The following is a 72,089-nucleotide window of genomic DNA, read 5'->3' on the forward strand; positions in this document are numbered from 1 at the left end:
GTGGGTTTTTGTCTATGTGTAGTTTACGCATGGGAATTTATCCCACAATTTTCTTAAGACTTCTATGAGTTTTCATAGAAGGGCATGCATTTGCGTTGCAGCATGCAAACAGAAGATTAAGAATCTCCTGAAGACTTTTATAAGTACTCATGATTTATCTGGAGACAATTTTTCTGACAATTTTCTGGCATTTCTTTTGATTTGGGGAAAATAGAGTTCAACAACAGTTGAGAAGGCATTATTTGATAGAATGCCTCCTTTCAGTCCGACGTTTTGTGACTGTGAATTATTGTTTATACATACAATATATATATATAAGTTCACTGAAGACTACTGTTTGCGTTGCAGGAGAGTTGCTGCACTGACAGTTTTTGTGTAGTGTTACTTTAATAAGACCATAACCCACTTGGGTTGAAATAAGAACATTTTGAAATAAGGAAATTCTGTAGTCTAATCTACGGTGGGAGACAGAATTTAACAGGGTTTTTGCCCCATCTAATCTGGTGATGGGAGGGGGGATCTCTGAGGGACATAGATATCCAACCCTAGAGAATCATTAAGTCAGACCTGCCGACCTGCCAGGATGCAGAGGTCAAGAAGTGGGAGGGCCACTTATCTGGGGAGGAGTCAGGACTCAGGCAGTCCTGACCCCCTCTACCCCTGTTGACATTAGAAACGATGCTCTTACAAAGAGAGTAAAGCATTTGGCTAAATGAAGGTGCTACTGCAACTAGCTACTGTAACTTCAGAAGGCCTTTGTCTGGAGCGAAGCAAACTGGTGCTTCCAAGGAAGTTGTTCCCCCTGGTGGCTAAGTTGAGCCATAGGGAGTTTCTATGGCTCAACAGGAGGGAGTAGGGGTACATATGATACATCATGAGGATTAAATACTAAATACCCTTTAAAAAAATTTTTTAGTAGGAGTTTTCCGACATGTTGCAGATACAACATGAAAGGACCTATCCATTTGATGTTGCCCATATGGATTTCATTCTTGGAGTGAACTAATGGCATGTTAAGTTAAGGCTCAAGAAAACCATGGCCTGAATGACGGCCATTAGTCGAACTGTAGATGAGAATCGTCTTCTTGTACGCTGCTGTTTTTTCTTCCTCTCCCTCTCCTAAAGCAGGAACTGCTGAAACTGGGTAACCAGATCCTGAGTCGAGTGGTGAAACGTCATCACTCCATCAGGACGGGCCCTTTTTGCTGTCCAGATCAGGACACCGGCAGCAGTAAAGGCTGCTGACCAATCTACTGCGTTCACCAGTTGCAGTGAAAGCTAGCAGAGAAATTCCAGGCTTGAGTAGGCGGGAAGTCGGGCGGTACTCAAACCTTTGCCCGCTGAAGAAATCATCTAATGCCTACTCACCTGCCACGGCCTGAAGATGACTAGCCAAACTGACTTGCGACAACAAACTAGGAGAGGAGTCCGAGGAATGGAAGAGACTTTTTCACTACTGAGTCATGCTGACATAATGACTGAGATTACGATTCCGATTCCGACTATTACTGTCTTTGTACTGTTCTGTGTTTTCATTACCTGTATGTTTACGATGACACTGGAGTGTTTTATTTTGTTTACTGTGAAGTTTCATAAGAACAAACAGGAGGGAAATGTCAGATTAATCAAAGTTTGAATTAAGTTTTGTTCTTATGAGTATCAGAATCAAGTCAAGTCAGAGAGCTGACTGTGTTTATCGTGACATTCTTCACGCAGGAGGTTAAAACTGCTGACTTCCTGGTTGGTCAACTGAACCATTGTCAGATGGACACATCTGTCCGAGATTTACTTTAAGCTGACTGTTGGTTATCACATGTTAACAGATGACAGCGAAGCCCTTCCTGAGTTTGAGATGTCCAACAAATACCCCATTGTCTTTAGAACCATCTGTTCAAACCTCTAAAAGAGGTCCTGTTTTAGTTCCGGGAGGCATTTGACCCTTTTGACCTTTTGTGTTTCTTTAAAGCTTAAGTTTCACATGTGTGACTTTTCAACCATCATCTGATCTATTTGACCATCTGTTTCTGTCTATTGTCCATTCAACTATTTACTTTTGTGTGTCTTTTACCCCCAACGTCTGTTATCTACCAAATATGGTTTTTCCTGTCCTCCGTGCTGAATAAAAGCGCCAGCTCTGCAGACAGCCAGTTGGGAGAAGGCCTGACGAGTTCGAAGAGAGGGCCGTGTTGCCCTACAGCTCCTCAGACTTCTGTCCAACCTTCTGCAGAAGGCATTGAAAATCATTTCTGATAGTCTCTGGTGTCTTTTTCTAAGTTAATTAATGTATGTTGATGATTTAGAAACCTAACAGGCGGTGCCTGAGGCGGCGCTTCATCGAGATCTGATCTGTGATTTTACAGTGGACTGCCTGCGGGCGCTGATGACGTCATCCCCGGTGGATAAAAGCGGTGGAACCCAGAACCTCTGTCTCTCTCTACCTCCCAGCGCGTTTTAGATCCACGTTGTGGCAGGGTGGAGGAGCAGCCACTCAGGAGATTGGGTACAGGTGTGTCCAATCAACCTCTCCACTCTGCCTGCCTTGATAAGGAGCAGCTGCACTCCAGAGAGAGGCTGCTGCTGGAGGAAGCGGCTGAGGGAGACTGCACGTGTGTTGGGTGAAATAAAACAATTCCTCCTTGAAACCCTGTGTCCTCTGTCCTGTCGGTCGTCCCCAGTGGCAACGAGGTTGCTACACACGTCTTTCCATTTTCTTCAGAGCTGGGGAGGAGAGAGCCGCTCTGGATCAGGTTTACCTGCGGAGCATAAGTTCACCTGTTGCCACGGAGCGCTGCGCGTTCCCGATTCTCAGCCTCTCTAACTCCTTCTTCCGCTTCCAGCTTTCGCTTTGCACAAGGAACCGTGGCGTCTCGAGGAGGACCGATCAGCGTGTCCAGCATCAGCCGCAGAGCTTCCAGCTCAGAGTCCGTGACGCCCACGCGCCCACCATAAGACGAGAGCCCGCACGTTCTGACGAAGTGAACCGGCCCTGCGCGCACCGAGGCGGCGTGATCGGCTCTGTTGACCAGGGGCGGTTGCCCTGCTGCTGCACGCTGCACCACTGTCCTTTTCGTTTCAGAGTTAGAAGGAGAGGAGGAACCGGGAGGCCGCTCAGACTGAACCACCGGCAGAAGCGTAATCAGCATCCGGCAGTGGTGTAAAGTAACGAAGTACAAGTACTTCGTTATTGTACTTAAGTAAGAAAAAATTTGTACTTTTATTGATACTTTAATTTTTCTGTACTTTTACTTTTACTTCGTTACATTTTCAAGGAAAAAATCTTACTTTTAATCCGCTATATTTAAAATTGGACACGTCGTTACTCGCTATAAATTAAAGTCTTACATTAAATGAAAATACAGCGGGGGCTGATTTATGGTTCCACGTTACACCGGCGCAGAGCTATGGCGTAGGGTACGCGGCGACGCACACCCTTCGCCGTAGCCTACGGCGTAAGGTGTGCGTCGATTTAACGCGGAACCATAAGGCGGACGGGAAGGAAGGGGGGCGCGTGAATTGCCCGTGATTGCCCGGCGGCGGCTCCGTGAAGAGACACCTGGGGTGAGACTCGGCCTCCCCGAGAAGGAGACGCATCTCCCGGGGGAGTTGCGCTGCAGAGGCAGGCCGGAAAGGCCGGAGGAACCGCCGTCGCGTCGAGGACCGATGAAGACTGAAGCCTGAATTATCGGTCCGCGTTAAATCGACGCAGAGCCTACGCCGTAAGGTACGGCGTAGGGTACGCGGCGAAGCGCACCGTACGGTGCGTGTCGCCGCGTACCCTACGCCATAGGCTCTGCGTTGGTGTAACGCGGAACCATAAATCAGCCTTGAGCGGCAGCCGACGCTCAAGCCGACGAAATTAAAATGGGGTAATGGAAACAAACGCCAAAGGGGTCAGAATAATATCACCATTATTTAGAGTTGTAAGCAATTTCTTGGATTCTTCATTTCTTTGCAATCCTTTTGAAAATAATTTTGTACTTTGAATTTTGTACTTTGTACTTTGTACTTTTTACTTTTTACTTTTTACTTTTGTACTTAAGTACATTTTACACCATGTACTTTTGGTACTTTATTATATTTAATTTGAGGTACTTTTATACTTTTACTTAAGAAATTTTCTTAATGGGTACTTTTTACTTTTACTTAAGTAATTTTCAAGCAGAAAATTTGTACTTTTACTTAAGTACAATATTTTTGTACTTTTTCCACCTCTGGCATCCGGTGGACCCGAGCTGAACCGAGAAGCTCCCCAAAACCCTCAGGACGCCGTCGACACCTCCAGAACCAGGGAGACGTGAGGCTTGTGTCTGGGCAGTTAATTAGTTTAAAGCGGTTAACGTTGATTTGTGTTTACTGTTATTTTGTTTGTATATTACTGTGGTGCGCCGACAACCTCACCGTTACGTGTGTATCTTAAGGTGACCGTCCTTTCTTTTTCCTTCTTACTAATTCACCGGACACGTTAGTAATTAGACCACGAGACCTCCCCGCTCTCCGTAACCTGAAAGGGGGGGAAACCTTCACCGTAGTTAAATGGGACTTATGAAAAAAACAAATTTTTTCTTGTTTTAACATATATAAAGTGGTCTCTCAGCCTGCCAACTCAGAGAAGGAGGAAAGCAACCAAATTCTGCATTGTCTGTACAGCCGCCCGGATGATCCATCCAGTGTGATGTGGCTTCTACGAGCCGTTCAGATTCTGCTCCCATAGTTAAGTAACGACGGGAGCGATGCGTGAAACCACGCCCACAATTAACTCCGCCGGCCATTTTGCAACTAATTATGTCGACTTCAACAGTTCAGTGACATACAGTAAGTGGGTATAAAAAAAGGATCTTAAAGATGAGCAGAGGGCCACCAAACTGCAAAAAACTGGCTACAAGTTGTGAAACAGTCTCATATTAATGTTCCTAAAGATAGTGAAGCCTTTGAATATCTCATCATCTATAATACATAATTTTATTAAAAGACTGCCGAATGCTGCAGAAGTCTGTTTGCAAAAAGGAGAAGGCAGAGGCTCATGATCTTTGGGCTCTCAGGCAGCATCGCATCATCGCACGATTATGTATTTGAGCTCAGAAACACCTGTGAGCACCAGCAGAATCGCTATCCCTGTCCAATAACACAAATTTTGATAAAATATATATCATGGACGGACATTTTTCAGTACCAAAGCAAATTTAAATTGCACTGAAGCAAAGAGGAAAATATTGCTGTGGTCAAACAAAATTTAATTCTGAAATTCTCTTTGCCGATCATGAATGCAGCATCTTATTGTGTAGGACAGCTTACACAAGGGACAAATATACGCAGACTTTAGAGCAACATAAATGATGTGACCTGTGACCATGCTCGCCAAGAAATCTTCTCACAGATACAAAGCGGAAAACTGTGTGAAATTCATCACTTGATGTTCCCATATTGTGTGACTCTGACCTCACCAGTGATGATGGCAGTGAAACCATCAGCCCTCTGACCGGACAGCCATCACCTTACTCACTCTAAGGTATGAAAACCAAACCAGTCAATGAATTATTATGTATAAATAACACTATTTGAACTTTGACTTTTACAGTTTTTTCCTTTGAGTTTAATCAGATTTTTATTTACAAAATACTGCCCTTTTTTGGGTAATATCACTTGTTTTTAAACCTGAAATTCTTTTCTTCTCTTACACTTATCTGAAGATTTCTGGAAGATTTAATTCACAGGCTAACAACGTTTGAACTGGAATTATTACTATTATGTACTATTTTATAATCTTGGTCTTATTGACCTTTGGCCTGAGTTTATAAATTAGTGACTTAACAGGCTCAGAGCTACTAGTCTGGCAGGTTATGCACAGTCCTCGAAAAAATCAGGGGGGATGGTGGATTTTATCATATGGGGACAGATAATTTATGCTGATTACAAATAATATAATATATTACAAATAATAGCAGTGACCAAAACACCTGCAGAAATACTGCAGGAATGACATAGCAGGAGTTAAATGCAGCCTTCTGTAAGCTTTAAATATCCACTGGGCTTACATCAAATACATCAAAACACAATAATAAAAAACAGTTTTCTGAACTTATCAGTATGCCTCTGTCCTTCACAGGATAAGTAAAATGGATCACTGCAAAAACTCAAAATCTTAACAAGAATATTTGTCTTATTTCTAAAGAAAATCTCATTACACTTAAAACAAGAGTCATCACTCTAAAAAACAACAATTTTCACCTGTTTCAAGTAGATTTTCACTTGAAATAAGTAGAAAAATCTGCCAGTGGAACAAGATTTTTTTGCTTGTAATAAGAAGATAAATCTTGTCCCACTGGCAGATTTTTCTACTTATTTCAAGTGAAAATTTACTTGAAACAGGTGAAAATTGTCAAATAATTATTATTTTTATGGTGTTATTATTCTGGTGATGACTCTAAATGTTGAAATAGCAGTAAAACCACATTCATTGATGAAATGACATAAGGGATGGAAAGGGGAGATGGCAGTTTTAAAGGGGGGATGATTTGGACCGTTTCAGGGGGGATGCCATGCCCCCTCATATCCCCTCAACTCCAGTACTGGTTACGCATGTGTGAGCAACAGACCAAGCTGTCGTCCTTGTACCTTAGTGTGCTTTGATACAAGGTTCCACTTATTTCTGACATGAATTTACCTTCCACACACACTACTGAGATATTTCCTAGCTTGCTGTTCATGTTTAGGTCTATCGCCTCCTGGTGGCCCATTTTGGTACTGGGCTTCAGCTGTGCTGTCAGAGTTAGAGGAATTGCAGTCAAAACTCAGACTCCACCTGATCCAACCAGGTGCTGCAGCACCTCATTAAGACAAAGTATTGTTCATATATTTGGTGCTCAATGGTCTCACACATAATTGGATTTAACTTCCTGTATTTTACACAGAGGTAGGCAGAGTAGCCAAAAATTGTACTCAAGTAAAAGTACTGTTACTTCAGAATAATATGACTCAAGTAGGAGTACAAACTAGTCATCCAAATAATTACTTGAGTAAAAGTAAAAAAGTACTTGGTGAAAAAACTACTCAAGTACTGAGTAACTGTTGAGTAATGTCTGATTTATTTTTTTAACACAACCATTCAAACAGACAAAAGTACAAAATAATCATCTTCAGGCAAATTAAATCAATAAAATAAATTTAAATTAATAAAAAATAAAAAATAGCTTAAGTTAAAATAATCTTAAAGTAAATTCAAGTACTTTAATAAATAATAAAATAGATAAAATAATAAAAGGATAAAAAAATAAATTAAGCACAAGTAGCACAAAATTTCAAGCATTTGTACTTTTCTTTTTTAACCAGGCTCCGCAGACAGAATTAGAACAAGCCCATGAACTCATATAAACTGTGTTTGAGTCTGTGTTTGTGTGACAAAACATGCAAAAACAAACATTTTCCCCAAAGAACCACCCAGTGATGTCATGAGATTGACGCGTACGCGGATAAAAGGGATAAAAGAAAAGTAACAGCTCAACGTAGCCTAATGTAGCGGAGTAAGAGTAACAGTTTCTTCTTCACAAATCTACTCAAGTAAAAGTAAAAAGTATAGTGATTCAAAACTACTCCTAAAAGTACAACATTTCCCCAAACTTACTCAAGTAAATGTAATGGAATAAATGTAACTCATTACTACCCACCTCTGATTTTACACCTATGCAACAGGGGATAGACTAGTTTCCCTGACTGGTTACCCCTCCCACAGTAATAATTACAATAACAATACTAATACATTTTATTTGTGGGTGCCTTTCAACAGCGTAAAACAGTTAAAAAAAAATAAAACAAAGACAATAAACTACAAAGAATAATCAATTTCAAAAAGATGCAACTTCAGTCGGGATCTGTAAGTGTGGAAAGAGTCAGTATTGCGTATGTGATGTGGGAGAAAATTCCAGGGAAGAGTGGCAGGGCGGCTAAAGAATCTGGAGCCCATGGTGACCAAATATAGATCTGTGAGCTGTATCGATGATGATGATGACCTGAGGCTCCAAGATGGTGGGTGCAGGTGCATGGCTTATAGCTTAAGAAAACTCAAATATCCTATCTCAAAAAATGACAATATTCTGGGAATCTTAATCTTAAACTGTAAACCATAATCAGCAATATTAAAATAATAAAAGGCTTGCAAAATTTAGTTGATTTGTAATGAATCCAGAATGTATGACATTTTTGTTTTTTTAATTGCATTACAGAAAATAAAGAACTTTATCACAATATTCTAATTTTCTGAGAAAGTCCTGTATATACAACATCAAGATATTTTAAAATCAAGACAAGAACAGAAACCAAGTCAACTATATCATCCCCACATATACCTAATATATACATATATATATATATATATATATATATAACCCCAACTGGCACTGTCTCTGGAAGGCCAGCGACAGTCACCCCCCCAATCACCTCTTCATTTTGTTGCCATCTGGGAGGCGCTACAATATCATATACTGGATTTAATTTAGTTTTGTAGTCCTGTGTCATATAGCCCTACAATGGACTGGTAACCTGTACAGGGTGCACCCCTGCCTTCCTGGGCCTGGGATAGACTCCTGCAGGGCCCGTCACCCTGTAGAGAATTAAACTGGTATAGAAAATAGAAGTAAGTCCTCTTAGAGGGTTTGAATGCCATCATTAACAAGTCTAACCACTTCAGTCAACAAGGGCTTCAGGTCACATAACTTAAAAAATAAAATACATTTGCAGTTAACAGACTCACAGAATACTTCTTCATAAACTCCACTAGAGAAAAGTTGAGGATTGGTTGTCATAAAAACCATTCTGAAAGAAAACTGCTTGTGCGTGTTTGCAAAGCACCTTCAGTGGCCAGATTATCCTCCGTGGGCACAGATTCAATAACTAAAGCTGTCTCATCTGAACATTTACACATGAAACTGTCCCCTTCATCATCAATACTTTACAGCTGTATGTGATTCTCAAATTGAATACCTTAGTTCCAGAGTAACTGTTCTCCCTGCTGAATCCAGGTCCCTTCAGCAGCAGGTGACTTATCACTGAGAGGTCCAGGTAGATGTCGTATTAAGTGCAGTCTCTCCAGTTTTTGCTGCTGCATTGTTTCCCCTTAAGTCTCTCCCATGTTCAAAAGACAACTGTGGTCCTTAGTCCTCTCAGCCATGTGGGTCTGACTGGCTGCTGATCTTGTCATTTATGTAATTTCATATAAAAAAAACGTTGGGGTCAGTTAATCAAGTAACTTGTACAACTGCAAGACGAGGAATGGCAATCAAATGTTCAAGGAATAAACCTACATAGGACAGTCAATAAAATACTTAAACCCTTGCTGTTTTCGGGTCAAGGAAGGAGGAAGGGAAGAAGGGAGGAAAGAAGGAAGGAAGAATGAAAAGAAGGAAAGAAAGAAGGAAGGAAGGGAGAAAAGAAAGATGGAAGGGAGAAAAGAAGGAAGGGAGGAAAGAAGGAAGGAAGGAAGGAAGGAAGGAAGGAAGGAAGGAAGGAAGGAAGGAAGGAAGGAAGGAAGGAAGGAAGGAAGGAAGGAAGGAAGGAAGGAAGGAAGGAAGGAAGGAAGGAAGGAAGGAAGGAAGGGAGAAATGAGGAAAGAAGGATAGGAGAATTAGGTCATTTTGACCCAAAGACAGTACAAGGGTTAAACCCCTTTCTTTACCTACAGAAACACATGTTAATAATCATATTTGCCCATCCTCAAGCCCCAATAAAAAACACAGGGGCTAAATTAAAGAACTTCAGTATACCATTTGCACTGGTGTGAAACGTCAAGCATCAAGGCCTGCAAGGTAAAAAACTTTACACTATATTAATTTTTTGCGCGATTCTCTGCAGTGCCAATATTTTAACAGTAATATAATCATCCAAACATGCCCAGACTGTCAGCCAGAGGTTGAAAGTGCTAAAAGCTGGTAATAAATTATTCCCCTAGGAAAGACTCATGACTACACAAAAAAAAATTGCCCCATCCCACCCAACACCATCACCAACCAAAAACAAAAATAAAATTGAAGCTGCAAGCAGCGATGAACGGGCCCTCACACCCTTGTGCACGTTCAGGCTGCAGTGGAAGCGCTTGTATGACTTGATGTAGATTCTTCAGGCCTGGACATTTAGCGGATGACACCACCCACGACTCTATATCAAACCATTCAAAAATTTTCATTCAAAAATCTCAGGTGATGATGGCAAAGAGCCAGAACTTTCTAGTTGGGAGGAAACACCAGTCTGTCAGAAGGTTGGGGGATAAGAAACACAATAAAGTTTACACCACAAAAGAATAAAACTCACCATTTTATTATGATAATGTTATTTGATATGTCAAATTACAAGTGTATGATGTAACATAAAAACAGTTACAAACATATGTATGCTTATTTACATTATATATTTATGAAAAGTAACAAGCTACATCTGTATAAAGAAAATACAACTATGACATGAGTTATTGGTACTATAAATTTTACATCAGATACTTGGTATTCTCGAACCATAAGAAATACCTAGACGTGTAGAAACCAGTAAAACCAGAACAAGAGATGTTAAGATGGAAACTAGGATGGACGTGAGGCACTTTTTTTCTTTCTTTTTTTTTTGAGGTTGTCAGGATGTGAAAGCCAATGGCACTAAGAAACTTCAAGGAAAAACAAAAAAAAAGATGCACAGGAAAGGAAATATGCACAAAGAGTGAAAGAAAGAAAACAGGCAGTGTTTACAGAATAGTTAAGAGTAGTACCATTTATACTGCGAGTTTCAAAACACAAATGTCTTCCACTATTTAGAACTAATCACATAAATGTTACATCAAGCGCTGTAAGATGAGGGAGAAAAGATTTTAAAAAAAAAAGCTTACACATCATCAGTGCACCAAAGCATCGGAGAACTGAAACATAACCACTCAACTGCTGTGAAAAGTAACTTTTTTTTAAAAATACACCGAGGAGAGACTGGTTTATATAGCTTCTTTCTTTCTTTTTCTTTTTAAATCTACACAATTTCAAGAATTTACACTTGTATGCATTCTCAAAGATATGCACAATTTCCAAGATTGAAAAGAGGATAAAAGACTAGCAGCAAAGTGGTTAAAACTGAAGTCTTATATAATGCGGGTCAAAAAATATATATATATATATATATATATAGATATTTATATATATATCAAAGCGGACAGACACACGTTGCATATATAATACAGTACATGACAGGAAGTTGCACTGCAGCTGGTTAATGCAGAATGAGAAGGGTTATTTCAGCATTCTCTACACTTTGAATAAATGCACATCCTTTATTTCTTTCTTTCTATTTTTTTTTTCAATTATTGTTTTTGCTTCTCAGCCAGCAAGTTTTAATCAGGTTCATCAAACCTTGGTTCAGCTTGCAATGATGCAGGGCAAAATCCGATTCCGGTGGGAGAATATGGCAAGCAACCGAACGCGCACGCAACCAGCAACCTGAGCACGCGTCACACGCACGCATCACACACACACACACGTACGTACGTACGCACAAACACACACACACATACACACACGTGTCATCACACAGAACTATCAAACATTTAAAAAATGACTGTTGTTGTATGCTGTTGGAGAATTAGGTTTAACAGTCATCCATAGCTGATTTTCTGTGTTAACACAATAAAATTAGTGATTGTATCTAGCAGCTTTATACAGTATGTATGTGTGTGTGTGTGTGTGTGTATATATATATATGTGTGTATATATATATATATATATATATATATATATATATATATATATATATACACGTGTGTATGTATATATCAAATGTTAGAAACAAGTGGACTGCCACTGCTGTACCGTGTTAGCACTATCCTTCCAACTTTCGTACAAAACTAGAGAAACTCATATTAGAAGCTCCGTAGTTGGATCCATCACAAAGCCCTCTACTTTTCAATGTGAAATAATACTAAAAGGTGATCTATGTACAAACTGCTGTCATTAGAAGCTACAGTATATGCTGACAGCAACGATAAATACAACTCTATCTTCAAAGTTTCAAAGACCAGAGGAAAAAAAAAAAAATGCAGGGATTATTATCAGTATTTAAATATAGTGCCTATTTACAAGTGTTTAGTTTGGTACCAGGGGTTGGTCGACTACCTATTTAGCATTAAAGTGTCCTGTACCGTCGCTGACAGAGAGGTTGGTGCATTTCCCACGCTGCAGAGTTTGCATAGAAAGTAAAAAGGAGCATTGGCTGGCGTGGAATTGATCGTGACCGTGATCCTTTCCCCGTCCCACACCGTTTTAAACAAGGAGTGTCAAAGAGGTGAGAAAAGATGCATATCTGTAACTGTAACCTGTTTGTAACTGTGTTGGGAGTTAAGTAATGAGTTAAGGAGCAAATTGGTTATTTCATTAATCAAAACTCTAATGTTGCTAATCTGTGTGGAGAGAAAAATAATCATGAACACAGTTGGACTGTTTTCTAGACCCCGTTTGTTGCGAGCACTTCAGTATTTGGGGGGAAAATACTCTTATTTTTATTTGCAGACTGACAAAACTAGTGCAGTGAGCAGCTGGGCGGCTTTATTTAGCACAAAGACTGGAGGCAGAAAGCCCGGGTCTGTCCAAAGGTAACAAAATCCACCTCATGACACGTCTTCAGCTTGCTGATTAACACGTTCCTTCCTGCATGCTTAATCACATGTAAAAAAAATAATAATAAAATTGACAAGATGTGGTTTTACAGGACATGACGTGAAGGTTAGGGCTATTTTTAGGAGCCTGGCGTCTCCCGATTGTCCAAGAATTTGTCATGAAAGCAGGACTTCACAGGAAACTCAAGGAACCCGGCGGGCGTGCCCTTGGACTATAAAAGACCTCTGTTCTTCTAATTTTTTTTACTTTAATAGATTTTAAAAGTAGATGAGATTAAATGTGGCAATTAATGATTCTGTGAGAAGAATTGTGTAACATTTGGACAGAACGAAGGAAGCTGCTGCCGCCTGGTTTCAGTCGTGAGCGTCACCACCAAAGAGGAATCCCTTCTGAATCTGATATCAAAAATAAAAAAATGCTTTTCAGTTAAGACTCAAAGCCTCGATCACGGGTCAGTAGTGACGCTACAACTTGAAACTAATAGTGTAGGTGAAGACATGCTTTTGCGCGCAGGCGCACACACACACATTTAACAGTTAAGACACTAGTCAGCGTTTTTCTAAAAACAACACGCTCATTCACCGAAGGCCTGTTACATGAAAACACACACAAAAAGGAGTGGACACAGTTTTGAGGAATAATGTAAATCTACTTTTACACACACACAAAAAAAGGGGGAATGGGTTCAAAAGGACAAAGGTGGAAATTTAGAGCGGGTGCTGCAACCGAGGCTGGGAGGGCAGTGCTTTCAGGGGGGGCTTCCCCCGTTCCCAATTGGGTGTCAAGTTATCTGAATTTATCTATAAATTAAATCCAAAATATGAAGGCTTCTTAATAATAATAATTAAAAATAAAAAACTAATTTAAGTGCTTCACCGTTTAACCAAGGAACTTTGTAATCCCTGGCTTCACCGAAACAAAACTTGCTGGTTGAGCAACATTTCAACCTTTGATTCAAAACTAATTACAAAAATGAGCAGGAAAAAAAAAGGAAACAAAAACACCAATGTGACTACAGTAAGAAATCGGAGGGCACAAATATCTTGTTGGACTGAATTAAATCATAAAGGGTTGGCCTCTATTTTAATGCAACTTTCCTGAGATGGAAACCAGAAAAAGAAGAGAAATATTTCAGGGAACTCATGGTCATTTCACAATTTTTTTCCCTTCTAATCAATGAATCGATCCCTTTACTTTGGAATGCAATCAAAATGTTTAAATGATCCCAGGAAAGTTTTTTTTCTTTCTTTTTCCAAACTGTACCTTTCTGTTTTAATAATGAAGGTATGTTTTTGGCCTTACATCCACCACAGAAACATCTCTCGGATGTTAAAGTTGCATTAAACATGGCGGATAAAATACCAAAAACAATTTGAGAAGGTTGACTTCACTTAGAGGGGATACTGTACCATTTAGTGCACTTTCCTGTGTCTAGTGATTACATTGTCAGCAAATGCTTATGGCATGAAGGCAAGGCCACCGTTACCCAACTGCAAATTCACAAAAACAAAAACAAAAAAACAAGAGCATATCCCTTTTAGCAAGTACTTTTTCTTCAACACAGTTTTGTTTTTGTTTTCTTCTTTGTCATTTAACTGTTGTTGTCTGTACAAAAAGAAAAAAAAATCCTTCATAAAGTTACAGATTTCTTGAAGTAGAGTTCTGAAATTTGTGGCTTGGCTTTGTTGATGTATTGTAGTGAATGTGAGAAGTGTGTGTGTGTGTGAGTGTGTGCGTGTGTGTGTGTGTACAAGGTGTGTGTAGTAGCATCTCCAAGTCTGTTAATCATATCTTCCTCTTTTCTCCTCAGATTAAGCTCCTGCACTCAGCTCGGTGCTCGGAGCCCCCACAAAGCACATGGTTTGTCCTCCACTGCTGCTTGTCGGCGACGAACACAAACTGAAATCTCCGAAAGCCCCTCAGAGCTGGGGATCAACAACATTATCGCCCCGTCTGAGAGGGGAATGAAAAAAAGGATGCCGGCTATTCATTTTCCGCTTTTATTCACCGCCTTTGTTAGCTAGCTTTCGAGGGGAGTCCCGTGGTCCGGTGCGGGGTCACCCCGCCGCCTTGTGCTTGCCCCCGCAGCAGTGGCAGGCCTCGCCGCAGTGGTGGCAGGCCCGCAGGGGCAGGTAGCAGCACATGCAGGGCGCGATGAAGGACAGCGCCACCAGAGCCAGCCAGCGCAGACAGAACTGCTCGTCGGTCGTGTCACACGAGCAGGGGTCTGAAAAGTCCCCCTCCGAGTCAGACATACAGTGATAGAGCATGCTCTCAGCGCAGAGCATGCAGCTGACTTTGTAGATGCACTGCTTGATGGGGTCCGGGGCGTCCTGGCACTGCCCCCGCCAGTTGTCTTCGTGGTTGAACATCTCTCTACAGTAAATACAGCGCGAACGCTCGCCGTCCTCTCTCCGCCGGCGACCCTTTTTCGACTTGAGCATGGACGACGGCTGAGTCTTAATGGCCGGGTCCTTGCCCAGACCCAAACCCAGCCCCGTCCCGATGCCCAGACCGGGGCCGGAGTGGGAGTCTCCACCGGGGCCGTCGTGGAAAAAGTACTCGCACTTCTTACTGTCCAGTTTATGAAAGGGGGTGGAGAAGTCCAGGTCCTCGGGGTCCACGTCGCGTCTGCTCATGATGGGGTTGCGGTAGTCCTCGTAGCCCTGCATGAGCACGTCTTTGCGTGGGTTGATGCGTACAATCTCGTCTGGATCACGGAGAAACGTGACACGCCGAGTCGACTTGATGGGAACAAGCAGAAGAGGAGAAATGAGGATTAGTGAGCGCCACAAATCATTTGTTTTATTTAGGATTCCCATTAGCATTAGCCACAGCATTAGCTATTCTTCCTGGGGTCCGATATACACACGACACACAAATTAAACTTGATACATAACAGACATATATTATACATGACAAAACAAAACAATAATACACACAACTCCCTTAATCACAATCAATACAGAGGAGAACTAAATCACCATCATTCTCAGACATACATCAGAGGTGTCAAAAGTATTCACATTCATTACTCAGGTACAAGTATAGATACTAGAGTTTAAAAATACTCCTGTAGAAGTTGAAGTATCAACTCAAGTTTTTTACTCCAATAACAGTATAAAAGTACTGGTTTCAAAATTACTTAAAGTATAAAAGTAAAAGTAATGTAAGGGCGAAAAAAGCCCGTAAGGACAAAAGCCATTGAAAATGAATGCATCTTAGTATAATGCAAATATATTAAAGAAGCATATATGTGTGCTATTGAGCATTAACATGTGTTTCAGAGAGCAGGAGATGTGATGACTAGTTGCCTATAAGTATTGTAATGGTGCAAAAAGTCAAACTTCAGAGGCATGTTATCATTTATCCTAACCTTTATTGGAATGTACATCCAAGTTTAGTTGCAGGAATCTGAGGGAACGGAAGTAAGAACAAAACTGGACAAGAACATCTGAAACAACCACAACCAAATTCACTCTATCCGGATGGAGCAATTTAACTGGATAGTTTTTTTTAAAGGCCCAAATGAAATAGAGTAACAAAGCTGTTTTTAAAATGTAAGGAGTAAAAAGTACAGATAATTGCGTGAAAATGTAAGGAGTAAAAGTAAAAAGTCGTCTGAAAAATAATTACTCCAGTGAAGTATAGATAACCAAAATTTCTACTTAAGTAAGGTAACGAAGTATTTGTACTTTGTTACTTGACACCTCTGACATACATACATAGAAATTAAATCAAATAAAACACCTTTATAACCAATACTTGCCTGAAATGACCTTATCTAGAATTATTTGACCACTTTTTACCTTTATTATGATAGGGTTTACACTACCTATAATTCTATTCAACCTTCATTTTGTTCGTTCTAAATGGCAAATCATCATTCATTAAATTTTAAAAGATATTTTTTCAACTGACTCTTAAACCAATCTTTGCTACCTGCATGAGAAATATAAACTGGTATAGAGTTCCAGCCAACCATGGCTCTGTAAAAAAAGTTATCTGTTTCAAACCTGTTCTCACCCTTGGTAGTATGAACCTCCTTTCTGATGTGATTCTTGTACTGTACCCATGGTGAGCAAAACGATAATAGAATCTGTCATACGGTTGTTTTGTTTTGTTTTTGTTTTCAGTTGAGAGGCGTACCTGTGGAGGAAGGTAGCGGCGGCTGTCGTCAAAGGGCTGGGTGCGGACGTAGCAGCCTCTGATTGGCTCGGTGGAGACGATGTTGTTCAGAGGGGAGAACGGCTCTTTGATCGGGGTGCAGATCGAAGGAAGCTCATCCAACACCTGTAAATATAGAAAACTCAGGTAAGGAACATAAGTGCAAAACAGTTCAGAAGTTTGGAGGACTCTGAAAACATGGCCGTATTGATGCCAGCATGGATGGATCCATCAGTTTGGCTTTCATGAGGAAAAACAGCTTTAGGTGCATTTTGACCACAGTGACCTTTTCTAGGAACCGCTGTGTTTTGGAGGGAACTTTTCTCAGAACTTCCTTTTCAGAAAAAGGAACCCAACAGGAACCACAGCCTCAATGGGGTTTTAGAGATACATTTCACTCACTTAAAAAAAGATCCCCTGTAGGGAGCTAGCACTTTAGAGATTACTCAGAACCGGGGCTTTCAGTGCTGAATCATTCTGGTTGGCCGTAAGTTTTCCCAGCATTCTGTTTCCCCTTTTTCGGTCTCAGTCGTCCCACTTCTAATGTCCAAAACAGATCATAAAATATGTTTATTCCATGTGTAGCCTGGAATAGTTGTTGTTGTTTTTACAAACACAACATTCAAAGTGAGATTCCTGCAGCATCAGTCAACTGAGGAGACGCAGGTGTTGCGAGCTTGACAATAAATGAGAATATAAAGCCCCGACTGTGATAACAAGGCAGCGAGATCAGAGCAATTAAATGTTAATCCTGGATTGTTTCACAGCGGTTATGCTCTAAAGTACCAACAAACAAACTCTACAGACAAATGTTGAGTGAGTGCAGCTGAAGAAAACTTCCTAAAGACGTAGCCCCAGGGTCTGCATTGGTGGCAAACATGCATAAGCATCATTTATTGTGATTAAGCAAGACAAAACAAATTATTATTCAGGTTGTTTAGAACAGTGGTCCTCAACCTTTTTTCCTTGTTTCCCCCCTTACTTGTGTCTAAGACCAGCCGACCCCCCGACCCGTACGTACTAGCACCAATAGAGTAAAGTTATTTGTTACAAACCTTTAATTGAAAAAATGAACATTAATTGTTTTTTTTATACATTTCTCTTTGGTTTACCCTGTACTTTGTTTTTCTCACCTTCCTTTTACGTCACCAATGTATAAAATATGCACAAAAAATAATTGCAAGGACATAAAAATATTTCTAAAAAATGTTTCTCTTAATATGAGAGCAAATTTTTTTTACATTTTTCCTTTAACAACCTGTCAGAGTATAGAGGTATGATTAAATGTTGGATAATGATATAATAATACGTTTTTAAGTTTTTATCCTGAAAAATAACTTAGTATTTTAAAATGACCAAAATATATTTCTAAGTGAGTTTATACAGACTTGGGTTACTGTATTCCATTAGGTGTGTCATTATGATTTTTTATTCATTTAACATGTATGAATATAATTTTTACAACTGCATATCCTCAAAGAAGACAAAGTTTCGTGCCCCCCCCCCCAGAGATCTCTGGCGCCCCCCCAGGGGGGCCCGGACCCCAGGTTGGGAGACATTGCTCTAGAAGACCGTTATGCTCAAAGGTCCACGTACAAGTGAACCTATTTCCTCTTTTACCTGTCTGTAAGTCTGCTAGGTTACCACTCCAGAGTGGCACACTCCAGCAGACTAAATGGGCCTGTTACACCTTGTAACTTAGAACTTAGCAGAAATGCAAAACACACATCTGGAATCTTTTTTTCATTTTTTTTTAGGTCCTCTGATTGTACGTGTAGGTCAAAATGGAGCTGTAGAGTCGGGGTGTGTGGGCTCTGGCTGTGGCTCTTGTCGGCCACCAGGGGGCCTGCTGCACCCACTCTTTGCCAAATCCGAGTGTTATGTGCTGATGACTCAAGGCCCTTCTGTTGAGAACTCAGAGTTCCCATAAGGCTTGCATGTGTTCCCACAAACAAACAAAAAAAGGCTCTTAAAAAATGTGAAGAGAGAGACTGCAAGTAAATATTCTTTCCACCTTGTGCCAATTATCTCATGATTGCAAATGGAAAAAAAACTTTTGGCTGATATCAAATAAGAGGTCTATATATACATACAAAGACACACACACACATACACACACCAGCGTCGGAGTGATGGATACATTATGATGGAATAGATTAACATAAAAAATGTAAATGAAGCTCAACCAAAATGACATAAATCAGCCCTAAACTTTAGCACTTGTGGCAACAAAATCAAAAGCACCGATGGGAGATGTGGGTAAAGGGGACTCAGAATACCACAAGGTTCTCCGGCAAATAGCTGTGGCATTTTTTTCATTGTGACCATCTTCACATCATCTGGATGGTTCTTGCAGCGAGCACACGCTGAGGTATCCTCTCACAGCTTCAATCCGACCGTATCAAACATTTGTATACACCAGCAAGCTGTCCCTCTTTTCCCACACACATCCCAATCTCATCAAGGCAAGGTTAGTCCTCCTCTCCTCTCCCTCTCCCACTCTCTCTCCCTCTCTCCTCTCTGCGTGTGGAGGAGGCTGCTGGCTCTGGTTAGTCAGTGCTGTGTGTAAAGTAGCCCACGCCAGTGCTTTAACGCACAACGGAAATCTGGTTTGCTCCCAGCTGCTGCTACAGTAATTACTGTCCTGTGGTTGCTAAGAGATGCTTCCTTTGACTTCTTTTTTTCCCCTCCATTTCTGCCCCCTCCTCTACCCTCTCCCCCCTTTTCTCCAGACTGCTAACACATGGTATGTGTGTGTGTGTGTGTGAGTGTGAGTGTGAGTGTGAGTGTGTGTGACGTTGCTCTCTTTTCCTTCAAACATACCGAGTGGTGTAACACACATCCACGGTGACTGCAAGGGAATGTGAGGAGCAGGAAGACGGCGAGAAGAGGAGAGAAAGAACAGAACAGGAAAAAATGATTGTGTTGCATTTATGTGTGTATCTGTGTTACAGCCAGAGACGAGGGAGAAACACAGAGAGCACGAGAGGCCAAGAGTCTGCCGAGGGAATGTCATAAACCAGCTCCAGCTGGAGAAATGCAGCGCAGAACTTAAAAAGCCAGATGACAGCTGTGTGTGTATGTGAGAGAAAGAGAGGAAAAAAGTGAGGGGTGGAGAGGTAAAAAGAAGAGGGGGGTGGGGGGGCGAAATGGGAAACAGACTTGGGCTTCCTTTTAAAGCGCTTGCCTAAGCCCCGCCATTCAAAGGCATGCGTGGGGGCCAATCTGGAGCTGATCTGACCCTAGAGATGTGGCTGGCTGAGGGAGGGGAGGTGGGGGGAGCCAGGGGCAACATGGCTCCGTATCAACATCAGGAATACATGCGCTTCCGCCCTTAAAGGCACAGGAGGTCAGGACCGGGAAGACTGGGGTCAGGCCACGTACAAAAAAAAAAAAAAGAAAAAGTAACTGGCAGCATTAGCGCTGTGCATCGGCACAGTCCTGCTCAGCCTGGGCAGAGTCGGTGCGGCTCAGAACGACGGCTTCATCTTGAACCCATTCTTTGTGTTTCGGCAACCACAGTAGAAGCTTTTAGCCACGAAAAACCATTTTCAGAGCGCCAACAATTGCTCAAATCTGCACCTTAGAAGTGTAGGGAAAGCCAAAAATGTGAGATCTTCAAATGACATCGAAGCACCACTGTCATTATTTGTCCACCTTTTTCTCTCGATGTTCAGTATCACCAGTCACCTGTGGCTTTAGATTGAAAAACCCTTCCATGTTTTGATATTCCCTGATGCCACTTTTACATTTCCAGAGATGTCAAAAGTATTCACATTCATTACTCAGGTAGAAGTATAGATACTAGAGTTTAAAAATACTCCTATAGAAGTTGAAGTGTCAACTCAAGTTTTTTACTCAAGTAAAAGTATAAAAGTACTGGTTTCAAAACTACTTAAAGTATAAAAGTAAAAGTAATGTAAGGGGGAATAAAGCCATTAAGGACAAAAGCCATTGAAAATGAATGCATCTTAGTATAATGCAAATATATTAAAGAACCATATATGTGTACTATTGAGCATTAACATGTGTTTCAGAGAGCAGACGCATACAAACCAATAGGGTGTCAGAATGGGATTAAGTTTATACTTCTCATCCAACCACAACCAAATTCACTCTATCCGGATGGCGCAATTTAACTGGATAGTTTTTTTTTAAAGGCTGAAATGAAATAGAGTAACAAGGCTGTTTTTAAAATGTAAGGAGTAATTAAGTACAGATAATTGCGTGAAAATGTAAGGAGTAAAAGTAAAAAGTCGTCTGAAAAATAATTACTCCAGTGAATTATAGATAACCAAAATTTCTACTTAAGTAAGGTAACAAAGTATTTGTACTTCGTTGCTTGACACCTCTGTACGTTTCTTCTGGAATGTGTTAATAAGGTAAGAGCATTTTGAAATGGAGACTGTTATTTGTAGTTTATTACTAAACTTAAAACAGTGACATTACCAAGAAAAAAGGGCCTCATTCTGACCCTTTTTGTTTCTGCTCTTCATTGCTTGTCTGCCTCTATCCAAAGGTATTAAACAGAGGATGAATCTTTTTGCTGCTTGTTTCAGAAGAAGGGGAGGCGAAACTGCTGCGAAACCTCGAGCACACACGGCTGTAAAAGTCAACTGACCAACAAACTGTATGTGTGCAAAACTGATAAGGCAAAACTTCCTGCCGGTGCTAAATTAGATGTGGATGTCTTCCTGTGGCATTAGGAGGGGGGGTGGAAAAACAAAAAAAAACACAGTTTACTTTGTGCTGGTGGGAGATGGTGAGGCATCAATGCTGGCAGTGGGTCATCTCAGCTGAGGAGGGTGTTGTGCAACCACCGAGTAAAATATGATGCATTTACACACTCTGAGTGTGTGTTGGGAGTCTGTTTTGAATGAGAGGAAGACTGTGGTAAGTTTGTGAAGGGCATACATGTGGTTGCTCGGGCTCAGTGGCCAGGAAGTGGGTGGAGAATCTTCAATGCATCTGCGCGCGCACACACACACGCACACACACCAACAAACTTTATCACACTAGTCAAATGAGGTGCATGAATGCAAGGCTATGATGAGTTCCTGTAAATCTGAAAACCTCATCTTTACAGATGTCTGAAGCGGAACTTAAACGAGACTTGATGGTAGCCTCGTATTCTGATGAGAAACTGCTTTCTGTCTTTGGACAAGGTCACAGTTTTTCTAGACTTATCTGCTTCCTCAAAATTGGCCCATGACTTATGAGAACAAGAGGCCTTTTCTATGTTTTTGTTTTATCTTCACGACTCAAAGGAGGACTTCATGCAAGCAGCAAACGTCACAAATCGTGTGTTGGTGTTTGTCGATTCTCAGGGTGCAGCACTTGCCTTTGGTTCACTTCTCCTTCTCTGTAGCCCAGGTCTCCAACCGCAACATTCGAATGCCAAATCACCATGGTGACTCCCTTAGTGGCTCACTGAACCCCGTGAACATCCCCTTCCTCCACTCTCTAGATGCAACCCCCCCTTCTTCCCTCCCTCTGCTACCTAGCAACTGTGGTGCCATTGGATTTCCTGTATGATCGGACCGATTCCTTAAAGAGGAACTTTGCCACAACAACAGGAACGCAGCTCTCTCTCCGTCGCTGATCTTCAAGTCCACGTTGTAAAAGGGTGTCTGATACCGGGCAGCACCGCTCTAATGACAAGCTTCCACAAAGTACAAGATACTTGAAGATAAACATTCTCATCCAGAAGATAATGTGCAATAACACCAACATTAGCTCATAAAAACAGCTTGGTGAACTTGACAGTTTTTATTTATTTCTTTATGAGAACAGCTATAAAAACAGTCCTGCATTAAATGATTATTGAGGCTATATTGTTTGTATGTCGACTCACATCTATTCTCCCATCTACTTACGCTACTTTACAGTTATAAGTAGAAAAGCTGAATGAATTTCCAGTAAGAGAGCTAATAACTAAGTGAACTTGGGTGTGTTGGCTTGAGCTATTTAAGTGTACCTGCAGCCTATCTTTGCTGCAGAGTGGACAAGATTCATAACCAGCCACAGACACGATCACTAAGTCACTATCCTGCCACATGACAATGATGAACACCTTAATTGTCCATAATACATCTACAGGATTGTGCAAAATGTTAATATAATCCAACCAGCGAAGGGTGAGTTGGTCAAAGGTTTATTCCGTAAATTAAGATGTCAACACCAAACAAATAGCTAAAGAAATAAAGAACTATGCAAAAGCACAATAAAACTGTAATGGATTGTATGTCATCCCTGAGTCAGGGTCTTATTCGCTCTGGTTAAACACCAGTAAGTCTCAATAACAGTTTGAAAACAGTGACAGGTGTTCGGACCTAGATGGGGCACATCAGTTTATCACTGTTACCTGCCTTCAATTTCAAAGCAAAGATTTGCTTCTCAGGTCAACACAAAGGCCCTGATGTACACATACAGACAAACATTGCATCTGTTTCCCAGAAAGTCTTGACTTTGATCTCACTCACCGGTAGTACGTCCTCAGGAATATCCCCATCTCCAAATGGACGGCATCCTGGAAGACAGAAGGGTAGTAGTAAAGACACTGACGTGATCATTTTTATCAACTCAGACCTAGGAGGTTTATTTCAAACTTGTTTTGTACCTAACAAATCCAATGTATTTTCAGATGCAGACATATGCATGTGATGTGACATTTCACTCTCTTAGGCCACGTTTACACGTATTTACAAAAACGGATATTTCCCCCTCTACGTTTTGAAAAATCTCTTCATTTACATGAACCCGCATAAATATGCTGTTAAGGTGCTATGAGCAGCCAAACCTACAGGGGGCAGTGTAACGAGAAGCATAAAGTCATGCTAGCCAATCAGAATCCTGGAAAAAAACATCAACAAATGACACGAGTAACTTCCAGTTACTTCCAAGATGAACGAGAGTCTTTCGTTTGGAGTAAAAGAGAAGTGGAGTGTGACTTTAGAATATAAAACAGGTAAAATACAAGAAAATATTGACGGTGGCCAAACAAATTGTAAACACAGGTCGCAGTCATGACACTGGTGACATTTCTGTCGCATAATGTGACGTTCTGAAGCCTAAATCTCCGTTTCCCTCCGTTTACAAGCAAACGTGAAGACGGAGTTTTTGCAAATTTCCACTTTGGCCGGAGTTTTCAGAAATGATTGTTTTTGGTGACTTTGAGCTTCGTGTAAACGAACGGCCAAAACGCATGAAAACACCACAGTTTTTGCTCCGTGTAAACGGGGTCTTAGTTTGGAACCTGCAGTGTTCAGAAACTCAGAAACTCTGTATCCACTTTATTGAATACACAACCAATAGAATACATTTTAGCTATACTATTCATTCATTCATCAATCATTTCATGTCTTGACGGGGGACGACTCTCCTGCTAGGTATTTTAGAGAAGTGCAACGGTAATTCTTGTCAGGCCAGAATAGGTCAAGACTTCTGCTTTACTTGCTCCGTGGCCTGATGGGGAAATGAAAGCTGTGTTGTGTTAGTGGGGTGCACAGAAGTTAATCTAATATGTATGGCTAGAATAATGCAACCCCGGCCTCAGTTAAAAGACCATGTTCCACTTCCGCATCCCAAAAGACCTCCCTGTCTGACGGGGTAGTCACAGGCTAATATTTCACACATCAGGCTGACAATATTACAGAACATATTTTTGTGATTACAACAAATACAATTGGTTCTGTTGCTGGGGTTGTAGGTATCAATGCTCCAAACATTTACTCACAAAGAAATGGTTTGTTGAACTGTTACTGCAAAGCAGATTGCAGATTCCTGCAGTCTGCGTGTTAAAAAAACTACAATACATGACTTATCCTTGCTGCCGAGAAATGTATTCAACATTCCCAGATGTATAATGTTACAATAAGAAGTGACAATTTTTTGACTGACAGCAAAAAAAAAAAAAAAAACACCTAAAAGTCTCATCTATGTTATCGTCAAAGATATTTCACTTCTTGAGAAATCTTTGTCTTTTCTTGGAGGAAATCTCAAACTTCCTAGTTGTCTGTGAATGCAACATAATGGAAGGAGATTTTTCAATGAGGCAAAGACAGTGCAGTCCTCAGAGATCAACAGCCTTGTTGCATTTCAAAACACAAAAACACGCCCACATCTCTACATATTCCTGACCAACTATGAGAAAATGTACTTTCTGTTAACAAAAGAAACATTTCTGATAGCGATTTCAGCTGGTGACTGATTGAACACCTATACATTTTTATTGACTTGCAGATACATACCATTTCTCCTTTACTTTCTTTCTGTTTTTTTTTTTCTCTTGCTAATTTTGCCCTTGCATGACACTGGCCTTTGCTCCATGGACGTGTGTGTGAACAGAGGTGGTACACCTCAGCACATCTGTTGGGTTGTGTGTGTTTCTTCATGTTTGTACCCGACAAGTGCCCTTCAAGGGACCAATAAAGTATTGAGATTCAGACTCTAAAGCCTGCAACCAAGAAGAAACTATGCAAATACCAGTAGAAGGCTGTGTCTCTGCACACGAACACAGAAGCAAACACTTCTATGGGTTTTAAGATATGTCTAAGTGGGATTATTTTAGTGTGGGTGTGCGTGTTTATTTTCTTAGTTAAACAATAAGGATTGGACTTTTAAAAAATATTCGAAAATGCCCATTTGGATGTATTTGTACATGGAGCACCAAGTGGGTCTTTAAAAGTTTAGTTCATTCAATTAAAACCCCTGAGGCCTCATTTGAAGCATGGTGCCATCAGTCTTCCCATTAAGTGAGGAGACAGCTGTACATGATAATGCAGCTCCTGCCGCAGAGAGAACAGAAGAATCCACGGGCCTGTGTTCGTCTGTCAGTCAGCCAGCCTGTCTGTGCGTCTCTCTGAAGGTGTTTGTGTGTGCATTTCTCCAGCGCTGAGAGAAAGAGGCCTCCTGCAGCACGACTTTGACAATGCTGGGCTGCGAAGCTGCCTGTGCCATGTGCCCGCCATCGCCATGGCAACAGAGGACTGCAAGACTGATGCACACACGTGCGCACACACGCGCAGGCAAAAAAAAAAACATATTCTCTCTCTCTGTCTCTCTCTCTCTCTCGCGCTACCTCTTCTCCCCCCTACACATATTCACGCAGCAGTCCAGCAGCACAGCGATGCTACAGGAATACAGAAGAACCCGCCTGCCTGCGCTGGAGATAGGCATTACACAACACCGGCAGAGCACAGGAGGCACCAGGCGAGAGAGAGGGAAACGGACAAAGGCAAGGACGGTTGGGAGAAGTCAAACCCCTTCATAACCTGCTTGTACTTGACATTCACAGGAAAAAACGTTGACAATTTAACAGATCAGAACTACACAGTCTCAAGGACAATGTGCATAATTGCGCTACCCTGATACCAGAGATGTTTCCTAAAGAATCCCAGTTACATAAAGTAAGGTCATCACTGTCAAGAACATCAGTCATCCTGACAGTCCAAACTTGGTCGATTGTCAAACAAGGCTAAGAAACTATTTGAAATTATTAAATAATGATCAAAATAGCTTCTGATTAATCCTCGAATTGACTTCAATCAAACAATTGATGTGAAAAAACGACCTTCAGTACAGCATTATCTTAACTGTTATCTTTACAGTAAGACATCATCCTTCCCTTGTCTGGTTTCATGTGGTAAACTAACATGAAAAGCCAGTCCTGCAGTAAAATTACCTTTTACCTAGACATTGTTTGTACTCAGGAAGTTCAAATCTCAGATAAGAGTGCTTGCAACGAGCAACTGATGACCACCACTGATAAGCCTTTATGATATGTTCTGCTGTACCTCCTCCTCTCTGCTCCCGAGGGTTCCCGGGTCTAGACAGTAAAAGAGATTATAGCTCCCCAGCCAGCAAGCTAGCCTCTTGTGTAACATGGTGCTGGGTGGCAGATTGCTGAGTTGGCAACTCTTCTACTAATTGGATGACTTTGCAACCTCTGGTTCTGTACAGAAAAACAGCCCTTATCAGAACCCAAAGCTTTCAACTCAACTCCACACAGGAGTATGAAGTGTAGCCTTTTTGTTTCCCCTCTTCTTTTTTTTTCTTCTAAAGTTGCAGGAGTAGTCTAACAAGTCTTCAGACATTCTTACTTACAAAGCCTCGGAGGAACAAAAAACTGCAGCCAGGTCGGGTTTCAGCTAACTAAAGCTTGGTTCTATCCCCGGATTGTCACCATTCTAGCAGCTTTTCCTATTGTTCCCACAGGTAAAGCATTGCAGAGCCAGTCTGAACAGGAAGTAGCGAGATTATCTGGGCAGCTGTGAGACTGATAAGATAACACAGGAGGGGTTATGCTCCGGTTCAGTGAGCAAGCAGCAGCGCTGGTGGAGTCATCAATGCTACTCATCTCTCGTAGAACGGAGGCCAGGTCAGCCATTACAAGGCAAAGATAAACAAGCAGAAATTACAGGCTGTAAATTCCCACCATTCATACCACATTCAGGAGCAGTCACTCAACTTTCTTTACATGTACAAACACTGCAGACATACATGCAGCAGTATGGTGCATTGTCTTAGAGGGAAGTAAGTGTGATATTTTGAAGGGCAGAAAAAGAATGGAGAATATACCGTATTTTCTGGACTATAAGCCGCTACTTTTTTCATGGGTTTTGAACCATGCGGCTTATACAAAGGTCCAGCTATTCTGTGGATTTTTCTTCCTCTCCGGGGCGCTCTAACCGGAATTAGAATCAAAACTAAGACAAAATAAATGCAAAGCAGAATGCGCTACTTCTTCTTTAGCAGGTAGAAGAAGGTAGAAGCAGATTGGAAACAGATAAATAGATAAATAAATAGCGGTTATTTTCTCTTGGTTCTGTCCCGTTTTAATCAGCAAAGTTGCTGCCGTGTTAAAAGACACTGTTAGGAAAGGATCTATTTAGGTACAAACATGTACATCATTTACAGTTCAAAATCCTTCTGTACATGTAGTAAATATCTAATCTAACAACAGAAATATCTGCGGCTTGCGTATCTTTTTTTTTTTTAAATTGAGCGGATGCGGCTTATAGGTGCGGCTTGTATATCTTTTTTTAATTCTTTTTTTAAAAATCGAGCGGATGCGGCTTATATGCATGTGCGGCTTATAGTCCAGAAAATACTGTAACTGGTTGCTGATTTCCCCCCACACACCAGAAAATAACTACAAGCAACACACACCTTGGGTGATATCCTCGATGGCCCGGCGTATGCCCCGGTCGAAGGCGCGGGCGTCTGCCGGGCTCTGGAACGTCAGGCCAAACTTCTTATCGTTGATTCTCCAATGGTGGAAGATCGGAGTGACCTTGTTGTAGATGAGGTCTCTCTGCAAAACGCACTCCAGTACCACCTGAAAACACATACACACATAAACATATTATATATATACACACACACACACACACACACATATATAAACATATTATACACACACACACACATATATAAACATTGTATATATATATATATATATATATATATATATATATATAAACATTGTATATATATATATATATATATATATATATATATATATATATATATATATATATATATATATATATATATATATATAAACATTGTATATATACAATATATATACACACACACACACACACGCACGCACGCACGCACGCACGCACGCACACACACACACACACACACACACACACACACACACACACACACACACACACACACAGTTTAACAATCTTTTTTTATATTTCATGATGCTTGTAAACAGACTCAAACCTCTAAGCAATGTGGTTTCATGGTTTGAGGAAGCAGTTTACTCAGAAAAACACATTTCATTATTCATCCAACTTCAAGAGCTGTAGTAATGTCACATATTAGATCCATTTCACCCAACATACAAAGTTGTTAATAAGCAAACAAACACATGTCTTTAAAGACAACCTGATAAACATGTTCCTAAAGGCAGGTTTCTCAGTGCAGATGATGAGAAAGTGAATGAGCAGTGTTGGTAGGAGAAGGTTGGGGCTGTAGCCAGGATGTCCGAGAGCAGGGCAGAGAGGGGCTAAGTTTCCAAACGTCTATTATTAATCGGTGCTTCTAGGCTGCCTCTCAGCCTTCTTCCAGACGGATTAAATGAAATGAGAGACGGCCATTAAGGCCCGTGAGGTTGTTACTGACATGCAGGAGAGCTGGCTTAACAGGGTGTGAATGTGTGAGTGTACTCATGGTGATCTGCAAGAGAGAATGTAAAAGCACAGAAGCCGGTGTGACGAAAAGCTCAATGATCCTAGTCTTAACCCATATTTACAGTGCAAATGCATTTTGGGGAGGTTAATCGTAAAAAAAACAGACAAAAAAAACAATAATTGATGGTTGAAATGACCCCTCCAGACCTAGACTACAGTCAACATGCACAGTACAAAAGGTTTGTGATAAAAGGTGTACATTCTCTCTAGTGTGTCTGCATCTGGGCGTGAGAGGATGGGATGACAAGGAAAGTGAGGAGGTTTTGTGGGAGGTGAGTGTGGAGGCGAGACCGAATGGAGCCGGAGCAGGTAAGGTGAGCATGCAACAAGGCCTCACGGAGGAGGAAGTATCGCAGTTGCATAGAGCATGACACTTAACACCACATTCCACAATGTGCTCAAAGAAAAGAGAAGAGGAGGAGTCACCTTTTGAGAAAAAGAGACAGACAGAGAACACAGACAGGATATGTTCAAGGAAGGGAGGGACAACGATGGATGAATGTGAGACATGCAAACAGTTGTGAAGATATGTGAGAGCAAAATCTGAGGAAGATAGATGGAGGACACTTCATTAAACAAAAGAAACGTGAGATGAGGGAAGGGAAAGTAAAATCAAGCTACTCTATAGTGTAACGATACACATGCTATGACTTCAATAGCAATGTTAAGAATAAAACGACAGAAAATTAGAATATTGTGATTTTCTGTAATGCAATTACAAAAACAAAAATGTCATACATTCTGGATTCATTACAAATCAACTGAAATATTGGAAGCCCTACAGCGTAAGAAAACTCAAATATCCTATCTCAATAAATTAGAATATTCTGGGAATCTTAATCTTAAACTGTAAACCATAATCAGCAATATTAAAATAATAAAAGGCTTGCAATATTTCAGTTGATTTGTAAAGAATACAGAATGTATGACATTTTTGTTTTTTTAAATGCATTACAGAAAATAAAGAACTTTATCACAATTTTCTAATTTTCTGAGACAGTCCTGTACATTGTAGTCATCTTGAAATAAAATGAGGTTGTTTTTTTTTTTTTAATGAAAGCAAAACAATTTCAATGGCATTAATGTTAAATACAAATTTGAAGACACCTTAAATATAAAGTTAATAAAAGATCATTTGGTGGCCAATAGGAGTCAAAATAACCATATTATTAAGGCTAACGGTGAATACACCCCCTCCCTTGGAGTTAGCGTGGACTATTCACTATTCACTGGTGTATCAACCATGGAAGCGAAACAATACCAGTGACAGGGTGGAAGAAATGTTTAGACATTTGTCATAATCCCAGATCTGGAATGGTAAGTGATCACCAACCAACTGGATCTGTAGTTTCAAGAGAGTCAGAGACTCAGAGGAGAAAAGAGGGATGGCGAGAGAGCGAGGAAGAAAGTGATTGGTAGCTATATGGAGAGTCAGCTGAGTCATCACCAGCACAGTCTGTGCCGCATCACTGCGCTTACAGACAGACCCCCCCCTCCCCACTTATTTTCCTCCGTCTCCCATCCATCTGGCTCCACCTCCATTTCCTGCTCTTTGACTACACCTTACTCATTTTTAAATTCCTTTCATAGCTTCCGCATCCCAATCATGTAATTTCTGCCGGTCAAAATTGTGCCGTTTTACTCTCTGATCATCAATCTGTTTTCCCTTTTTCTGGCTCAGGTTTCTGTTTCTAAAAGACATCACACCCTTTTTAAAAAGAGACAAAAATATATATCCCTAAAAAAAAACGATCAACAATGCTCTTTTTATGTTTTAGACACTACTTATTAAACTGAACAACCTTTCAAACACTGAACAAGCTCTTCTTTTTCTGGCATCTTCATGAATGGTGAGTTTTCATCGTCATTCACACAACATAATTACAGTCTTTTGATTACCTCAGATCAAAACACTGGTCTTACTGTAAAGACAAGTATACTGTGGTAAGATGTGGTTGTTGTTTCCCACCACCCCCAAACTTGGAATTATCACTGCCTCTTCCTTCAAAATACCCTCAAGACGATGAGCCGCGCCAACGCCGCGGCCGCCGCCAACACCCGGCTGGGACTGGGTGGCATTTCCCCAGACCTGCATGCACTTGAGTGCTTGATGTTGTGGCTGGGATATCTAGCTGTGATGGGGGTGTTTCACCACATCCCAGAACAGTAGCCCGGAGTCCACAACCGTTTCAACGTCATGTCTGAAAAATAACAATCCCGTCCCACCCACTTTTCTGCCACACACATGCTTGGATAGCAACGCTCCAAACACAAACCCACCATAAATGCAAAACACAGAGAGTTGAGTCAAAGAGGCCATTTAGACACCCCATGGACAAACATGTAATGTCACATCGTCTAGAAAATCTGATTCTGTGCGTCGTGGTGGCCTCTTCTTTTTCTGGTATGCAGTCATTCATTCTCACACAAATAGTTTCAGACTTTAATCATTCTTTTATCACTGATCTGCGATAATTGAAGCAGCACATTCTGGATCTTTTTTAACAGCTTAGAGCAAGATTGTGACAGTTCATACTCTGTTCCTCTACCTGTCTTACAGGCAGATAAAAATCGATGAGTCAAGTATTTTCTTGTCTGTGAATTGTTGCTGTCAGTTTCCAAGCAATGGATAAACAATCACAATGGAGAAACACGTGTTTCTGTTTAGACAAACCCATGTGTTATGTTCCCATCAGTGCTGTTTGGATCCGGTCATTCATGAGTAAATACCAATTGCACTCAAAATGTAACTGTTTGAGGATGTCCGTGGGTTTTCTTTTTCTTTTTTGTCATTTCTTATTCAGACCACACACACTCAGCAGCAGAGCCACCATATAAGGAGCAACGACTACGATTTAAAGAAACTTAGGGTGTCACATCAAGAGATACTTAAACATGTTGAGGGGCCGGTATTAAATAACTAGCCTAACTGTTAGTGGGAATAAAATAAATAAAAAATAACCAACACAAGCAACAGCTGTACTCAATTCATAATACATACGGAAAGCTTTTCTTTTTTTTTACCCCCCATTAAAAAAACAAAAGAACTGTTCACGTAGCCACATGAAAAGAGAAGCAAAGATTTCTACTGCAGGGCTCTAGACTTGGCCATTTAGCATCATTTTATGACCACCCTTTGAGATGTTGCAGCTAAACGTTTACAATATGGCACACCAGTGAGAGATGGAAATATACGACTTTGCTGTCATCATATGAAACATCACAAGGAGAAGTGTGTGTGTGTGTGTGTGTGTGTGTGTGTGTGTGTGTGTGTGTGTGTGTGCGTGTGTGTGTGTGTGTGTGTGTGTGTGTGTGTGCGCGTGTTCACATGTGTGCACATCATGTGATAGAGGGAAAGGAGAGTGAGCCTGTCGTCATAACAAAACCAGGCTGTCGCCTTTCCTTGTCTGTTCAGTAAACACCCTCCTGTCACTCCCCTTCACTTCACCCTCCTATCTATCAAACTATCATTTTTATGAACAGAAAAAATATATATAATGTCTGATTTTCTGTGTGAATGAACATTCACTGACCTCTCTACAAACTGAGACATTGTAAATGAAGAGCCTACATGCAACTGTGGGTTTCATTTAATGATCTGAAAAAGTGAAGTCAAAGTGAACTTCTTACTGGAAGTGACATCTACATAACTTCAATCAACTAAACCCTAACACATTCTGAATAATTCACCTGTACTGCATGAATGATGAATACTTTGCTAACTAACGGACATTTCAGTTTATAGAAGCTAGGAGTGTGAAAAAATATCTATACAGCAATATATCGCGATACTTCATCACCCTATTAAAATATCGATTTGTCATATCCTAATATCGATTTATTAGGAAAAACCTATTCCAAATTTACATGTATGTAACAATACACCTTATTTTCAATATTCTGCGTTCAGTCACATATTTGGCTAGCAACTTCAGTGTCTATGTTCTTTATTTTTATTTTCTTCATATTTTCTTTCTATTTTTACTTATGCAATATATTTGCAAAGGCTTTTTTTGAACTTGGCCTACAAAGCACCTATGCAATGCAGACTAAGTTAACAAAGTAAAATACTTTTGATATATCACACTGTTACAATAGGTATTGTATCGTGATACATGTATTATGATACGTATCTTGCCAATACACACCCCTATTAGAAACTCTATTAATGTTTTTTTTTTCTTTTTCCAAATGGGGTCAATAAATTTGTATATGTTTTTTAAAAGATAATCAATTTAACTTACACTAGCAGTCTAAAGTTTGGACACACTTTTCCACTCATTTGACTGAGACCCTGTGTCTAAACATGACAGGTAGCACTTGTTTCTTTTTTTTTTCAAATCTTGAAGCTCTCCTTCCTTTTGTTTCTTTTTTTCCTTTCAAAAATGAGCTTGTTCATTTCTGTAGATCAATTATTACCTATTAATATATAATGCAGTAAAGTTGCAAAAAAAAAATGTGTTGTGGTAACACTAAAGTGATGCTCATACAGCTTTGTAATTAGAAGCCCCAATATTACTTATGGGAAATTATATAGTCTGGATCACAGTACTAAAGTAATGAAAAACATTTTTTTACTGCTTACTGCCTTTACATTTGAGCTAGAATGAATTTGAAGCCCATATTCCATCCTTCTGGTCCCTTCTATGTTCGTTGAGTTTCCCACATCCCTCATCCCACATTCTTTTCTTGAGTAATCTGCCCTTCTCTCCAATGATGTCATGATGTATCACAGGATCACGCAGATTGCTCCTATTTTCAGGAAGAAAATGGAGTAAAGCCAAAAAACCCACTTCCTGTGAGTGAGAGAGTGTGAGTAAGACGGAGAAAGGGGGTGGGCAGTCTGGAAGAGTGGGGTTCATGATGATCTCATTCACATCATTTCTTGTATGAACAGATGTATGTGCAATCATAGGAGAGTAAAGACCCAGCTAGTTGTGTGTTGACCATCAATATCAAAGTACACATTGTATCATATAGAATTAACGGTGTCTTACCAATTTGTCTTTGAGCCGTTCGCCCCTGATGTGGAATTCCACCGTGGTGGGACTGGGACAAGGGCTTGGGCTGGGACTAGGACTGGGGCTACACGGGCTGAGGTTACTCCCGCTTCCTCCGCTGCCTCCACTGTGGGTACTGCTGCTGTCGTCCGCACGGCTAACCTTATAGACGGTGACACAGCTCAGGCCTCCACCCCCCAAGGGAAGCCACCCACCGCTGGAGTCATCCCGAGTCATGACCACTGCTCTCACACGCGCATAACTGTCACTATAGAGGGGGGAAGAGGATAAAAGGAAAAGATGCTTTTAGTTAACACACCACATGGGAAAAAAACCTCAATAACCAGCATACGTCAACTTTTCTTTCCTTTGTGCTTTTGATTATATCACCTGGACTACAAAAATATCAGAACTACATACTGTATCCTCGGCCTACGTGAAACATCAGCCCACATAGTAAAAGCTGAAGCGCAGTGTGATTAACAGAGCTGGACCAAAAACTATTTCCTTGGCATCTGACAGCTTTGGTGGGAACTTTATTTGTAGTTTTGAATTGGATACAATAAAAAGAATACATTTAGCTTTGTAAGACAAACTGTGCTGTGGACAACCATAACTATACCCAAATAACATCTTTAAAGTTAAGCTTCAACAAAAACGTTGTAGTACAGTGCGTATAATGCACAAAAACATATTAATAGTCAATTTGTTCATATATATATATATATGGGTCAATGACGAATAAGGATTTTCAACAGGTCAATTTTAAAATAATAAAAAAAAGAATATCTATTGCAGTAGTTCAAACATTAAGAATGTTGTGTACACATAAATTCATATAAACATTTTAAATTAAGTGAATTCAGAGTTTTTTGTCAAGATGAATTGGCACTAGCCTTAAAAAAGGTCATGTGGTGCAACCATGGTTCATATTAAAATAAATTAATTTCCTTAACATCTTGACATCTTTTTTTTCAGTATTATACAAAAATGGTTGTTTTTTTAATGGTCACATGATATTTCATTAAATGGACATCATCAGTCAAACTTTGTTTGTATATTATGATGGAAATATAAATACAAATGTGTTGCAATCTTACACAGGACTACAAGACATTTCGGAAATCATGCCAGATAGGGCAGAAGATTGATTTAAAACATTTCAAAAAAAGTTTTCAAAACAAGAGTCATGGTCGGACGGTCACACCACATGACATTCTGACACTTAAACAACAACAAAATCCCAAATAACTAGTATTTTTGTGTGCGTCTGTGTGTGTCTGTGTGTAAAAAACACCTAGAAGTAGTCAGTTATGTTTAACCCCGGCCAGAGGGTGACTGACCATGTGGTCAAGTTCAGACTCTGACCACCGCTGATTTCCAACCTTCCACCTAGAGCAGGTGGTTATAAACTAGATAACACATGACAGGGGCTGCAGCTCAGATTGCTCTCTTTGCTTTGAATCAAAGGGTTAACACTGTAGGATTGTCATGTACAATATGTGACATTATTTAACTCGAGGAAAGCATATTAATAAAAAGGAAAACACAATGTGGCACAAAGCAGTAAACTTGTTTGGTTTAGGGGTTTTTCCCTCCCAGATGAGAAACCAGAGAAGCATATTGATATTCTCCCACATAGGAAACACACACAATGTCAAAGATGTAATGATACACTACGCGCTTACATACTGGCATTTCTTTGCGTGGTGCCTGCATGCAAGAACCACTTTCCAGAAAGGCGTGAAATTAGATCACCTCTTTTCTCCGCCCGTGGTAGACCAAAAGGCGAGAAAAAGTAGAGACTGGTTGTATATGTAAGGGCCATCCCCTCATTCCATAAGCCTGTGAGAAGTGTGAAAACTTAACAACTTCCTGATCATGTTGTACGTATGCCGACCATAGTCGTAAGAACAAAGCTCGTAGTTAAAACCTGCTCACAAATGAAACAGCAGCTGGTGAAAAGACCCGTACACTTCCAGGTGAAGGAGTCGCATTGTTTTTATTTACTGTACTGATGCTGTACATGCAGCTGATTCTGTCTAGTTACATTCTTCGAACCTTCACGGTTGACTTTTCAACATTAGCGCGCCCCACAAACCGCCACTCTCATCCACATGCCTCTCTTGTGCAACTGTGCATCCCGCTCATACACGCTCCTGTTAAAAGGACCGTAACAATATGAAGAAAGCTGACAGCATCTTCTCCTCTTCTGCTTCTATTTTTATTATTTTTTTATAATTTTTTAATAATTTATTAATATGAGCGCAATGAACGTGATTGACACCTGCTATCTCGTTTCCCGCACATGACGGCGAGTCACACGTTGGTTCTGGGATGCCGGTTTCGTGTATGTAAGGACACACAGCTGTATTTTACTCTCGTGTTTGAGCCAGTATGTAAAAAGGCCAATAGAATAAAATTGGTGGCCCACTTGAAATGTTACAGAACGCCAGTATGTAAGTGCCTACCGGCATGTTTTGGAATTTTTTCAACTGTAACTACACAACAGCCAAGAAATAATTCATACAGTGAATGACAATTGCTGAACAATTTTTAAATGAAAATGAACTGCAACACATTCCCTAAAAGCACAGCAGACATATTCCTCTTTGTTGATGATGTTGTTTCAAAGCATGCTCACCTCAATACCACCTGCACAAAGATCAATGTCATCTGTGTAGCATGGCAAGCTTAGGTGAAAAATTGGTTTCAAGCCACTGTCCACTTTAGAGAAACTTGACTTTAGCATGATGTGTATTTTTTAAATATTTTGCTTTGAGTTATTGATCCAAGCTTTTGAAGTCTGCAGTCGGTGTTTTGCCCTTTACCCTTCAGAAGAAAAATGAGCATGTTACACATTCACTCCCTCTTTTTTTTCTGTAATTTTTCTGATGCATATAAATTAATCAAAATTCCAAAACAAATTGTTCGGTTTGTGTCTTCTTAACCCTGTGGTGAGGAACTGTAGCTTGTAAGGCTGTGGCAATGTTACTGTACACAAAACTAATGTGAAGCTCATTTGAGCACAGAATCATACTGATCAGCTACGGTAATCAGTCAGGAGACTGGCCAATTTCAGAAGTCAATAGATCAACCCGAGCGTTGTAAAAACACGTGTCGCTATTCAAATATCAAACTTTCTCATAATGGAAAGGAGGCTAAATTTCCATAATGGACACAAATCATAACATCATAACAAATCTCTGATAACAGAGGTGAATACAGTAAATAATTTGCTATATTGTGCCAACTCATCAAAAGTATATTACAAAAGATATGCTGATTTATTACGAACTATAATTGCAATAATTATACAGTACATTAGGCAACAAAATTATAAAACAAGATATCAATTTTGTTCCTCTTGCTCACCTGGAGTCAGACGTTTCCCTGATTAGATAACACTGCATTGGTCCATCGAAAATGACAAAGGTCAAGGCAGCGGAGGGCAGCAATTTGCACTAACTACAGGTTACATATTAAAGACGGGGAAATATCAGAGGGCGTACAGTAAAGAACTCAACAACGTGATGGCTGGATGTCTTCCTGTGACACAGTGTTTCTCTGGTCACGTTAACCAATAAAGATGTTGTCACAGTGTCTGAGATTCTTGTTCAGAATGTCTTCTCAAGCTGTGTCCAAATCTGATGACTGGTGACTAAGGGTAAGGATAGCACCATCTGTGACATATAACAAATGTTTAACTATCAATCTAAAAGATGAATAGCTGCATCATCTCTTTCTGCCTCCTCTTTGAGCCTACTCAATAAAGCTGACCTTTGGTCTTCTTCCTGCCCCACCCTTGGCAAACCTGAGTGTCCAAGCTTTTGGTTAGTAATTAATCTAAAAGTCACTAAGCATTAAATCCAGGGCCTTTTTTTTAGATTTCTTTTCATGTGAAAGCTACTGCCATCCTGAAACATGACGGAAGTTTCATAACAAAACTGACTAAAGCCTGAGTTATGGCTCCGCGTTAAATCAAAGCAGAGCCTACGCCGTAGTCTATGCCATAGCCTGACGTGCACCTCCCAAAAAATATAACTATGCGTCGAGGCGACGCAGACCCAACGCAGACCGAGAGGGCTGTGATTGGTTTGCTTGGTAGCAACGCATTTCCGGTTCCGGTTCGTAAAGCAGTAGTGAACTTTTAGTGCTCTTTTCTTCTTTTCTGTTTTGTTTTGTTTTTTTGCATAATAGTTGTCCTTATCTCTTTGATTCACTGTGACCGGAAAAGCCGGAAGCTAAACAAAGTATCACCTAGCGCTCTGGGGGGGTATTGCAAATGGGGCGATGTAGAAGTCCAAAGGGTTCACGACGGTGTCACGACAACGGCGTAGGCTCTGCGTTGGTGTAAAGCAGAACCCTAATTCAGCCTTAACACAGACTCACAAAATTCCCTTTCATAGTCAAGTGTTGAAAATGGTTCAATTCTGCTCTTTTTAAGGACAAAAATGCAATATTGTTTTTACCATAAACAAATACATTTAATCTTTTCCATCAATGCTTGTTGATAATCATGATCCAACTTTCCCCAATTTCTTCACGGATAACCCTTTGCTGATGTATCCTTGCATTCTTTTAGCAATAGACAAAGTTTCAGAGCTTTCAGTGCAGTCAGGTCACGTGTCATCAAGATGATTGATATCCAGGCCAAGACTTTCTGTTCCATGTTTATCAGAGCCTTCTCAAATGTGATTTAGCAATACCAATTAAGCATTTCATACAATGGTCAAACAAAACACTAACAACTGCTAACATCTGGATCTTGAGTGCAAGGGTAAACTGTTTAATTGGTAAATATTTTTCAGCTCTGTTTCCCAATGGCACTGATTTGAAAACCACCCAGGTACACAGGCAGATTTTCAAAGCTGGTGCTGCGCTCAGAGTTGCAAGAGTGGGCAAACTATCCTGTGCAGAGGCAAACATTTAGCATTCTTAATGTTGCGAAACTGGTAAACACAACTCTGACAAAAAAATAAATGTAGAAAAAAAACATTGATATACCTGCAAGACAGCTGGCAGCTCACTCAGCCTCACACAGCTAGACTGATTCCAATGGTCCAGTTGAGAATGATCAACTGGCCAAACTATGAACAAATCTCTGAATCTTACAATTACCAGAAATCGGTTTCCAACACAGCCTTCAGGACACTGCGTAATACTGTGCCTTCAGGATGTCATTCATGTCACAGTTTTGTGCATGTTGCAGCCCTCAACACACTGAGGGTAAGTCCGACTACTGAAAAATGACCTGCCATTGTGGCAGAAGTCAGTCAAAAGATATGAATCTGCATATTATTAATAGTTGCTGGGGGAAAACGTAGAGCGACAAGTAACAGAAAGACTAGACACACAGAACAAAAACTTTTACGTGAAAACACAACTCGATATAATACTGTAATGCATAGCTGAATCTCTAATATTTTGTATAGTTCATATATATACTTCAGCTGATGAGAATTTTCCAACCACAGTTTTGCATAATGTTGCTGAATTAGTTCTGCTGCTACCGTATCACAAGATCAAAACTATTCAAAGGCACGTTCTATTTGTTTTGTTTCATGTGAGAAACATTCCTGGTATCATAATTATACTTTTCATAGTTTTGTAGAGCCATATGCATTTCTGTCTTTTTAAAGTTGGTGCAATGCCAGCCCCCCTGAACTTTCAGGATGTTTTACCAATTGGGGTGTAAAAGGTGGACAACGGTGAAAGACTTCTACTTTTATTTAGGTAATGAGAATTCCAAGGACACATTAAAATGTAATCCTGTGATATTATCATCACTCAATGATTTGAGTTATCCAAAATTAAGCAACTATCCTGCCAGTAAATAGAAGTGTGTAAATGTGGACTTTTGGTACAGAATTGCAGCAAGAATCATCTCCTTCTGACTTGTACCAGGAGGCTGACAGGTGCCACCCCCCGCTAACACTGTGATATCATCCCTTTGTCAGATACAGACAAGTTTGACCTATAAGAACTTGAAGCTGCAAAAGGTGTTGTTAAATCTGGGCATCCTTTTCTACTCGTCATCTGTAATTCTCACTACATGCCACCGTAGACTTCCTTTGCTCAGTTTGAGCATACTTTGTGTACATGGACTACACCAGGCTGATCATTGACAGTATTGAGAAATAGCTTGGTTGTCAAAAAAAAGGTACAAACATTATAATTCTTTATAACTCTGTAAGATATGGAAATGAATACAATATTACAGTTAAACTAATCCCATAAACTAAAATAGTTCAATAAAATATACATTTTAAAATTGAAAAGGTATATCAAATAATCAGCTGGTAATCAGAATAGGCCAATTTTTATCCATGTGGAACTAGGGGTGCAACAATTGGTAAAAAAAATGATAATAAAAATAGTCGCCAACTAATTTAGTTGACAACTATTGTTGGCAAAAAGAACATTTCAAGAGTATGGCATGACCCTCCTTATTATCTCTACCGAGAATTAAAGTGCACCTATTATGAAAAACACATTTTTTCTTGCTTTAACATATATAAAGTGGTCTCCCCTCAGCCTGCCAACTCAGAGGAGGAAAGCAACCAAATGTTGCAGTGTCTGTACAGCCGCCCGGATGAGCCATCCGGTCTGATGTGGCTTCTACGAGCCGTTCAGATTCTGCGTATTTTCATTACGTAACCAAAATGCAAACCACGCCCACAACTATAAAACCGTGTAATTGCATGCGAGCGTCCGACTATCGTGTAGCACTGCGTGACATCGGACGCTCTCTGTCCATCTCCCTCCAGCCAGCTGCCACTTTTTTGAGGTTTTTGTAGTGAAATGAGGAGGTATCATAGAGAAAACCTCTCATTTCAACTAACTGGATCAGCCGTTCCTCATCAGTGACCGTTTCCTACAGCGCTTTCAACCGGCTTTCACCGCGAGCGACAGGAAGAAAATAGAAGCAGGGCGTCCGATAAATGTTCAGCTCAAAACAGCACATCGCGCAGCGCTGCGTTGCTGCGCTGCGTCGCTGTGTCGCTGCGGCCAGTTAGGACAGTCCAATAGAAAATAAAGCAATGAAATTGATTTTGTCCCTGACACTCACTCCATCGCATGCAGTTATGACACGGTGTAACTCTGCCGGCCGGAGCTTCCGCCATTTTTTCGTAGCGGTGTATCGCGTCATTCAGGCAGCCAATCAGCCCAGTGCCTCATTATCATAGCCTCCCCGCCCACTCAGAATCCCACATAGATAATGAGGCTAGAAACAGTAAAGATAAAAACATGGTTTAGAGGCTGAATTTCTAATTTATTTAGCAAAAACAATCAAAAGCTTGTTTTTAAGACATTCAAGGCCTGTTTAAAATAGGGATTAGATGACATAATAGGTCCCCTTTAACGTTAAACTGCTATTGTCACCACACGTTCTTCAACAGTGAGGCATCTTCTTCTCTTCCTATCTCTGCTGAGAGTTGCACATGCGAGATAGAGTACAGCACCAGGTGAACAACATGACTGAGGCTGATGCAACACCACAGCGACTGGCAGCAAATTTCCTTAAAACATGTATTTCTGAATGAAGTATCCATCTTTCTTCTCTATTGTCAATTAAGACATCATTTAAACAACCTCATGCAAAATTTAAAAGCTGAGAGCTAAATACGATCCATTTAATATTTATGAGATTCATAATCCAATTAGTCAACAAATCATTTCAATAGTTGATGACTAACTGACTATCAGAGTAGTTGTTAGTTGCAGCCCTACTTGGGATCAACTCGTGTCAATATTTACCAAAGGATGGCAGTAAATTCATGAGCTTAGAAGTTTAGAACGATGGTAGGCATTACAAAAAACAGAAATTTGTTAGTAAGTGAAAATTGCAATGACAGTTCAGTAAATGGAGTTAACATCTTTCTGTTTCACATCTAAAACGGACTTCTTTGCTCACGTTTCCATTGCTCGTCTCTTGCCATTCTGTTATCACAATGCTCAAAACCCTCCATGTAAATTAGCAGTTATATTGGCATTTCCGGCAGTAAAGTTTCATCTGATATCTCAGATAAATCAATAAAAACTACAGTATAAACACATGGCATTTGGAAAACTTCTCAAAGCTTACTTTCAAAGCACACTCTGTTGCTATGATTAAATAAGTATAATGTCGTTGTTTGTCGAAAAATGGAACCACAAAAAGTATTATAAATTATAATGCAGGTATGGAAAAACATGACCACAATGAGAGGGGGGGGAGCAAGACAATGAATGAAATCGCTGTAAGGAAACTAAAATGCAAGTGGACGACATAAAATCCGTAGTTGACGTCACAAATAATACTTTCTCCCTCCCCCAGATGTGTACAAAGGCCTCTTATAAGAAGCTAAAAATAAGAGGACAATTTCCTCGTATTGAAAAATGAATTAAAGTTCCTGCTTTATTTCTTGTCTTTCTGAAAACATGAATCTTTTGTTGACATACTCGGCGTAATTTCTTTCCAAAATCTGGGTAACAGGACTTACTTGACAGCCACTAGTCATAAGAGATTGACAAAACAACACAACTTCCCCTTTGTTAACACATGGAAACACCCTGTTTGATGACACCAAATGACAGCAGTGTCACTCCATGAGAAACCTTGGCGGCAACAGAAAAATGTGGTTTAGGACAGTATTGCAAACATTGTAAAAGAAACATACTGCTGTTGTTACACCCCTATAAAAGATGTGGGTGATAGGTCCAGAAGGGGCTGTCAATCAGGCAGGGGTCCCTGGGGTGAACAGAAGGCAGGCGGCGGTGTCGCTCAGCCATGACCAGGGCACAATGACCAGGGCCTGACCCTTCAGGGCTACCATCACACACATGCCAGCAAGCATGACACCCGAGGTGGGCTGGTCAGACCCCAGGAGGAAGTTAAGCAGACTATGGCAAAAGTGTATCACCTTTCTTTAAAGTAAAAAAATCCTACATGCAAACAATGAATTTGAACGTTTATTTTAGAGAAGTGAGATTTCATGCATTTCTCTTGTTCTCCCTTGTACCAGAATTTTTCCTTTTCCTAAAATACACAATGGTCAAAAAAGATATTTCAGTGCAGCCTGAACACACACACAGACACAAAGTTCAGAGTGAGATGGGGGAGACAAAGGTTGGCCTGCATGCCCCTCGCTGGGAGCACACAGTCGACTGGACACAATTGAGAGCGGAAGCAGATCAGCTGGCCTTGGCATGCAAGAGAGAGGGGTGGGTGGAGTGGAAAGAAAGAAAGAAAGAAAGAAAGAAAGAAAGAAAGAAAGAAAGAAAGAAAGAAAGAAAGAAAGAAAGAAAGAAAGAAAGAAAGAAAGAAAGAAAGAAAGAAGCCCCCAATTCCAAATTATTCCAAGTTATTCTGCTGGATGACTGACTTCATTTCCGATGGAAGCAGGAGAGAAAGACAAAGGGAGGGTGAGTGTGGAGCAGAGGAGGCGACTGCAGATGGGAACAAGGTGACAATAAAAAACTTCCACTCAATTCTAAAGACAAAGACCTCTATCATTCATAAAAAAAGTGTGTTTTGAGGATAAAAAAGAATGTGGGATATGGTTGAACAAACAATGTTTTTACTATCCTTAATAGATGTTTCTTTAAATCAGACAAAACTTGACGTTTGAAATGAAATATCAAATTTAACAAATTTAAGTATAGTATCAGAATGAATCTACTATTATTTAATGTATGGATATTTAAATATGTACAATGTCTACAACCCAAAACGCTGCAGTTTCACAACTAACGATGAAAGAAATTCACAATGAAACACAGCTTCAGTCCTATAATACGGGAAGCTTATTAAATGACTTTTATGCTCAACGTTCTGATAAAAAGGAAGGGTCGAGGATGACATTAGTCTGTCGATTCCCATGCAAGAGATCATTTAACACAATCTCTCTGATAAGCCACGTTTCCATTACACTTTTACGCAAACAAAAATCAAATCTCTGAAATTTCAATAAAGGTAGCACAGCAAGTTTCCATTAATCACTCAGTACGTTTACATGCAGCAGTTCAATCGGATTTCTGATTGTATAAGACATCGTTCGGACTTTTAAACTGCATGTAAACACCTCAATCTGATGTACTTCGGACATATTTCGGACCTATATCAGACATTTAATGATCAGATAGCAACACCTAGATAACTCGTTCACACTCTGAATTTTAACGCCATCTATACGGAGACATCGGATATTGCAGTCTGCACATGCTCGAGAATTTACTCTGGGGCATTCACCCGGAAGTGAAAGGAGACGGCACGGTTTAAATAGTTGTTTAAACACCTTTAAAAAGATTGCGAAAGAGATGGCAGAAGCTTCATCAAGACACCGGAGCAGATCAAAATAAAGTGGAAAAATATACGGAAGGCGTACATTGGCGCCAAACAAAACAACCGTCAACTGGAAGTGTCTCTTTTTTTGAAATGGTTACAATGGTTACAGCGCCACATAGTGTCATGGAGTCAGCCATGCTCTGGACATTTATCCGATTCTCTGAACAGCATGTAAACTCAGACAAGTGATTCGGTCTTCTGGATGTCTTTATCTGATACGGTCAGAAATCCGATCTCTTTGCTGCATGTAAACGTACTGACTGCTGTTCGAATAAGCGTAATTCTCGTAAGACGTCTCTTCAAAACAACGAGAAAGAAAATATCAGCGTTGAAGAAAATGGACTAAAACATATTTTGTTTTTGACAAAGTATTGTATTGGCGATTGCTGCTATCGCTGTTGAGAAAATAGTCAGATGATGAAGGCAGCGGATGATCATTCAAATGACAATTCAGAGGCAAAGCCCTTATGTAATGCATAATGATTAAGTAGTGTCATGGTACAACTACATCATATTAATGATGCCAAAAACAGCTGAAGTCTAGATTTTGATGACTATAGATTCACTAGCTACATCACATCCAACCCTGACAGAGATGTGGAAATGCGCAATAAGCGTCTCCATTACACTTTTGCGATAAACTGGATTTCTTGTAGCCTGAAAACCACCTTCTGGAAGCATTAAAAGGTTTATTCAATATTTGGGAACTTTTCTAATTAGTGTTGTTTCCATTGCAGGATTTCTTTTTCGATGCGAATCTAGAGGTAATGAAAACGTATCTACTGTCACTTCACTATTCTCTCACTCACAGTTCTATTTCTACTTTTATGCAACTTCAACCAAATATGTGCTTAGACCAAATATTACTATACATTACGAAAATATATGACAAAATACACAGTCAGAGAAAGACTTATATTGATCATAAGGGCTTAAATATTTTAATTCCTGGTTGGGAGTCCCTGGCTGATACCTTGCTATATCAAACTTCTAAACCCTAAATTGTGGCAATTATGCTACATTTTAAACACACGGACATCTGCACTTACTAAATATTTCCTTCTGAAACTGGGCTGGATTTGTGAATACATGGAAGAATCCGTACATTTGTTATGAGCTTTGTAAACATGCAGATATTTGTGGACATTGAATATATGGATTCCTGTATAAAAAATAAGAAGTTGACGTCACATGTTGCCATTTTCAATGGACTCAATTCAAGTGAGACTCTTGCATAGGCACTGACACCGTAAAGCAGATAATTCACTATGACAAGGTATGTTAAAGATGGTAATGCCTCTGGGTCTTTCTTCCATTCTGCAGCTGGCAGGTCGTACAGATCGATGTTATTAGCCTCAACAAGTTTTTTTCAAAACACCCCTATCTGTTGTGGGTATTTGCCATTATCTCCATCCGGTCCCTTTCCTTTTGTTTATACTTCCCCATTTCTTTAAAAGAAACTGCTATACATTGTAAAAATCAGAAGAAAAAGACAGAGCATTCTGTCTCTCTTATTGTCTCACTGTTACAATAACCATGGCAACAGATAGCGTGTCCTTTCAATTTGGGGACGCATCCCAATATTGGATGAAAACATCATGATCCAACTTCTCATTCTCTATAAGTTCAGAGGTTCTATAGCTGCATGTTACGTTCCATAAAAGCAATAGGTGTTTTATAAAAATGTTTGGATTTTAACATGGGAGAGGATAGGATAGGATAGGATAGGATAGGATAGGATAGGATAGGAGAGGAGAGGAGAGGAGAGGAGAGGAGAGGAGAGGAGAGGAGAGGAGAGGAGAGGAGAGGAGAGGAGAGGGGCATGTGCAGACCAGGCAGTTATGGGCCTCGAGGCCGGCTGTTCCAGTGTGTGGTGGAGAAGGGGGATCCTGGGACAACCATTTCCTAAGTGGACAAAGTGGCCGTTTGTCTGCTGCTCTGGCCCATGGCTCGTTGGGCTCTAGCATGCCCTCATGCTCTGCTCCTGCCTCTGCCTTGGGCTTTCCACCCCAAAGGGGAATGGGGAAGAAGAGTGCAGGGGTGAGAACAGGGGGTGGAGGGTGGCTGGGGTCTGAAAGAAAGGCTAGAGGGGGAGGAGAAGGAAGAGAAGGAGAGCAGGAGGAAAGGGTACAGAGAAAGGATGTAGCCTGAGCCCTGGTTGCTCGCCAAGTCACCCTCCCTTTTCTCCACTCCTTCTTCCCCCTCCTACCCCAGCCCCTCCCTGGCTGCCTTTCTGTACACAATGGTCGCTTCTCTGCTGAAATTTCACGTTATTGGATCCCGGGCCTGGAGTTTTGTCCTCCCACAATGTCCAGGCAGCAGAGCATGCTGCAGGGGAGACACACTCTGCAAGCTAAAGGCTGGAAAACCATTCCTTCTTTCATTAGCATCTGAAAAGGATAGAACCCCCCCCCCCAACACCACCACCTCCTCCTTTTTATTTTTATTCCTTCCTCATCACCCCTTTTCCACCCACCCTCTTGTATCAAAACCAAAGGAAAGATGTCAAGCTTGGTCAAACTCCACTAGACCTCTATTACTTGTAAGACTTCTCAGGGGGGATGGAAAGAAAATCATTAAAATATCATTGAGGAAAATAAACACAAGCTACTTATCCCAATCCGATTCTATAGATTATCCCCCGAAAGGAAAGCAATCGCCAGTAAACTAGTTGGAGCATGGAAGACGGCGTGAAAAGCTGCTTTCTGTGTGATTCGTTGTTTTTCCTTATGAAAATGTATTGCTATCTTCAACCGCTATTATTTTAGATAACATGGCATACTTGTACAAGTATGTAACAACATTAGCTAAAGTCTTATGGAGTGTTTAAGAATAGTTTTCCTAAAGATGAAGATGATTCCACAGCTGGTATATACAATGAAGAAAAGCCGTAGAATGTGTTTAACTATACTAAGGACTCTCTAGAAATGTAATCAACCAATGCTAACTTGGAGCTGTAGTTATAAGAGGATAAAGTGGCGCAAGTTCTTTCACTGTGAACATGCCTCATTGAAGAAGTAACATGCAATCTGGGACTCTGCCATTGATTCCAGCAGTGCATCTAATCTAAATGGTGCAAACAAGCTAGCCAATTAGACACAGTTCAAATCCCCTAAATAACCAGAGGCAAATTCAAGGGCACAGACATACCCAAAACAAACACCAACATGGCATAACATAGATGCAGTGCAAATTACAACATACAGTCAGGGCAAGATACTTTTGAAAATAAAGGTGATGTCTGTTAACTATTAATAAACAAATAATTATGGGACGACGAGAAACAACAAGCCAATATCACAAACCTGCTTATTTTAGCTGCAGTAAGTACTAATATTCTGGCTATGGAAAGAGAAGTGAAAGAGAAATTTGCCCTATCTCCTCTCAACACCTCAGGCTGCTGGTGAGTCATCTCCCTCACAAGAACATTCAGCTTAGCTACTAACTGACTCAGGAGGAAGAAAAAAAGAAGAGAAGCCTACTGCTGCTGCAGCATAGAGCAAATCTTAACTTCCAATATGTTACTGTGCTTTTACAGAAACTACCTAATATGATGGCAAGTGTCCTGGTAGTGTGTTACAGACACCATTTTGTGAGCCCTACTTACCTTTAATGAAATGTCATGAAAAAAAACATGAATGTAAGGAGTGCTCACTTAGATGAAATGTCTGTCATTAATTATCAAATCATTCCTTCATTACTGGATCGGCCCTGCAACCCCAACACAAATGCTCTAGGTGCTGCTGGGTTGTGTAACTGTAAATCAAAGGAATTCCACATGTGTATCAAATCCCCAAAAAACTATTCCTAAACATCAATCAAATCCACATATTGAGATTATCTTAATTTGAGCCACAAGCATTTGGAAAATTAAAACCCTACGCTTGTCATTACAAAAAGAGGAACCACGAAATTCGACTGCTGTGGCATTTCTGGTCTGCTTTGATGTAAGACTCGTCCCCAAGGACTCAGCCGTGTAGCTGTGGGAGAAAGCATTTATACATCTCATGGGCTACTTAGGAACTATAAACCACTAAACCAAGATTATTGCCCGTGGATGTTAAGAGAAACTGCTTTGACAAGTTTCAAAGCAACACTGAATGCACGTTGAGTAGCATAACATCATCAGCATAATTGTCAAACAACAGATTGTTAGACTATCTTTAAAATCAGTTCAATTTCTCATTCAAGTACATCAAAGCTCAATCACCAACTCATACAATCCAAATTATTAAAAAAAAACAACTTTACCAAACAATAAAACTCTGTTTCACGTGCTAAATATAGTAACTGGTGAGGATCATATTTGATTGAAATTTTACAAAGCAGGTAACAGTAGTACAGTACCTAAGTAATGGATTTGATGCAGTAATGTTATGCTTTCTGAAATTTACTCATCTGGGAACAAGTCCATTTTAAATATTCCCAACACACAAGTGTGTGCACAGATGCATACACACAAACCCTTTCCTGTTTTCAAAGCATTTGGAAACTCAAAGAAACAAGGTTTAGGATTTACATCTGTGCCCTTTTACGCCTGTGGTCTAACAGGAAAGAACCATCTTAGCCCAGCTGCAGCAAGGAGCACACAACAAGGTCAGGCCTTCATGGATCGGCATGCAGCCCAACTGAAAACAATATTGACAATTGAGACACTTAGTGCTAAAAGCACCTCCTGGAGGCATTAAGATATGGTCTGTGAACATCAGAGGCCCTCCGACAATGAAATAAAGACAAGCCCTGCTATGTAGATGCTGTAACAGAAACACGCACACAAACAAAGGAAAGTTTACTGTTGATTTAAAAGCCTATATTCACTGTACACACACATAGATACATACATACATAGACACACACACACACGCACGCACGCACGCACGCAGGCACGCACACCCACACACACACACACACACACATACATGTCTTTATTTTAAAAATATAAAGGCGATTTGAAATTTTGCTCTTACACCGCTGACATTTACACCAGTTCATGCGTGCTCTTAAAATACTTTAAGAGGAAATGAAAATCATTAGAGGGAAGTGGCTGGGGTTTAAAATACACAAAATCCAAGGCCCAATCTGGTCAAGATACTGAACAGTCCACCACGTTTGACGGCCTGTTTCAGTGTGTGGGCTTGGCCCAAAGAAAGATATTCTACGGCATCTGAACATGCAAAAAACAAGCACCATTAATTACGTAAACAATATAATGGCTTCAAAACTACACAGATTTCGTCTGAACTAAATAACTTTTTCAGATTAAACAACATTCAACCTTTTAAGTTAATAATATTTTCACAACATACACCAGAATCTATTAGGTTAGGTCAATTTTTTTTGCAAGTGCCCTTGTTTTTATATGTCAAACAATACATTTTATTAGCCACAGTAAACCCCTACCATCACGACACTACATTTCCCCAAAAGAATACAGAAGCAAAACCAAAAGCAGTTTGTCAAGAGGTAAGATGTGCCTGTAGCTTAGACTAGGCCTGTTATTAAAGCTGAAAGGTTGTGGAGGTCAGATCCAACAGCTGACGGTAACCCCAAATAATACAATCTATAAAAAGGCCCAGGAAATTATTTAGCTTAGCATAAGGGCCACAGGATATAGGCAATTACCCAGGCTATAAAGCACTAACCCTAACAGCTGAAGTAGCTGTCTCCCCTTGTCATCTCAGGGCATGATGGGGGTTGTTTTTGAGGAATGCATTTGGAAAGCTCTGCAACAGGAATGGGAGTACAAAACAGCCCACAGGTGATAAGATCAAGACACCCACATTGGTAGATAAATCACAGAGCTGTCAAATCAATCACGCAGATAGGAAGAGGACACGGGGAAAGGAATCACTGAGGATCACCTGACTTGTAAAAAACAATAGCACAGTACTGCAGGAATCTCAAACAATGAAGCTGTACCCTGTGTATGTATGTGCAATGGTTTACAGGCAGTTGGCCTTCAGTGATAAAAAAAAAAGGATAAGGGCCTGTTTAATTTTTGCAATAGCAGTGTGAATGCTAAGACTGGCTAAAATTTGCAATAAAACATTATCTTTAAAAATTGAGTGAGGACAAAGAGCAAAAAGGAGAGTGTCAAATGCTTGTGTTTTTGCGTGGGGAAAAAAAGGAGTCTGGGAATTAAAACAACACATATATAGTAGAAAAAATACCATGATAACGCATAGAGCCTGTGTACTTTATACAAATAAAAGCATCAACAAGCAAAGGAATACATTTCAGCTGAATCTAAAATACACAGACGGGCTGCTTGAATGCACTTTCAGGAATGTCCCATTTCTCCCAGCATTTTCATAGTTCTTGTGGATGATATCCACATTAGCCTTACGTCACATAAGCCTCTCCACACTAACACACACACACACACACACACACACACACACACTAGACAAGACGCAAACCAAAATCTTGCAAGGCTTTATGTGCGTTCTTGTCATTTCAGCCTTGTGAACACCACTGCACCAAGGCCAAGCATGTTCTCAGCAGAGGGTGTGCTGTGTGTACACCAGTTTGGCTAACCACCTATCATTCAGACAAAACCACTTCAGGGCTATCTCCTCTCAAATCTTGGGGAGATTTTCAAGTTAAAAGCACAAAAGCACAGTGAAGAACAAACCTGATTTTCCAAGACCAATCAAAACAGACATGAAGCAGAACAATAAAATACACATGCTGAACGTTATTCTAGATTTTTGAAATTCTGGGGGTGCTTTTATTAACAGCAGCTTGAGACTTGGAGACTCAGCAAAAGTGATGTGATGTATTCTGTTCATCCCATTTCTATTAATCGCACAACTGCCAGAACGGTGGTGGAATCATAGCAACAATGTCTGGATCGCTTCGCCATCTTAGCTGCTGCCATCATGCAGTACAGTGAGAGGGAAATCCGGCATACAGTGTCGCTTAAAACCCACTCATAATCAGCAGGTTTGTGGCAGCGGGTCTCAGCGTGAAGCCGGTGGGGTTTGAGGTTATTCCACATTAAATTAAGAAATGCTTTCACATTTCTTTCCATCTACAGATTAAATAAAGACAAAAAAAACATGCATTTTTACTCAATTCAAAGATTAAATCTTCCTATAGCCATCAAGCTGTAAAGGTTGTTGCACAAATAATGCCACAGATAAGTTTAGATGAACATAGGAGGTAAGGGGTTTAATTTTAACCCGTTCGGCTAGATTAATAGAGAAAAAAAATAACTGTATGGCATATGTTACATAAGAAAGCAGAAGCATGATTCAAGGACAAAATCTACATTAAAAACCAACCATGATCGCACATGCTGAATGGATGAAAAGAAAAAAAAAACATGGGTGTGCTTCGAAAATCAAGCCATGACATTAAATAGCTGAAAAGGGCACATGACTTCCTCTTTGACAAAACACTTTATCAAAGAAATTCCCCGTGTGCGATGGATGTTTATGTAGAATAAACGCCCGCACAGGCATTTTATTATAAATATTTAGCGTTTATACCGTGTTAACCGAGAACGTGATCACTGCGTGCTTGTTATTTTATTCCTTTTATTATTTTTTTTGCCAATGCGAGCCAGTGTACAGTGCTGTGAATGGGCAAGCAGGTAGTTTATGAATGGAGGGGATCATGTGACCGCAGCACCTCCCGAAGCAGATATTTCTCACTGACTGTCAACAAGCGCTCACAGGAGGGGATCACATCATTAAAACAACGACCAAATGCGCCTGGAAACGGGCGAGACGTGTACAAAAGCACGGCGTGTGAAGATTAGAGTCGATGTCTGTGGGTTGCCGTGGATTAGGGCGTGAATGTGATGCCGTTTAACCGTCTTTTTATGAATGGGGATTGTGATATGTAAATGAGTGCGATTGAGAAAAAAAAAAAAAGAACATCTTTGGCTTTTTTCTGTGCCGCAATAAGCACGGAGATGTTTTAGTGAGGAAAAGGGTTAGTCTGCAACACAAACATGGACAGTATAATCGATGGTTATAATGCCGATATCATGGCGGACACAGCACGATCTAGACAGTAATAATACGACCCGACCGGGATGTACACACACCAAACATGGACATAATAACATCTAAAACTGAATATTAGTGTGTTCTCTCTCTAATCTGGTGTTTATGGTTTTATAACAGCCGTATTGCGTGTTAATAAAGCTCTGTAGTTATAATACTGGAACCACACACATAAGGAAATCTCCCCACAAAACTGTGGCCTTATTTAAAGTCTCCAGGCAGATTCATCATAGGAGCAAAATCAGGGGGATTAGACTTTTTTTCATTGTTATTGTTATGGGTTCATGCAACACTCTGTCAGACACAGGACTGTTTAATCTCCTAATATAACCACGTCTATTAGCCTATAAACACCAAAGTAACACATAGTGGTGGTATTATGGGGGTAACGTGGTGAAATAGCAGCATAGCTCGGTTATAAATGTCATTGGGAACTTGTGCAACAGCAATATAAAGCTAACCTTTAAAGATAATCTCATACTTATCTCAGTTTGCATTAAAGTTGAACATGCGTGTGTAGGAAAACTCACTCGTTGTTTGGATTTGTTGAATCTTCACTCATTTTTTTCCTCAAGGGGATCCAAATCCTAGCACTAGCATCGACGGCGCGGCCACGGCGGGATAAAGTACCACAAAAATCACCATTTTTCCTTCACAAACAGCGTTTTCTCGTGCCGTGCTTGAGGGGGGATAGTGAGTGAGCTGTAGGGGGGGACGACCAGCCCCGGAGGAGCTAGCTGGCCTCGGCCGCGGGGAGGAAGCTGGATCCCGGGGTATTCATCTCTATATCCTCCCTGGAGCTGGTCAGATCCCACCACAACAAACCGGCCAGCGGCTTCATCCCCAAACACGTCCCACACAGATCCACCGTAGGTAAAAAAAAACACAAAAAACAATAAAAATAGTAGGTAAATCCGTAAAGAAAAGAATGCAGGAGGTCGGGGTTTTGCCAGGTTATTTAGGGCCGGCTCGTCGAGCATCCAAGTCTGGCTCCGGCAGCAGGACGGCGGGGCAGCAGCGGTGCAGCTGCCGCTCCGTCAACGTGTCCGAGGGAGCGCTCTCCGCAGCGCAGGCATCCACACACACACTCACACACACTCACTAACTAACGCTCTCCCCGGGCTCTGCCGTTAATATTAGTACCCATGCGGTAAGTAACATATCTAGACGTTAACGTTTCCTTCAGAAGTTCTTGGACATCTGCTTTAATCTAACTCCATTTTCAGCTCGGGCTGGTAGGGGGGGGGGGGGACATCGGAAAACTGGGCGGATGTGTCGACCCTCGCTGAAAGGCTGCGTTACAGCGACGCAGAGCCTACGGCGTAGGGTACGCGTCGACGCTCACCGTACGGCGAGCGTCGACGCGTACCCTACGGCGTAGGCTACGCCGTCGATTTAACGTGGAACCATCATTCACTCGTAAGAAAATCAGATCCTTCCGCGGCGTAGTGAAAACATTAATCCTGCAACGAAATTTCCCCCTCCAACCCTGCGTATGGTTTATCCTACCTACTTCAAGAGTAAATTATATTAAACTAAACCGCCTTCATTGTAGCCCTACTCGCTAAATGAGTAATACTCCCCCCACTCAGAGTAGGTCTAATGTAGTCCCTTGCACTTCCCAAAAGAAGTTTCCCCTCAATCACGCATTGATACGAGAGGGGAAGCGTCTGCACGAGAAATAGAGAATGATCCGGAGGAATGGGTTGACACTTGAAGTGACTCATTAACAATTTCTGGCTGTTTTTCGTTTCACGAAGCCAGTTCTTTCTTAATCGATCCTATTCTTGAAATCCAGACGCAGAAGTATGTGGATGTGCTCGATGTGCACAAGCGAGGCAGTTCAGTTGCAGCACGTGGAAGAATTACATCAGAGCCCTTCTCATCTGAAGTGGCTGGATTCTGAGTGTCATGTGTTCATCACTTTGGTGTTAAAGTGTAAAATAAATGGCTATGAGCTGTCACTCATAACATTTAGGAGAAAATACTTGCAAGTATCTGTAGTTGCATAAGTTAAAGCTGTTTCACCTGTCACCCCAAAACTCTTTTCTATCCAACTTAACCATCTTCCAAAATCTTGGAAGTTATTCAGGGAATTTATGTATGGATCTCTCAACCTTATTTGAAAATGTGTTAAAAGCCTGCAGAATGAATCAGTAGTCTGGTTGCATAAGACTTAAACGCTATTGGATTTCTGTGCTGTGTGGAAAGGCAAGAGATCAGGCTAAATGACTGCCTGGTTGTCATAGTGACAGTATGTTGTGTGAGAAGTTTCTTTGTATCTCTCTGGCTTTTCATAGAGCTTGTGCCGTCAGCCTTGGTGGCAACCATATAAAACATTTTTCTATGTCGATGTATATAGACGAGCCATGTGTGCACAACCTTTATATGTGCAGCCTTGACACATATTGTGGACTCTCTTACTCTTTGAGGAAAAAGAAAAACTTTCTCTGAGCTATGCACAGCTTTGCAGTGGACCAACCAAGAGCAAAGGTGAATCATCTCCTTTGGCTTGTGTTCTTAGCAAAAAATATTGATGTCAGCCTCATGTGTGATGAATGTTACTTGAACTTATTTACACAAGCAATCTGCATTTCTATGTATCTGTACATTGCACAAGATACAGAGAGAACTGCCTTTTTAAAAACCACAGAACCCTTATTTCCCCCTTTTCCTTTAAGATTGGGTCACCATTTATCATTGATAAAGTCAAAAAAGTCCAAATAAAGTGTTCCTTGTTTGCTACGGAGGGGGGGGCGTTCATCGCAATGACGATGAATTTTCCCTCTTGCATGCCTTTATCCTTTGGAGTATTCCGAGTTCAGAAAGTCAGCCTGCTTTCTCATCTCACAAATGCGGATGACCCTCGTGCATTTCCTGTGTTTTTCACATACTCAGCTCCACACAATGTCGTGTACTTAAACAAGGTAACAGGATGTTTAGCTAACAGAGGCATCCCTTGACTTAACTCCCAAGTGCAATCAGTCACAATTCTCCTTAAGGCAGTAAACAAGCCAGCATTCCATTGCCAGAAAAAGGGATGTACTCTGCTCAACACAAACCTCATTCAGAGCAGAACTGCACTGGATTTTGAAGAAAATGGCTGCGATTTCCAGATGATACTTTGATATAGTCTGCGTTATGTTATGTCTTTGTCATATAGTATATATATATATATATATATATATATATATATATATATATATATATATATATATACACACATATATATATATATACACACATATATATTATATATATATGTGTGTGTATATATATATACAAATATATATATATATATATACAAATATATATATATATATATATATATATACAAATATATATATATATATATATATATATATATATATATATATATATATATATATATATATATATATATATATATACAAATATATATATATATATATATATATATATATATATATATATATATATATATATATATATATATATATATATATATATATGTGTGTGTTTATAAGCATGTATATATATATATATACATATATATATATATATATATATATATATATATATATATATATATATATATATATATATACATATATATATATATATATATATATATATATATATATATATATATATATGTATATATATATATATATATATATATATATATATATGTGTGTGTGTGTGTGTGTGTGTGTGTGTGTGTGTGTGTGTGTGTGTGTATATATATGAATGAAAAATTAGAACATCTGCAACAATTTGCTTTAGAAATGGCTGGTTAAAAGACACATGCTTTTTTCTTTTCTTTTCCAAAGTCTACACAATTCTTTGGTTAAGATACCACAGAGATAAAGTACAAAAGCACCCTTTCATCCATTTCTTCACATAATGTGCCTCTTTCGAAATCGGTGTTACAGTTTTGCACGCCCCACTTCCGAGGCACAGGAAATGCAGCGTGGTCGACGCTGGGTAGAGATAAAGAGGCATCTTTATGGCTTATGCTGGATAATTTTCCTCTGATGTGGGTTTGTGATGTAACGTTGCCGTTGCAAATATCAGACACTCGCTGAAGGACGTGTTTGTGTTCCCAAACAAAGTGGCAGGATTGTGTTACATTGGGGTTTTTGAGTTGGTAAGACACCCACATATTTGCTGTCAAGCGAGGAAAATGTGTTTTTATTCATGTATTTATTGATAATAATATGTCCACATTAGCATCAAAGAAGAAACCAGGTGTTTCCTTTTTACTCTGTCACATTTGACTCCATTGATTTGGCAATATTAAGAAAAAATATGTGCTAAAATGCCATTCGGGACTCCTTGATCAGAGGAAAATTGCACATCCATATGCTGCATCAGGTCCGAATGAGTTAAGTGAAGTTTAGCTCCCAAATATGTTTGTTGGAGATTCATTCCTTGTTTTGTGCCATTTTAACAGGAGTCACATGGCAACTTCAAAGCGCAGGTGACATGATCTCCACTTCCCAGCATTGTAGGCAGCCGCTGGTTACAAGAGATGAGACATTAAGGCGTCACTTTATACAACCAAAACAGAAAAGAAATTCAGCGTCATGTGTAACTGCCACCATCCTGTCTGCAGAGCAGAGGCCCGAGAACAAAGACGCACAGAGAACAGCTGGTGATATCTTTATGAAGGAAAACTTACCAAACAAACAGCAACGGCAACAAACTAAACGCCTCCATCTATGTTCAAAAAGAGGCCTTTAAAGTTTTATCCATATAACCCAAATGAGCTACAACAGGGGACACTTGCCAAGAGAGGTGTGGCTTAAACAAGAGGTGCTGATTTTTAAAGACCTGGCAGCGGAAAACAACAATGCATACCTATGATTAGTGTGGGCCAAGCCTTGGAAGCCTGTAACTTTTAGGCAAGATAATTGCAGGGTTGGGGAGTAGAGAAGGTGTAGTGGCTAGAGGGGAAGGAAGTGTGAGGGCCTTCTGGCATTTGTTTGATGTGCAGTGAATTACTTTCAATCTCTGACTTTCCATCCAGATATATATGCTTTGCTTAATAGTCCCTCAGTGCAGATTCTGCAATCTTTTATTTAAATAGCATTAGGGCATTTTATTTTTTATTTTTTCACGTCATTAAAGTTTTGAAGAAGGCTTTTACAAGAGGAATGAGGACATGAACAAACTATGTTGAGCTTCAAGGGCTGGTCTTGTGACTTGTGCATACACAAGGATGTTGCTTCCGATGAAAGGTCATCGTGGTGTCAAAGCGTTCAAGAGTAACACATCGCTGGAGTTCTCCGAGTGCTGCAAATCATGAGAAAATAAAACTAGGTGAACATCAAGAAAGAAGAAAAAAGGTGTGCAAAACGACATTAAAGTGTTTTTTTTTAATACCTTAAATTGCACTGCTTTCCTTTAGTTAATTCTTATCTAGTCTATTTTAGATTGTCTGCTAGGTTTAGAACTATCCGTCATCACAGTCAACTCTCAATATCCGCCTGTCAAACAAATTTGAACCTGTTCTTAATGAGCGAACTACAAAAAAAGGGGAAACTAAATTAGTTTCAGACAGAATTGGCTTTTTCAGCCCTCGAGACTCCGGGCTCTTACTTCTCATTGTTTGCATGTTGTGCGTGGGCTTGATTGAAACCTGATCTAGCCCGGGAAACTGTGTTTAGGGTGAGGTGGACAGGCCTTTGTGACTGCCTGAGGGGTGTTTATTTGGGCGGCTTCAGCTGGCTTCCCTGTAATCATCATCCAGCCCCACAGGATAGGAGGGATTAATGAATATGTTAGAGGGGAAGTTACAGATGACTGTTTACCATTCTCATGGGGATGAGAAGGAACACCATGAGAGACGGGAGAAGACGCTTGGCATGCGTGCACATGCATGCCTCTTTGACTGTGTGTTTTGTACAATATATTAAATTAAAGCCTCAGGTAAAAGAAAGAAAAGACAGATTGGCTCCATTGTAACTAATATACAGATAACACATAAAAGAGTGAAGTGGAAATATTTACAGTCAGTCTTGCATGAGCTCAAAGCAATGACTGACACACATTTACATAATTGTACTTTTTACTATTTTTTTTTACTGTTTTAAAGCTTTTTATTTGTGTTTCTTCTCATTTTTGTATTGATCTTTTTCATCAGCTCAACCTGGTCTGGGTCACATGCAATACTTTCATGCAACGATGCTTGCATGAGCTTTCTTGGCTATTTGGCTCAAATTATGACAACTGAAGTCTGTTTTTCATGTTAACTGTTCAACAATCCATTCTTTTCGAGCACTTGTAAAAGGTTATGGATAATAGTAATAAACGTGCATTACATTGAGAGTATGCAGACAGGATTAATACGATTTGACATCTATGACGCGCAGTCCTGTTTAAAAGCATCTACAACTTCTATAACCTTGACTTTTGGAAAAGCACTAAGAGGTTCCTCCCATCTGTTGGCTGTTTATGTTTTCATAACAACTTAAAGACCAAGAGTCCTGTCAAATTAGTCCTCTGACTTATGAAAATGTTTGTGAAATGTGTCCCACTGGTCCAGAGGTTGTGGGAGAGACAGAAAAAGACAAAAAAACAGAGACACAATCCGTTCCTGTTGTTGGGTTGTTCTCCATACAATGAATGCTCACTTATGCTTGGACCATCCTGAAGTATCAAAAATAGTGATAAACACAAATGTATATGCAGTGGGCAACATGGCGGTTTGGTGTTTAGCGCTGTCCCCTCACCGCGAGAAGTGTCTCTGTTCTGAATCTTTGCTTAGGCTTTTTTTTTTTTTCGGGGAGTTTGGGCGTTGTCTTCGGGCCTACATCTGTTTTCTCAAGGTCTTGTATCTTTCTCCCACAGTCCCGAAATACGCTTGTTAGGTCGCCTGGTCCAGTCGCTTGTCCTGTTCACGGTGCGGCCCAGTGATGGACGAGTGAAGTGTCAGTAGGAATGGATGAATGTAACAGAAATGGTGACACAATTTTAAGAGCAGTAGCTGAGAACAATTAAAATGCCTCCGGATATCAGAAGTGATCAATCCTGCAAGCTCAACTTTACTCCTTACCGTGATTTGGAAAAGTACTTCCCCTCAAGTAGTGACTTTCAGAGGCCGTAAAAAGTAAGCACATTAATTCAAAGTTTCTTCAAAGACTTCAAAGTGGGTTGGAGGTCTTTAAAGCCACTATGCAGTGGATTCAAATCACCTGGTATCATCTAATTCTTTTTTTTTTTGATATTTTTATTAGGGGGTAAGGCACAGTTGAACAGGAATAAACAAAAAAAGATATACAGTCTACCTCCTTTTTTTTTTTTTTTTTTTGGATTAAGAACAGAACAAAAAATCCACACAAAACAATGACAAATACACGAAAATTATTATATTCTTATATATAAGTAATATTTAAGTATTTAAGCTAAACAGTATGAATTAAAAAATAGATGAATAAAAAGGGGGAGAAAAAAAAGAAGAAGAAAAAAAAAAAAAGAACCCAAAGCAAAAAAAAACAAACCCCAAAAACAAAAAAAAAAGTAAATAAAAAGATAAATAAAAAGGAGGAAGAAAGAGAGGAATGAGAGAAGAGAGGGAGGGGGGGGATCCGTCAATCAGGAGGCAGGGACTGGAGAGAGTGGAAGAATGTAAGGGTATCATCTAATTCTAAGCAAATACTTACAGTGAAACTTAAACTTGAAAAAGCTGTACTTTTTAGTTTTCTCTGTAAGAAAAAGGATAAGCAGGCACTTGTTTGCCATCGTTGTAATTGTTTCCTTGCCATATAACTTGAAACTTGAGTCTAAAGCAGGTGGGAACAGCAAACGTTAAAGAAAGAAAGAGGTAGAGGAGTGGTGCGGTAAAAAGTAAATGTAACTTCAAAAACTGTGAAATAGATTATCAAGTAATTTCAACAATTACAAGTGTTGTAATATGTATAAATAGGCCAGCCCATTCCAGTCCCCCACCCCTTTTATACCCCCCCACCCCCCCTTCCTTCTCATCCTTCTCTTTTTTCTCCCCCATGGCCTCCTCCACTTAATCCTCCCGCTCATCTGGGAACCACCAGCACCCCTCCATAAAGGGACGTATTGTGCCCAGATTATTTGATTGTTTTCAGATGTTGGAGCATTCCTACACAAAAGGGGAAGGACAGGGTTTGTCAAAAAGCTATAGGCTACTTAGCCAACTGATGGTCACACAGGGAGGAGGAGGAGGCGGAGGAGGAAGGGGGATCGGCGCTGCGAGAAGGGAGCGGACACACGAGTCAGGAAGTGACCCCTGCAATGCCGGATTACAAACAATGTGCTCTCTCAACTTCTGCAGTCCTCGCTGTGGAACATACCACTGCTGTGAGGGCCAAAGGGGTGGCGCTTGAAGGAAGAGGGGAGAGCTTAGATTCAGCCCTCCCTGTCTCCGTAATGCCACATCCATTCAGTGAGTGGCAGAGGGAGTAGTAGGGGTGGAGGAGTCGGGCCAGGAAGGCACTTCACTGATGAATAGCCGTCACATGAAAATGGATGGGAGCTGGGTTTGAGGGGTGGAGGCTGGTGTTGCGCCCGTATGTTTGCCTGCTCAGCATCGACATAAGGTTCCAATTTCCTCTCATTAATCTCTCCATTAGTAACGTTTTTTTTTTTTTTTTTTTTTTTAAACCTTCTCAACTTTGCCTATATCTCACGCTTTGTGGCCGGTTCATCTTGGCTTGTGCTGGGTTTTGTTCACTGAAAGACAACCTGATCTTTTTCTGCTATAGTCTTCTGTGTCAGCTCTACACAGTGATCAGAAAACAAAGCAAATCTTTGATAAATAAAAGAAAAAGAGCAGAATGGACACACACAGACACAGGCACACGTACACATGCATACCCACATATACACACACACACACCACCCCCGTCTGCACTGTCATGTGTGACTCACAACGTATCACAGCTCCATGAACTTCAAAAAGAGGCTGGCTGTACATTCACAGTGCATTCAACCCCTGCTCTTTAAATAGCTCAACCTCCTCCAAACTGGAAAAAAAAAATCCATGCATTAAAAATGATTGAATCATCCAAGAATTAAAGAAACAGGGATCCTGCTTTCACACAATCTGGTGGTAAACAGCAGCACTGCATGGATAACGAGGGTTTTATGGTGTCACGTGTATATTATAAGAGCAGCATGACGTATCTTGTAGATTTTCACATCATTAGACCATAAAATTAAAACTTTACACCTTATGACGTGTAAACCCAAATGACCACATAACTACATGCTTACACGTGATCAGAGGTGTCAAGTAACGAAGTACAAATACTTCGTTACCTTACTTAAGTAGAAATTTTGGTTATCTATTTTTCAGACAACTTTTTACTTTTACTCCTTACATTTTCACGCAATTATCTGTACTTTTTACTCCTTACATTTTAAAAACAGCCTCGTTACTCTATTTAATTTCGGCCATTAAAAAAAAAAACTATCCAGTTAAATTGCTCCATCCAGATAGAGTGAATTTGGTTGTGGTTGTTTCAGATGTTCTTGTCCAGTTTTGTTCTTACATCCGTTCCCTCAGATTCCTGCAACTAAACTTGGATGTACATTCCAATAAAGGTTAGGATAAATGATAACATGCTTCTGAAGTTTGACTTTTTGCACCATTACAATACTTATATGTAACTAGTCATCATATCTGCTGCTCTCTGAAACACATGTTAATGCTCAATAGTACACATATATGCTTCTTTAATATATTTGCATTATACTAAGATACATTCATTTTCAATGGCTTTTGTCCTTAATGGCTTTTTTCCCCCTTACATTACTTTTACTTTTATACTTTAAGTAGTTTTGAAACCAGTACTTTTATACTTTTACTTGAGTAAAAAACTTGAGTTGATAGTTCAACTTCCACAGGAGTATTTTTAAACTCTAGTATCTATACTTCTACCTGAGTAATGAATGTGAATACTTTTGACACCTCTGCACGTGATGTGTTTGTCATTTTTGTACCAAAATGAATATTTTGTAAATACACGGTTAATGTTAAGTATCTAGCATGGTCTTTATGTGTGTGCATGTGTGTGTGCATGTGTGTGTGCATGTGTATTGTGGAATGCACCTGGCTTGATAGGCAGGCAGAGGAATGCTGAACACTGTCTCTCGCCCAGGGAGGTTGGGCTGGAATGTGGCCCGGGCCCTAATTCTTCTCTTCACTGCTCTGGGGAGCTGCAGGTTCACAGACACACACACGGATGCACATCCAGTCTTAAGGCCTGGTTTCACTCACGGCCAAGGTTCCACGTGCACATAAGTGTCTGCATGTCTACAGTACGAGTGTCTATTGGGGGGGGCATAAAATGCGCCGGCCCATGTGTGTCTGAGCATGTGCCCACGTGGGCATTTGAATGAACCAACTTCTCTAGAATGCAACCTGAGAGCAATTAATTTTTCCCCTCTCGCAGGAGCTGTGTAATTTTCATTGCTTCACGCATTGTTATTAAGGCGTTCTGTTACGCTGCAAATTCCAAGCAACAAAGCAAGCTCACTGCTCCTTTTAAAAGTCGGCAGATCTGGTGCTCCTTTACTTTAACCCTCATCACATCCCAGTAAACGGAAGGTCGAGGCCTCAACTTGCAGCACTTGAGAAACCTTTCATATTTCATTACATGGCACATACAATTCAAATATATATATCCTTTATTTAACCAGGTAAAAAAACTCATTGAGATCAAAACCTCTTTTTCAAGAGTGACCTGGCCAAAATGGCAGCATAAAAACAATACAACCATACATACATACGAAGACAGACAGTCAGTCACACATTCCGGGGAAACAATAGTAAAACAATGGTAAAATTTACACAACGGGGCAGTCGCAAGAACCGAGAGAGCTAATTTCTCTGTCTTTTAAAATGGATTTGAATTTACCCAAGGATACAAGCTCAACCAATTTCAAGTCCTTCTGCGCATCATTCCAGGTTGAGGGGGCAGAAAACTGGAACGCCTTTTTACCCAGTTCAGTTCTGGCTCTCGGGACCTGCATTTGAATAAAGTTCTGTGAGCGCAGGCCATAATGGCTGACGTTTCTACACATGTGCACGCACAAATATGTAGGGAGACGTCCCAAAATGGATTTGTAAATAAAAGTCAGCCAGTGGGAGAGTCTACGGACAGGCAAAGAAGGACAATTGGCAGCAGCGTACAAAAAACAGTGATGTACCTGATAGCTGCAACCGGTGATAAAACGCAAAGCACAATGATACACGGTATCTAATTTCTTTAAATACTGCTCAGGAGTACATACAATTACATTACATACAATACAATTCAAAAAAGAAGAAAGTTGATGAGATGAGCCAGCACAATGCAGATTTTACTCGAGAGCTGCATTCATAGAAAATGATATAATCGCCCATAGACAAACATTTTTGATTTAAACAATATTGATAAAAGCCAAGGAACAAAACTCCCTTTGTCACACCAAAAAAAATGGTGCTGCAAACTCAGCTTTTTCTTTGACATCCAGGATGCTGTACATGAAATCCCACATCTCCTCTCTGGTTGGGCCTCCAAACTGCCTCTGGTCTGAGCTCAGTACGCAGCACTCAGATCAAAGAGTTAATTAAAGTACTGAGGAAATGTGGGGGAAGTTGGCCTTTATGGTATGTATGTCTGTCATCTGCCAGTGCACATGCAGGCTGGAAAAACTAGCTCTCCTAATTGAGTGGGACTAATTAGTATGTTTCCTACAGGAGGAACGGTTTATCCAAAGGTCCTGACAAATCTGACCGTCGTGGTGAAGTTGAGCCTTCGAAGAGGTAAAGATTTCCGGAATGATGTATAGATGTCATTGTCAAGAGAGAGGGAATTCATTTGAATTCTACCTGTGTTCCCGTAAGGGAAAGACAAATAAACAAACAAACAAACAATCAACAGAGCTTTTTTTTTCTGAAAGTTTGTCCAGAGGGAAATGATAATACCACAAAAACCAATCACATGCTTTCAGAAGAACATGCCTTCAAAAGTCCCTTGGCAACGATTTTAGAAAATGAAAAAAAAAAAACCCAACAGTTGTGTGCTCAGAACTGTGTGTGTGTGTGTGTGTGTGTGTGTGTGTGTGTGTGTGTCCTAGGATAAAAAAAACAAACAGTCCATATAGTACTGTCATTCAGAGCCGATTTACTCCATGGCAGTCTTGAGACTCGCACAGCCAATTGATTGGAGCATTTCTTTTTTTTATTTCTTGCACAGCTCCATGATCTCTGGACTGCTTCTTTCAAAATGAAACCGCATGCAGCGGGTTTATAGTACCTCTGCTGCCCAGGAGACTTTGAAAGCTTTTGGGGAAACTTGGTCATTCCCGATCAATGTATTCAATTTTCTTACTTCCCCGAAACAGAGTGTGTGAGAGAACTGAGGGACGAAGTGATGTGAGACAGTGAATGGAGGGAACTAAGAGACAAACGGTCAGGAATTATTCCTCTGTGAAAAGCTTTTACATTGACTCTGACTGGTCTGAAAAGAAAAAAGAAAAAAATCAAAGGGTTTTCATTCACAATGAAAGTGTCTTTATGTGGGCTGACAGTAGTGGGCTGCATGACAGCACCCCGGTGTCACATAGTCATAGCTTAATGATTCTGCAACTATGTAATATACGTACACTTGGTATTCATACAAGTTTGTAAGGAATTGTTTTAACGTTTAAACATGAAAGGGTATCATGTGCATTCATGTAAGTGTGTGAATTGGGTGTGAATGAACAAACACCAACACAGTTGCTAGGTGAAATTTCTGAACGGCCAATGAACGCTTTGTTTTGTCCTATACTGCCACCAAGTGGCTATGGGCAGTATTGCACATGTTTATCACGCTCAGAGGAATACTATAATTCACTCAAGACAGCAGACCAGACTGTTCCATCGTGCTCTTTTCTAAAAAAGGAGGCCAAGTAACTACTCCAGGAGGAGGTTGTCAAGGCAAGGTCCTGCAGTATTCCAACAGACCATGAAAAAATTTACATTTGATCAGATTATAGTACTAAGGATGAGGATGAAAACCATAACTTGGGTAACATTATTTCACGCTTACCCCCACAAGACTGAAACATGCATTCAAAGGAGAGAAACAGCTGAAAATAAATGCCCAAGATGGAAAAAAATACCATAAATACCATATAGCTTTGGGAAATAATTGTCATTAGCACCACCATGTGGTTTGATGTTATATTGGTAAAAACTTCAAAGAGTTTCAGTCATGTAGGCTGCACAGTGTGTAGTTTACCATATAATCACCACAAGTTATATTTGTAGATTAATCTCCAGTCACTCCAGTTCTGAGGTCCTTACGGCTCCCCGTACCTCAGAGAATAGACGTTGCAATACTTTTATTAGTTTATAAATCACTGAAAGTTTAGGACCAAAATCCATTAGACTTGTTGCCGTATCAAGCATCCAGACCTCTCAGGTCATCTGGTTCGGGTCTGCTATGTGTCACCAGAGTCCCAACAAAACACGGAGAAGAAGCATTCAGTTTTGATGCTCCACAGATCTGGAACAAACTTCCAGAAAACTGCAGGAATGCTGAACGCCTCAGTTCCTTTAAAGCAAGGTTAAAAACTCATCTGTTTACAGCTGCCTTTGACTTAATTATTCAAACTCTTCTGAATCAAAATCTAAACAATGTTGATTTTACGACATTGTAACTCAAGTTTAAGTTGCTTTTTTTCCTATTCTATTATGTAAAGCACCTTGAATTACCTTGTCGCTGAAATGTGCTATACTAACAAACTTGCCTTGGCTTGACATGCCTAATCACTTCATCATCCCTTTATTTTAACAATTCAATCTGGGAACTTTCTTGCTGTAAGGTAAAAGTTTAGACCACCACGTAAATGCTAAGAACTAAGTAATAAATGAGCTAATGATGAAAGAATGTCAAGAAAAGGGCCAGGGTTAACCAAGCTGTCAACATGCCTATTAGATGAATAATGATGATAATAATAATTATCATCTAAAACAAAACAACAGTTCACAGTAAATACCTTAAGGACAATTTATCATTTGGTATGATTTGGCTCTACATTAAAATAACAATATAGATTTATTGCTACGAGAGGGTTTTTCCTGCAGGCTGTTTGTAACTTTTCCCATCCTCCTGCTGTATTTTAACTTAGTTTTTGATTATTGAATAATGACACAGTGAATATGCATCTGTTGTTTGTACTTTTTTCTTTTTGATCCGGTAGCAGTTTTGTCCATATTTCTGGAGGAACATTGGTCAACATCCCATTTGGCTCATAAAACTTTGATATAAAAAGGAGGAGTTAAGCTCAGCTACTGCAGATTCCCTATGTCCCAGTCAAAGCTTTACTTTCTGGAAAACAATAGGAAACTAATAAGGAACAGCTTACAGAGATGTATAAGTTTATAGTATTCCTGAGTAGTAGGGGTAAGATGATAATAAAAGAGGCATTTATTTGAAAACAAGAAGCATTTGTCAGGATTTTTGATAATGTTTGATGACTATTACTGTACATCTTTTCACATATTTCTGTCATGTCTTTATGCTTTTATTAAAATTACTGCACTAATGAAAGAATGTTCTTTAAGTATCAAATAGCGGTGTTTTCATCCCCAAACCACCCAAAATATCCATCCCTGCAGAGAGGTGCTTCTGATATTAAAAACAATAATAATGTTGAATCTTGCAGACTGTGAGATGATTAGCGTATAAATCAACTCCTTATTACGTAAAAACCTACTTTGGATTTACGGATGCTGTGTAAAAGTTGGATTAGATCGAACATTTCTATCTTTAGTCATTCACAGATCCACAGTCCTGTGTCACTGGTCATTTATTAGCAAAAATTCCCGACCCAGGGACTACCATTTAAGGCGGTATAAATGTGCAGCCTGACCCTTTCATATCTACCTGTGGACATGGCAAAAAAAAAAAAAATGAAACCAGAAAAACAATTTAATAAATGTAACTAAAGTGGAACTTAAAAAAACATGTTTTTTGCTCTGTTGGTATAGGGTACAGTGTGACAGGGACCAGAAAAGTATAGACATGAACACAGCGACTTGTGCAGGTAATGCACTTTTCTTCTGTCACACGACACAGTAAAGCAGTGAAGAGAAAAGGCTTTGATGTAAAGTTGGATTGAAAAAAACGTACCACACATTTCTCTACATCAACAAAACTCTTCTTCTAAAAACATTTGCCCTGTAATTGGTTACACGTCTTTATCAGGACACATAGTTGACTGAGACGACGACATGCCTCCACAGGAGTCAAGAGATTTTAACAAACGTGTTAAAAAATGATGGGAAGGATAGTGCAGTGATTTGTTATTTAATGGCAGATTAAAGCAACTTTCAATCTCTTTTTCAAATCTCTTTTTCAGCTATCATGTGCACGTTCACCTGCATCTCCTGAACTATGTGTAATTCCCAAAGACAAACAAACAAGTTAAATTTCTAATGTATGCATCTTTAATAAGTTTCAGAATAATGTGAAAATAACAGACCATAATGCATTAATGTTGTAAGATATTTCTGAACACTCCATATTTCCACAAGTTCCAGAGTGGAGAGTTAGATTTTATACCCATGAGAACATTGGAATTACAAACATCTTCGTGAATAAATGGGTGGATAAATGAGTGTAATTATTGTTCTCTGAACGGTTAAATACACATTTATTTTGATCAAATTTCATGAATGAGGCACCAAACATCCATGGTACAGTTGATGCATCTGTAGACACACTAGGTCTGGAAATAACCTGTAGCTCCTAAGCTAAAAGGTCAACTGTCACGATTTTTGGGTTTATGTTCCCTAGTTTATTTTGAAAGCCTGTGTCCTTGTGTTTAAGTTTTGTCTTGACTTCCCTTGTTCTCATCTGCCCTGATTGTTTGCACATGTGTCTCCTCAAGTCCTATGTGTATATCTTGGCTCGTCTTTCCCTTGCTCTCTGCTTGTCCATACGGTTTTCTCCTGGCTGTTTTCATTGCCATGTTTTTTCCGGGTTTTCGATTTTGTTTTGGATCCTGCACAGCAGCGTCTTTTGTTGAATAAATCACTTATGTTCAAAACTCCTGCCGGCTTTGTGTCCTGCATCTGGGTCCTACACCCTCAAGTCGTGACGGAACGGACCAGCCGGGGGTAAAGGGAAAGAGGAGACAAGATGTACATGTAGGACTTGACGAGACACGGGCCCAAACAATCAGGGTAGATGGGAAGTCAAGACAAAAAGGCTTTCAAAATAAAACAGGAACATGAGTCCTAAAACTGTGACAGTCGACAATCTGAACCGTAACCAGTACTGGAGTTGAGGGGGGGATGAGGGGGGATGGCATCCCTCCTGAAATAAGAACGGTCCAAATCATCCCCCCTGTAAAACTGCCATTCCCCCTTTCCATCCCTTATGTCATTTCATCAATGAATGTGGTTTTACTGCTATTTCAACATTTAGAGTCATCACCAGAAAAATAACAGCAGAAAAATAACTTATTTGACAATTTTCATCGGTTTCAAGTAAATTTTCACTTGAAATAAGTAGGAAAATCTGCCAGTGGGACAAGATTTATCTTCCCATTACAAGCAAAAAAATCTTGTTCCACTGGCAGATTTTTCTACTTATTTCAAGTGAAAATCTACTTGAAACAGGTGAAAATTGTTGTTTTTTCCAGTGATGAGTCTTGTTTTAAGTCTAATGAGATTTTTTTTTACTAAAATAAGACATTTTAACTAGAAATAAGACAAATATTCTTGTTAAGATTTTGAGTTTTTGCAGTGATCCATTTTACTTACAGAGGACAGAGTCATATTGATAAGTTCAGAAAACTGTTTTTTATTGTTGTGTTTTGATGTATTTGATGTAAGCCCAGTGGATATTTAAAGCTTACAGAAGGCTGCATTTAACTGCTGCTATGTCATTCCTGCAGTATTTCTGCAGGTGTTTTGGTCACTGCTATTATTTGTAATATATTATAGTATTTGTAATCAGCACAAATTATCTGTCCCCATATGATAAAATCCATCATCCCCCCTGATTTTTTTTTACATCTCGAGTACTGATTGTAACCACAGATCATGTTAAGCTGTTTGACATTTACTTACCAAAAAATAAATAAAATATTTTACCTTTATCCAGGATTTCTCTCACTTCTAAGTAAAAAATGAATAATTTCATCATCAATCATTACTTTCATGTGGGCTCAAGGCCCAGTGAGAAGCTTTTAATACACAGTAATGACATACAGGCAGGAATTACAACTAGGGAAAGGCTAGAAAGGGACACACACAGGACGTTATCAGAAACAAACACATGTTTATATGCTGAGAAAAACTTTGCTTGACTTGCTTCAGATGCACCGAGCCCACGTCCCAACATGTAAAATGCACATGTGCAGCTTCTAGGCACATTACCAAGGCTTTGATCAATGTGATGGATTGCTCTTGTCGCCATGAAAGGATCAGTGTCGTTGTCATTTAACACACCAACTTGGAAAGATTTTTTGCAATACTGTATTGTGAGTCTAGCTCATAGCGCTATGATTATATCCTTTTGGCACCTTCTTGGCAAAACATTTTGTCTGTTTCATCTGACATGAAAATTATACAAAAAAACACCCTAATGTCTCCTAAGTTGTCATATATGTTAATTCGACAACTGCTTTGATAGCAATAAAAACTGAATCCCTGTTTTTTCCTTTCTGAATTTCTTATCTTGGTGTTTTAGAGAGCAAGGAGCAGAGGTTCACATGTTGAATAAACTATCCCTTGCACTTGTAGAGAAAAATGTGACCAAGTAAACTATTTATAGAGGAAGTTCAAACAGGACTAATGATTTGCATCTGAAGGTTGCTTTGATACTTGAATAATTTCACATCAATATAATTTTCTTTGTTCTCAGGTTTCTGATTATTAATTTTCTTCAGAGAAAGGCTATCAGGGTTGTCTCTGTGCAGACTGGTTCCTATATGTGTTTGAATAATGTTTTTGTCTTAATTCCAAATAGCTTCCAATATTAGTCTTTGACATTAGTGCAAAGAGAATGTCTTAGATTTTGCTAACTCTAATAATTCAGTGTTGTGCTTTCTGTTTTCTGTTTACATGCTTCAGGAGTTGTCCTTTACCTTGTAAAAAGAAAATTCAGCATCTTCAGTAAATATTTTAAAGAGAAAATCATTCTCTGTCCAAATACAGTATACTGTACATCAAATGACAGCAGCTTTCTAATTCTGAGCATGCAGAAAAAGCAATTTCAGTTGTAGAAAACAGAAGTACTAAATAAAATCCTTTTCAGAGAAAGCAGGTTTAATTTTTTGCCTTTGTTTTGTTGTAGCTGGAGATTAAATCTCACCATAAACAATGTCTCTCTTTAGTTGTGTTTCCATTATTCCAAGGTGTCTGGATAGATTTGATAATACTGAATGTAAAGTAATATAATTAGTACCATAAGTAAAGGCTGAATTATGGTTCTGCGTTAAATCAACGCGGCTACGCGGGAGTCTCTCCGTAGCCTACGCCGTAGCCTGACGTGCACCTCTCAAAAAATGTAACTACGCATCAAGGAGACGCAGACCCAACACAGACCGAGAGGGTTGTGATTGGTTTGCTTGGTAGCAACGCATTTCTGGTTCGTGAAGCAGTCGTGAACTTTCAGCGCTCTTTTCTTCGTGTGTGTGATTTTTTTTTTTGAGTTGTTTTGTTTTTTTGCACAATAGTTGTCCTTATCTCTTTGATTCACTGTGACCGGAAGTACCGGAAGCTAAACAAAGTATCAACTAGTGCTCTGGGGGGGTACTGCACCGCGGCGAAATGGAGTGACAGAGAAGTCCGAAGGGTTCACGACGGCGTCACGGCAACGGCGTAGGCTCTGCGTTGGTTTAACGCAGAACCTTAATCCAGGTTTAAGACTACACAATGTCGGACAAGCTAAAATGGTTAAACATTACGTTACGTGTTCCAGCTCAGGCCTGTTTGTTCTGCCCATTTTTCAACATGGCGCCACACAATATGAGGAAAAAGAGACTTTAAAAGTACTCTTCAGAAAACCTACAGGTGACATCACAGCAGAGGTGGGTAGAGTAGCCAAAAATTGTACTCAAGTAAAAGTACTGTTACTTCAGAATAATATGACTCAAGTACAAGTAAAAGGTGTCATCCAAATAATTACTTGAGTAAAAGTAAAAAAGTACTTGGTGAAAAAACTACTCAAGTACTGAGTAACTGATTTATTGGTCCGCGTTAAATCGACGGCGTAGCTGCCGGCGTAGGGTACGCGGAGACGCTCAACGTACGTTGCGCGTCTCCGCGTACCCTACGCCGGCGGCTCTGCGTTGGTCTAACGCGGAACCATAAATCAGCCTTCAATGATTGACGCGTAGGCGGAGGGGATAAAAGAAAAGTAACAGCTCAATGTAGCTTAATGTAGCAGAGTAAGAGTACAGTTTCTCATTCACAAATCTACTCAAGTAAAAGTAAAAAGTATAGTGATTCAAAACTACTCCTAAAAGTACAAGATTTCCCCAAACTTACTCAAGTAAATGTAACGGAGTAAATGTAACTCGTTACTACCCACCTCTGCATCACGGGGGGTTGTCCAGTTCTTCTTATACAATCTGTTGGTTTCTTTTTGTTCGTTGAACCGATTTTATACCAAATTAATATAAAAAGACAGCACAATCATGCAGTTAAGACTTTAGCCTAGACTTGTGAAATAATGTATATGTGCAGTCATGTCACATGCTATTGCCACTCATCTTTTATTCTTATCTTTTCA

At 40.0% G+C, this 72,089-nt stretch overlaps 1 protein-coding gene across 1 annotated transcript; it reads right to left on the minus strand.

Moving 5' to 3' along the window:
• Nucleotides 1-10,298: 10,298 nt before the first annotated feature.
• On the minus strand, nucleotides 10,299-53,582 carry spred1 (sprouty related EVH1 domain containing 1). The gene is made up of 6 exons (XM_061742907.1): nucleotides 52,881-53,582; nucleotides 34,003-34,273; nucleotides 27,966-28,134; nucleotides 23,279-23,325; nucleotides 16,779-16,922; nucleotides 10,299-15,373 (listed from the first exon to the last, which is right to left on the minus strand). Exons 1-6 carry the CDS (start codon nucleotides 52,910-52,912, stop codon nucleotides 14,687-14,689), a joined length of 1,350 nt encoding a protein of 449 aa, XP_061598891.1. The 5' UTR covers nucleotides 52,913-53,582; the 3' UTR covers nucleotides 10,299-14,686.
• Between the last annotated feature and the right edge of the window lie 18,507 nt (nucleotides 53,583-72,089).

This window comes from Cololabis saira, chromosome 16 (assembly GCF_033807715.1).
Source record: "Cololabis saira isolate AMF1-May2022 chromosome 16, fColSai1.1, whole genome shotgun sequence".
In the NCBI taxonomy this organism is placed as follows: domain Eukaryota; kingdom Metazoa; phylum Chordata; class Actinopteri; order Beloniformes; family Belonidae; genus Cololabis; species Cololabis saira.

Coding starts and splice junctions, on each gene's coding strand:
- spred1 (XM_061742907.1), bottom strand. CDS start 52,912: ATGAGTGAAGATTCAACAAATCCAAACAACGA. Junction 34,274..52,880: donor TCAACAAATCCAAACAACGA/GTGAGTTTTCCT, acceptor CCCCCTCTATAG/TGACAGTTATGCGCGTGTGA. Junction 23,326..27,965: donor CATCGAGGATATCACCCAAG/GTGTGTGTTGCT, acceptor TCTGTCTTCCAG/GATGCCGTCCATTTGGAGAT.